At 40.0% G+C, this 72089-nt stretch overlaps 1 protein-coding gene and 1 long non-coding RNA gene across 2 annotated transcripts; one reads left to right on the top strand and one right to left on the bottom strand.

Moving 5' to 3' along the window:
• The first annotated feature begins 7738 nt into the window (after positions 1 to 7738).
• Positions 7739 to 9344, top strand: LOC140526314 (uncharacterized). Its single transcript, XR_011974318.1, has 2 exons — positions 7739 to 7827; positions 9235 to 9344. It is a non-coding gene; the product is annotated as an uncharacterized lncRNA (long non-coding RNA).
• Positions 9345 to 22951: 13607 nt separating this feature from the next.
• On the bottom strand, positions 22952 to 67580 carry PAQR8 (progestin and adipoQ receptor family member 8). Its single transcript, XM_072642445.1, has 2 exons — positions 67308 to 67580; positions 22952 to 24249 (listed from the first exon to the last, which is right to left on the bottom strand). Exon 2 carries the CDS (start codon positions 24197 to 24199, stop codon positions 23135 to 23137), a length of 1065 nt encoding a protein of 354 aa, XP_072498546.1. The 5' UTR covers positions 24200 to 24249; positions 67308 to 67580; the 3' UTR covers positions 22952 to 23134.
• Between the last annotated feature and the right edge of the window lie 4509 nt (positions 67581 to 72089).

Below are 72089 nucleotides of genomic sequence, written 5' to 3'. Positions count from 1 at the left end.
GTAGGAAGGGAGGGCCAAAACATTTTATGAGAATTTTCCAGATCACACGGGTATCACACCCCTAATGTATTTGATGTGGAAGAATAACTGCATTTGCACTTTAACTGATCAATATGAATACAAAAAAAATGACCTATGCTTTCAGTCCCAGTATACCTTGGAACTCTTTGTCCTTTCATTACCACTCACTTTTCCTCTTCTTTGGTCTTAGGATTTACTATGTCCTTCTGGTACTGTTTTTTTGTTTTTTGCTTTGTAGAATTTTATACAGATCTTTTCCAATTTTTTCTCATTTCTTATATTTATCAATCACACTATATTATAGTTTTCCATTACATTACAATAAAACAACTTATTCAATCATTTCTTCTTTCATAGATATTCATGTCACTTCCAGTTTTTTACAATTATAGTGACTGGTGGTATGAAAATTTGAATAGATAGGTCATGGGATTTTTTGGGGGGAGGGAGAGAGATGTTGATATAATTTTCATGATATATCCCCAACAATGGAATTATTGGGTTAAAAAGCATGATTAATTTTTAAAATGTTGTAGTGTATTGCCAAATTTCTATTTTAAAAGATTCTACAAGTTTGCAGTTCCAGCAATAATGATTAAATATACCTATTATTCCACAGCCTCCACCAGCACTGTTTCATTCCTCTTTTTGCCAGTTTGAGGTATTGCTTCAAAGTTGTTTTAATTTGAACATTTTCCCACTTAATTATTAGCTACATGTATTGCCTCTTTTGAAGATTGTTTCCATACCTTTTGACCATTCATTCACTGTGGACTGGGAGCTGCCTTTCTAAATTTTTAATAATACTTTATACATTTTACATGTCACATGATTTCTTATTTTGATTATTTTTGTTGTACAGAAATTTAACGTAATCAAGAACATCTATTTTGTCCTTGATGCTTTCTTTTACTTCAAATGGAAAATGCTCTCTCTGCCCCATAATTCAGATAAATATATTATTCAATTTTCTTCCATGTTCTTAATAGTTTTTTTAACTCGTGTCTATTGTCCAACTGTAATTCACTGAGGTGCACGATGTAAGATTCACCTAAATTTCCTGCCAAATTGTCGACCAATTTTTCTCCTCTTTTAAAATTTTGAATTTTTATTAATATTCTTCATGCTTTACATCTTCATTTCTGAATATTTCTCATCTTTCCCTACCCAACAAACCATCCCTAACAACAGCAACAACTTTAAAAAGGAAAAAAAAATATGGTTCCACAAAACAAATCAACTCATCAAGACCCAACTCAACTCTTACCTTCATGATGCCTTCTCTAATTCATCTAATTGACGTCTCTCATCCCCTTTCTCTGCTCTACTATATTTAAAGATAGGATCATAAAGATGAGCACTGAATTGTTTTCTAGTTGTTCATGTGTGTTTTGTTCATTAAATTATTTTATAAACTTTTGGAAGACAGAGACCATGACAAACTTCTTCTGTTTCCCTCACAGCAAATCTATTTTAAATCAGCACAGAACAGAGCATGTAAAGGATACTAAAATTCTTGATGATTGAATTATTTGTATTTATTTTACTGAATACATTTGGCTACCAGATGTCAAAGTATATCACTATATCTAAGTCACATGGGGTAACAGAAACTTTCACCTGTCTGTGAAGTAAATAATCAATATGGTCATGTAGTGGGAGTACCATAAGGCATATTCCTTGGTGTTCAACAAATAGTTTCCCTTGTGTGAGCTTGTGGGGTTCCACGCACATTCATCTCATGTATCATCTCCTGTGAAAACATATTCTCTTCCGGTACCTCAGTCTGGCTGGTTCATCTCTCCCTGAATAAGCTTTCACACAAGCAAAGCTCAGTTGGTTAGAGCTCTACAATAATGAGGCTAAAGTCAAGGGTTTGATTATGCTATGAGGCCAATTAACTTTACTCTGGTCCCAAATGGGCATCTCTAGTGCCAGATATCAACCTCACAAGATGGCAGAGGAGGCAAAGTGAAAGTATGCATAAATTAGCACAAACCATTTAGAATGCTAGAAGGACAAAAAATATAATCCTGCTAATCAGAACCAGAAGGAAATCTGTGATGGTAGGTTGCCAACTTCTCTTTCTTTCTCCATGCCCTCCCCCCCAAAAAAAACCCACTTTCCTTTCCCTGACAGATATCACCATTCCATCTCACCAACATTCTCACTGGGATATTGGGACAGGTTAATTCTACTAGCTCTTTAGAAACAAGAGAACCCTGTTCACTGTAAGAGCAAAATTTTATGAAGATCACCTGTGAATGACTTAGCTATTTGAAGCAACACAACGATCCAAGACAATTCTGAAGTACTTAGCTATCCACCTCCAGAGTAAGAACCGATGGAGTCTGAATGCAGATTGAAGCATGCTTTTTAAACTTTCTTCTTCTCGTTTTGAGGAGGGGGGAGTGGGTCATGGTTTGAACTGTATTTTCTTTCACAACAGGGCTTATATGGAAATGTTTTGCATGACTGCACATGTGTAATCTATATCAAATTGCTTGCCTTCTCAAAGAGTAGGGGGGAAGCGAGAGAGAGAATTTGGAACTCAATGTTTCTAAAAATTTTAATTTAAAAATGCTTTAAAATATTTTTGCATTTAATTGAGAAAAATAAAATATTAAAAAAATTTTAAATAAATATTTTTGTACTTCCAAAAGATTCAACTAGTTCTTTCGGTAACTAAATTCTGATGACTTAGTGCCCCTTCTTCTCAGATGTTAACCTGACCCTCCAGACTAGTTTGCAATACTCTATTTCCCTAATCCTTTTTACCTAGCACTACCAAACACAGAAACCCCATCCACCTGCTATCTTATCCCTATTCTTATCTCTTTCTAGCTTAGCCTGAATCTTCCCAAGGCCCACTCCATCCTATCTACTCTTTTCCTACTTCCTTCCCTTTTAAATGACTTCCAGCTCATTATTTTGCCAACAGTCCTCAATAAACAATCTTATCTTCTGAAGTTCCTGCCACCCCCTCCCTGCTATCATTTTTTGACTTCCTGGACACCATCTATCTACCTCAATTACTTTAACACCTAGCTCAGTCTCCCTTTTCCATTAATGGTAATAATAGCCAGCACTCATATAATGCTTTAAGGTTTGTCAAGTATCTTACATATATAGTCTCATTTGAGTCTCACAGCAATCTTGGGAGGTAGGTTTTATTGTTAATTCCATTTTACAGATGAGAAAACTGAGGCTTACAGAGGCTATATGATTTGCCCAGAAGCATAGCTAGGAAGTAATTGCCTGAGGTAAGATCAAACTCAAGTCTTTCTGACTTCCAGCCTAGTTTTTCATCTACTGTACCACCTAGCTGCCCCCATTCTCTCTCCTTGCATCATGCTTGGAGACTTCAGTGTAAAGATTGATGACTTTTATATTAAGGCCCCATCTCGTAGTTTTCCTATTCTCTCAATTCCAACAACTCCCATCTCCATTTTATATTAGCCACCAACCAATATGATCACACCTTGTCATCATTATAAAGGAGAGTGGTCTATGAGTAAAGGAAGTGTTTCAAAATGATTAAATTTTGGAAATAATTTTTAAAAAGCAGCAGTTAAACGTACTCCAAGATTTTTTATCTGATTGTAATATTTTATCATTCCTCTTTCCTTATACCTTATCACAACCCCCATCCCTACCCTATCCTAATCCATTCTCTCCACTCCTCAGTTCTTTCCCAGGCCATCACTTCCTGCATTCAACATCTTCCTGAATTCAAATTCCTGAGTTCAAATCCAGTCTCAGACACTTACTAGCTGTGTGACCCCTGGGCAAGTCACCCAACCCTATTTGCCTCAGTTTCCTCATCTGTAAAATGGGCTGGAGAAGAAAATGGCAAATCACTCCAGTATCTTTGTCAAGAAAACCTCAAATGGGGTCACCAAGAGTTGGACACAACTCTTAAAACCTTGGTGTCATCCTCGGCTCCTCTGTTGAGGAGCCAATGTATTGTCAAATCTTGGCCTTTCTAAATTTGCAACACTTTTCTTTCTATTCACACAACCACCACCCTAGTTCAGGCCATCTCACCTAGACTGTTGTAATAGCCTTCTAATTGGTTTCTCTGCCTCAAGTTTCTCCCCACTGCAATTCATCTTCCACTTAGAGCCAAAGTGAATTTCTTAAAGGGTAATTTACCCACCTACTTTGTATATCTTGCATATGCCCAGTTAACTTACATTTCCCCCATTAGAAGGAGAGCCCTTTGAGGTCAGGGACTTTGATTTTTCTTTCTATCTGCAGCTTAGCATTTATTAAGAACTTAAAGTACCCTAATTTAAAGTGTTAGTTGACTAATCCTTATTAGAGGAAAAAAATACAAATTTAACCTATTGTCAAAGAATGATTTCTTCCCTTCCACACATTCACATAACTGTCCTCTGAAACCCATCCTTACAAACAGGCAAAACCCACATCTAAGAAAGGGGCATTTGGATCAAGGGATTGAGTAGAGGCCACTTCACCCAAAGTTTAATCACCAGATTTTTTTTTTTTTTTTGCCTTGAGAGGGTGGGGCCTTCTAAGACTTCCAGACCATTGAAGAAAAATTCCTCAAGTACTCTTTTGAAATTCTCGATTGTTTTTTCTGGAATTTGAATGAAACATTCGTGCACACTATTTTAGGTAGCAAAGAATTGGAGTCAAATTGTGATACATGAATCCTGTGGAATATTACTGTGCCATAGGAAACAATAAATGAGAAGAATTCAGAAAAATAAGAGGACCTATGAACTGATTCAGAGTAAAGTAAGCAGAATGAAAAAAATACACTGTGACTACAATATAAAGGTAGCTAGATGTAGGAATGGATAGAGTAACAGACCTGAAATTAGGAAGACTCAAAATACTCCATAACAATAATATAAACAGAAAGAAAAAACCTAAAGTTTGCATAATTATAATGACCCATCTGGTTTTCAAAGAAAAGATGAAAAAAATGCATTTCTTTTGGTGGGGATAATGGATGCCAAGGACTGAATATACTGTCAGACTTGGTTGATGTGTTTGTTAGTTTTGCTAAGCTGCCTTTTTTTCCTCATCTTTAAAAAAATTCTTTGTTACAAGGGATGCATCTCAAGCTTCATCTCCAACTAAGGTTAGTCTTAGAATTGGGGGGCAAGGTAGAACAAGGGGGGCAAGGGAATTAAATCTACTGGACATTCCTGGAAAATAATTCCTTGTCATCTTGACCATATGCTCCCAAACATTTGCAGAACCAGAAGAATTGACTTTCAGGAAGACATTAAACCTAAGTTAAAGCTTTTCATAGATGCAGTAGTGGTACAATAAAAAGTGGAGGGGAGCTGGAATCAAGGGGCCTAGATTTAAATTCCAAGAATATTTTTTACTAGCTGTATGGCTGCTAACTTCAGGCAAATCACTTCCAAAATGCTTTAAATGGCACTAATACTTTCCCCATCTGCCTTCCAAGAGTGTTGCTGAGGATAAAATGTGAGAATGGAGGCAAAATGCTTTGCAAAGTGCTATTTGATAAGCATCTGCTATATTCAAAGTAGCAGATACAGTGACAAAGCTGAGACAGTTCACGATCTCAAGGACCTTACATTCTACTACTGGGAATAAAGTAGGCCCACTGAGAAATAAATATAAGGTTATTTATTTATTTAGTTTGAGTTTTCAATATTCACTTCCATAAGATTTTGAGTTCCAAATTTTCTTCCTCTCCCTTCTTTATCCCCTCCCCAAGATGACATGCAATCTGACATAGGCTCTACACATACATTCATATTAAACATATTTTCACATTAGTCATGAAGAAGAATTAGAAACAATGGAACCACAAGAAAGAAGAAATAACAAAAAAAATAGAGCAAATAGTATGCTTTGACATGCATTCAGACTCCATAGTTCTTTCTCTGAATGTGGATAGTATTTCCCAACATGATTTTTTTTTTGAGTTGCCTTAGATCCTTGCATTGCTGAGAAGAGCTAAATCTATTAAAGTTGGTCATCACATAATGTGGCTGTTACTGCGTACAATGTTCTCCTGGTTCTGCTCACTTTATTCAGCATCAGTTCATGTAAATCTTTCCAGGTTTTTCTGAAGGCTGCCTGCTCATCATTTAGTATGGAAGTAAATATAATGTGATTTGATCAAGGAAAGAACATGTACAATCGAGAGGATCAGGGAAGATTTCAGACAGTTGGTACCAGAGCTCAGCAGAGACCCAAATGAAAATAAGGGCTCTTAGAGACAGAGTTGAGGAAAGAACATACTCTACTATATGGGGAGTAAAGTAGAGAGAAATCTAGGACAACTCTTAGACTTAAAACCTGAATGGTGGTGGTCTTGAAAGAAATTTTGGCTTCGATTACTATTAATTACTTCCATAGTCCCTTCCACTGTACCACCAAGAAGCATCCGAGGGAAATTTCCATAAATACTGTGATAGGTTTGGGAATTTCAAGGAACAAAATAAACCAAATTTCACATCATATTGACCTAATTCTGGGGTTTATTGATAGTACACGAACCAGTGCAGTGGCCAAAATCACTGTCTATTTCTTTGGCCTCTCCTAGTAGTAGCTGAATTCTGAGGAACTAGCCAAGTCCAGGCAACCAACTGGTACTTGATGACTGTAAGATGTTAGGGGATGCAAGACTTTATGCTGAAGAAGACCTAATATGCTGTGTTTCCAGTCTAGGGAAAATAAACTCCAGTTGCCTTTGAAGGGTCCAGTGATAAACATGCTAGATTAGCTTAAACACTAACACTAGTAGTAATCCTTTCTAGTCAGGGCCTGACCTTATAGCCATAAGTCACTCTAACTGTAGATATATGTCTCCCCTCCCTATTTGAGTGAAGGGGCTAATCTAATCAGTCTATTTTAGACACCCTATTGATTCCTCTTTAGACAAGCTAAACTCCATGGGAGAGAACTTTCCCAGTTTAGTGACTCTAGACCTGGAATTAAAAAAAAAAATATACCTGGGTTCAAATCAAGCTTCACTACTTATTTATTAGCTCTGTGATCTTGGGCAAATCACTCAAGCTTTCCAATCCTCAGTTTGCTCATCTGTAAATGGAGACTATTCATAGTGGGAATGCCATCTTCAGAGTACTATAAGGGAAATGTTTTGTAACACCCTCCCCCACATAACTATAGAAAATGAGCTAATATTCACGAAAAGGGGATTTTCAAGGAGGAAAGGAAGGAAATCCTGTAAAGCATATGGGAAGCATCCTAATTAGACAGTTCTGGAAAGTGGGATGAGAAATTGAAAAATCTATAGATATCTATAAGGGCCAGTATGGAAAGAGAGAAAGGAGAAAGAAAAGGAGGGATTTTAGCCCTTGAAAGCTGAGGCAGGGAGGCACTTGAAGCATTTTATTTTTAATTGAATACCACTACCCATGGAAAACACTAACTAAAAGCCTTAGAGTTGCTTGATTGTTTTTAATTGATATGTTTTGTGAGTTGATGGCACACACTTAAGAAAAAAAGTTGGCTCATCCATGATTTAGTGATATATGTGTGTGTGTAGACAGGGCTGCTATGAGTCTGGGAGTCTGGTTTGTAGATTTTGGAGGAGAGAGAATCTGGAATTTTTTTTGCTCTTTGTTAAGCAAAACTTTTCCTTTTCTCATTTCTTACAAATTGAACTTCCAAAGGCAGGAATTTGATTGATTCCTCAAGTTGCTAATGAGAGTATCCCATTCACCTGTAATACCTACTTAAGTCCTCACTTTGAGCTTTGGCCCAAGGCAGTCCAAGCAGCTTCTTTTCAGTAGCTGGAAGTGGACGAGAACTCCAACTCAGAGAAAGGTGAGTTTGGAGGTCTCTAGGAAAAAGGAGGGATACAGAAGAAAAGACAAGGATTTGGGAACTGGAGGGTTGTCTTAGGTTCAAACTTAATTGACTTTTCTCCCAACTTGGTCCCACTCCTGGGAAACTGTAGGACCCTGCTCTGGAAGAGGAAGAAATAATCAAAGGGAGTCAGGGAAAGGAAGTCTTATAACTAAGCCACAGGTTCTCAAGTTTTGTTGCCTGCATTCATAATTGAAGGAAGTGTTAAGTTTCAGTTAGAGGTCATTGAAAACAAGGAGGTATTTTTTCCCCATATGAATTTGCAGACCCCCTGGAATCTATTCACATGCCTCCAAAGAGTCCACAGATGAAGAGCTCCTGGTTTGAGAAGAGCAGACAAAGGTAGAGCGAGGTAGAAAGTTTCTGGAGGTTGACCTCCAAGGAACTGCAATCATTTAGGGATGGGGGAAATGCCGCATAGCACTTAGCCAGCTAGTACAAGCACCTAGATTGAATGTGCCAAGAAGAGATTGTAGATGACTGAATACTTCAGTGGCTATTCAGGAATTAGCTTGGGTGTGCCACCAAAGCCACCAAAAACTGGCCTGAGACCTAAAAAAGAAAATGCAATCTTACTTTTTATGTGAAGAAAGCATTTCTTTTCCCTCCTTCTCTCCCTCTTCCATCTCTCCTCCCTCCCTCCCTCCCTCTCTCCTCAGCTATGAGATTCCTGGGCTCCTTTACAACACTGGTTGTTGTGTGTGTCCTTTGTTCTCAAAGGACATCAAGATGATGACATGACTTGCAGTTCACTTTGATTTGAGTGAGGGAGAGCTGTGGAAACCCAAATCAGAAAGGTCTGGGCAGAGATAGAATATAGAGTTTGTTAATTTAACTTGAAATACCAAGTTCAAGAACTAGAAGGGAGAATGAATGCTAAGTATGGAGTATAAGAAATACGAAATGAACCCATTGCACAGGTGGGAAAAACTTAACAGAACTCTACATCTAACTAAGCTAATGAGATAATAGCTATTATTTATACAGCAAAACATTTTACAAATATTATGTCATTTTTATCCTCACAACACCCCTGAGAGGTAAGTGCTATTGTCATCCCCATCTTATAGATGGGGAAACTGAGGCCAGAAGATGGTACGTACTTGTCCAGGGTCACACAGCTAGTAAATGTCCACTTAGATCTTTCTGACTACAGGTCCAGTGTTATATGCACTAAACCAACAGGTCTCTGAACTCCAAACCCCGCCCCCTTTCAAATGTACTTGTTAAAAACAAATGAAGCAGGGTTAGGAAAGTAAATGGATCCAGGCTATGAAAAGAATGAAATTTTTCTGCCAGCCCCAACCACATATGTGAATACTATCTTCCCCTTTAGCAAATTAACCAAGCATTAATCTCTTCCAGATGGCCTTGATAAGTGGCAAAGCACCAGTGGAAACTTTTTTGGCTGAAGAAACCATAGCACTGGTTGTCAAAATGGGGGGATTTATGTATTTCTTTAACAAGATGGAAAATGAGATGATAAGACAGGCAAAGATTCACTTCAATCTAATGTTGTGGATGGTCAGGGCCATCAGGAAATGCCAAATGAAGGTATCTCAGATCAGAGGGATGACTCAGGATCTGAAAAATCTAACAAAAGTGTTTTATTTCAAGAAGTGTGCCATACAGAAGGAAATTGAGAACTGCCAGATCCAAGTCAGATTTAAGATAGCATTGATCAGGAGGAGTAAGAACTTGGTTCAAGATGTGGGAGAATTGGTCCAGAAGGCTACGAAGCAAGTGGCTTTGAGGAGTTTGTGGGCAGCAGACCAGAGGTCAAAGGATACTGAGGTAAAAGAAGTCAATGATCTGGAGTATATTTTTTTGAATCTGGCTGAAAGTTGGTGGATATTATTGAAGAAGTATATGGGGTTGGCAGAGTTTCGAATATTGGCGGTAAAAAAGTCCTTGAAAATGATTGAGAAGAAAGAGAAGTGGGAAAATCTGTTGATGAAACTTTTCCTTCAGGCTACCATGGCAGCCCAGCTTGGCAAGATGTTCCAGAAAAGGTGTGTTGAGGTTAAAAACATGGAGATTGAGAAGATGGTGATGATTCACCGAAGATACCAAAAACAAACTGTCTGCCATAAGGCCCTGGAAGTATGTGAGACCATGAATCTCCTGGCCAGGGAATCAAGTCAGATCTCGGAAATTATCCTTTCAGAGTTGTCTTCCCTAGAAAAAGTGGAAAACTGATTTCTTTGAGACCCACCCTGGCCATGAACATGTTTTGCCCGTACCTTGCAGGACTAGCCCTGTAGAGATATAGTTTGATGCCCTTAAACGTCCCCTAGCTCCTTCCTTGGCTTTTCCAGTTAGCCAAATAGCTGAAATATTTGATTAGATGTAGACAAGTACAGAGATATCTCAACTATAGTATCTTTCCCCCCGCAAGAATCCTCAAATGAGACAAATCTTTGGGTTCCTCCTTTCAGTTTTAAAACTGAGGTATTTTTCATGAGGATCTTAAAATACTGAAAAGCAGTTTAAAGAAGCTTTTTTTTTTTAGTAGAAAGGGTAGGGGAGAGGCAGTAACAGTTTTTTTTTTCTTCTAAAAAATAAAAAACCATTAAGCAGCTGATCTTGTCTAATTTTTTTCATCTTTGTGGGACCTCCCAGGGGTGTAGAAGTCAGGCAGATAAAGGTGGTTTTGTAGTCTTTGGCTTTATAAAAGATATAGGATGTGGAGGATTCATGCTAGAGTTTATATACTTTATAAGATGGAATAAGTGTCTGAAAGATGAGAGAAAAAATTAGCTAAGTTATGTGTAGACAATTCAAAGCAGAAGTACAATTTTTTTTTTCCTTTTGGGGGTAGGGAAAGGAATATCAGTAGTTCTTAGGTTGCCAGAGGTCCAGGTTAGACCCTTTTAGATAGCCTAGCGATAGGAATCTTAAAGTAACATGATTCTGTCCAGAATTCAGTATTTGACACATTTAAAAAAAAAAACAAAAACAAACCAACAAAAACACTCCACTAGTAACTCCTCAACCCCACCCCCCCAAAAAAAACCCCAGAGCATTAATGGCAATAATTCTTCCTGTTCTAACCCTAGCCTATTTCCCTGTACCTCAAGTAAGAGTGTAATGAGGAAAAGGGGAATCTGTGTTTCCTCATTTCCACTTTGCAGATAAGATATCCATTCTATTTTGGGATCAGAAAAGTAATCCAACTGGGGAAAAATGGAAACAGAAGAATGTGAAATTAATTAGAGGCTATATTTAGGGTGGTGGAGGTTTACTGAGAGGATTTATAAAGTGATTTGGAAATGCACAGTGTAAGAAGACCAATGGACCAAGTCAGACATTCAGCTGTGTCTGACTGAGACCCCATGGTCTCCATAGAATGCCTTAGGAGGCACTCCCATCCTCCACAGCTTCCCAAAGTTCATCCAAGCTGGTGTTCTTTACTTTCGTGACCCTATTCATCTCATCCTCTGCTGTCCCCTTTCCTTTGGCCTTCAATCTTTTCCAACATCAAGGTGTTTTCCAAGGAGTCCTTGTCTTTTTATTAGATGACCAAAGTATTTAAACTTCAGCCTCAGTATTTAACCTTCCAGTGATTAGTCTGAATTAATTTAAGTACAGACTGACTTGATCTTCTTGCTGTTCAAGGGACTCTCAAAAGTCCAGCACTTCAATCTGAAAGTTTGACGTTGAGCTTTCCTTGTAGTCCAGCTCTCACAGCCATATATTTCTACTAGAAAAACCATACCTTTGATTATGCAGACCTTTCTGGGTAAGGTGATGTCTCTGCTTTTTAGTATGCTGTCCAGATTTGCCATAGTTTTATTTCCAAGAAGCAAGCATCTTTTAATTTCATGGCTGCAGGTCACCATCTGCGGTGATCTTTGAGCCCTAGAATATAAAATCTGATACTGCTTCCATTTCTTCCCACTGTATATGCCAGGAAGTATGAAACAAAACTACCAAAGTGAGGCCCAGCTAGTAAAGTACCTAAACTTATAAGAGTAAGTTCAACTAATTGATTATTTTAGGTTTTAGTAACTCTGCTCCTGGTAGAATGCAGACAGTCTAAAAAAATGAATTTGTTTTCACTTCATAGCCAATATAATCTGCAAAACTGAGTAAATGAAGTTGATCTCTATTAGATAAAATGAGAATATTGATAAAGGCCTTAGCATAGTGCCTGGTACATGGCAGATGATTAATACAGGCTTACTCCTTTGCTTTCCCTCCCCACCACCTTGTCTATATAAACAATTCCCCACCAACTCATTAAAAAAAAATTAAATACATCACAGGATCTATATGCGCTCAGAAAGTACTTTCTAGCACTATGTTAAACTTTATAGAATTCTTCCGGTTTAGGAGATAATGTGTCTGTAGTTTGGCTACAAGAAGCTGTGATGTGTAGTAGCCACACCCCAGAAAACTGTCTCTGCAGATGGGCTAAACCAGGTTGAGGGTAACTGACAGGACTTGTAGGTGAGTTAGGGAGGTATCTGCCTCAAGCACGTGAAGAATTCCTCTGGAGAAATGGGTGGATGAGAACAGGTTGTTCCAATGGCAATGAAGCCAATGCTGTGAGTTCTTATACTTAGAGGTGGTCCAAGATTAAAGATACCAAAGCCAACCCTGCTTTGTAAGCCATTGTCAGTTGTCTTGATTTTTGTCTTGTCACTGGACTTTGATGACTCCGGAAGAAAGTGCAACTGATGATTTTGTGCAACTGCCTCATTTAAATCCAATTCGCACGCAAATCAAGACATCACCATCATGTTGTCCTAGGTCCTTTTCAAGAATGAAGGACAAACAGCAAAGTTTGTATAGAGACTGGACCTGTGATAACAATGACATAGGAAACTTCCAGATGAGGAAACTCCCTCTACCAATGATTTTTTTTGTTGTTTGTCCTTTGTTCTTGAAGAAGACCATGACATCGGCAAGATGATGCCATGACTTGCAAGTGTATTGGAATTAAGGGAGGCAGGGCTGGGCAAAGTCACCAGCTTCACTTTATCCTTGGAGCCATCTGGATCCAGTGCAAGATATAGATCAGCATGACTGGAGATACCCCCACCCCACCCCCTCAGGCTCCCACAGCAAGCAAATGACTGAAGTGAGACTTGTGGCTCCAAGTCCAGCACTCAAGCCACTATATCCCATGTGTCCTTATCCTTCTTGACCTCTCTACAGTCTTTGACACCACTGATCACCCTCTAGGTTTTCATGACACAACTGTCTCCAGGTTCTCCTACCTGTTTGTCCACTTCTGTCTGCTTTGCTGATTCCTCATCCAGGGCACACCCACTAAGCACAGGAATCTCCTAAGGCTCTGTCTCAAATCCTCTTTTCTTCTCTCTCTAGACTATTCTCTTGATGATCTTATCAGCTCTGATCCATTCAATGATCATCTCTATGCTGATGATTCTTAGATCTAATTATCTAACCTGGATCTCCCTCCAGACCTCCAGTCTCTCATCTTCAACTCCCTACTACATCTCAAAACAGAATGTCCCGCAAACATCTTAAACTCTAAAGCTCCAAAACTAAACTCTCCTAACCCTTTGCTCTTCCTAACTTTCCTATTACCATCTAAGGAACCACCATCCCACCAACCCCTTAGGTTCACAGTCATCTTTTTTTTTTTTTCCACTGGTCATAACCCCTCAGTTGTCAAGTCTTACCATTTCTTTCTTTCTCTTTCCTTGTATTTCCTCATTTCTCTCTTCTGACATTGCCAGCTCCTTAGGGTAGGCTCTTGTTATCTCACACCTGGATTACTGAAATAGCCTGTAAGTTGGGTTTCTCTGATTCAAATCTCTCCCAGTCCCCATATAGGCTGTACTCAGCTGTCAAATTCATCTTCCTAAAATACAGATTGTGACCTGTCACCCTGCTATTCAATAAACCCCAATGGCTCCATATCCCTTCCAGGATCAAATGTAAAATGTTTTGTTTGCCTTTTAAAGTTCTTCATAACCTTGACCCTTTCTACTTCCCCCATCTTTCTACACTTTCCTCCCCTTGTTGGTCCTCTCACAAGACACTCCATCTTTGAAATCAGTGTTATTTTCACTGGCTGTCCCGCATTCCTGGAACTCTCTCCCTACTTATGTCCACCTCCTCTATTCCCTGGCTTCTTTCAAGTCTCAGCTAACTTCTCTGTAAGAAGCTTCTCCCAGTTATTCTTAATCCTAGTTCCTTTCCTCTGAGACTATCCTCAGTTTATTCTGTATATGTCTTCTTTGTTCATAGTTGTTTGTATGTTGTCTCCCTCATTAGAATGTCAATTCTTTAGAGCAGGGGCTGTTTTTTGGATTTCTTTGTATTCTAATGCATCGTACAATGACTGGCACATAGTAGGTTCTTAATTACTAAAATACCTTTATAAAAACTAGTGTGACATTTTAAAAGTTTTGGGACATATTTCTGGGTAATTTAACAATTTTTATTAATAAAAAGATGGTCATTTGGCTCTCTCTCAGACCAAAATCAGTCATGGTGGCAGCCTCAGTGAGGCTTATATGCCCATTGGAAGAGGGGTGTTCTAGAAGGTGGCAATCAACTTTGATTAGTTAACAATTAATGAGAGAATGAATATTACAATGAGGAGCTTGACCTGAACTTTATGTCATTTACTTCTTAAGTTACCCCCCAGCCTTGGGCAATTTATTCAAAGAATTTATCCCCACCCAAACCTGAGTAGAGTACTATGGCTTCCCCACCTGGATGGACTCAGAACAAGAAAGTTAGTTCAATCTCATGATCAGTAACGTCCTTCAAGAGACTGAAATTTTAAAGTCAGGGCTTTAGAAAACAGGGATAACTCTGAATCTCCCCAAATCATTGGTTATTAAAAATCATTTCTCTCACTAGTAAGTTAAATTTCATTTAACTATTCTTATTTGCCTATAACTTGAATAGAAAGCTTTGCATTTTTACTTCTATAATAATCACTTAATGATTACATTTTCTAGATCCTAAATAAAAGTTTCATATTCAGATAATCTGTGAATTGGAGAAGACCTCAGAAGTCTTAATACCCATACCTGAATGAACAACCCCTCTGCAACTTACTCAACTCATGGAATCAGTTTTTCTATCTATGTAATGAAGCCCTTTAGATATAAATATCTTGCTGTCCTAGAGACTTCTGAAAATTCCTTCCAGATACTGCAAAGTGAATTCATGTTGTTTTACACCACATTAATCTATAAACTTATTTTTTGTGTGTGATATTGTGAATTGCATAACACCATAATCACTGAAGAACTACGATTAGAGCTGACTATAAAAGCTTAATTGGGCTGGAACATAGTACCAATAACCACTGGCACTGTAGAAATAGTGTCAGGGATATGTCTTATGACATTAATGCTTGGAAAGGAGGTCAAACAGCCAGAATTAGGGATTACAGAGATAGCTTGAGTATCACCTGAATACCTACAGAATGATTAAGTGAGCTCAAGGCAGACTTCCAGGTCTCTGGGTGGATCTGCTGTAGGAGATTCATAGATTCACAGCTGGGAGAGACCTTAACAGTCCTTGGGTCCTATCATTTTACAGAGGAGAAATGAGGAATCTGAGGCCCAGAGAGGTGAAACTACTTTCACGTAGCTAGTGTTATCTGACTCTGAGTCCAATGCTTTCACCACTATGGCAGATTGGGTTGATATCCTTTACAGAAGGTCAATGAGAAGGCAGAGATGGATTATGATCCATTCTACCATAAGAAATACCCATGCTGATAAGATCATAGATTTTTTGAAGTACATAAACTAAAGACTAGTTCTCTTCCAGTTTGCCATAAAAAAATGAGCCTCCCTTGATTATTGAAGAAGGTGAGAAAGGAAGCAAGGTAAGACTGCCAGTTTTGGAATTAGAAGACTTGTATAAGAAGTCCAAAGACTTCTAGTGAGGAGGAATCCTATTAAAATATTCTATTAAATAGAAAAAAGGAATCCTATCAAAATAGTCTATTCTACTTTAGAATAGTATGAACTGTGAGGAAGTTTTGCTTTTACCAAGATAGAATCTGCCTTTTTTTAACTTGTGACCATTGTTTCTAGCACTGCTTTTTAGAGCCAAGTTGAACAAATATAAGCCCTCTCTTCCCTATGATACCATTCAAACACTTGAATATGGCTAGCATATTCTCCTCCATCCCTAAGTTTATTCCTTTCTAGATTAAACATATGGTTATTTCCAATACTGAGGGCAAGATCTCAAGACCATTATTTTTCTGGTTCTCTTAGAGATTCTTATTAACATCCATTTATTTCTTTAACAAAAATCAATTTCTTATTAGCAAGTAGATTAAAGGGAGGAAAAAACTGAGTCCCATCCTTCTGATCATATTTTTATCTCCCATTTCTGAATGGCTGCAAATTGAGCTCTAACTACTCCCACCCCTGACTCCCAATAAGATGTAAACTACTTGAGGGAAAGGACTTTTTCATGTATCTTTGTCTCAGCAGTACCTAACCTTTGCACATAATACATGCTCAATAAATCATTGTTTAATGAATGACTTCTATGATGAAAGAAAACCAACTCAAATTGTGGAATAGGTAAAAATGACTTTAAATTGTTGATGCAGGAAAAAAATACCAAAGCCATTTTCTTTAATAAGTTATTCACGTAAGTACATGTGCACAAACAGAATTCCAGGACTGTTTTTTTTTTGTATTTGTATCCCCAGTGCCTGCTACAATGCCTGGTACACAGCCAGCGCTAAATAAATGCTTGTTTATTGATCAATTCAATGTCTGGACAGAATTGTCAAAGGAAACACTGACCTGATAGAGTTATTGGAGAGGATTTTCTATGCAAAGGGCGCCATCTAGGGGAACTAGGTGAAATTGCAAGCGCTGCACCCAAAGAATCTAAACTTGAAACCATTTGTTTTATTTAGATAGCCAAATAAGGCAAGATGAAGTTGTGGAAATGATTTCATTTAATAGGATCGCAGAGTTAGAACTGAAGGCTATGTAGCCCAACCTCTTCACAGATAAGGAAACACGGGTCACAGAATCATAGGAGTATAGATTTAGAGCTAGAAAAGAGGGGTCATCCATCCTTCCCTTTCATTTTATAGCTGAGGAAACAACTGGTAGATTGTGATATTTCCAAGGTCACACAGCTAGTGGTTGAGTCAGAATTTGAACCAAGATCCTCTGACTTCAACTCCAGCATTCTTTTGCTTCACCTTTGTTTTTTTTTTCTTTATGCTTCATTAGCTTTCACCAGCCCAATTGTAATTTTTAAGGAACTATTTTCTTCAGCGAGTTTTTGTACCTCCTTTTCCACTTACTCAATTATAAAGAATTCTTTTCTTCAGTAAGTTTTTGTACCTTCTTTTCCATTTGGCCAATTCAACTTTTTAAGTTGTTTTCTTCAGTGAATCTTTGTATATCTTTTTCCATTTTTTTAATGCTTCCTTCCCTAAGCTGTTGACTTTTTTCATGATTCTCTATCACTCTTGTTTCTTTATCCCAATTTTTCTCTACATCTCTTATTTGATTTTAAAAATCTTTTTTCAGTTCTTCCAGTAAATCTTTTTGGGCCTGAGACCAATTCACTTTTTTCTTTGAGGCTTTGTATGTAGCCCGGTTGACGCTATTGTCCTCTTTTGATTTTGATCTTCCTTGTCACTTTTTTTTCTGGTGAGGCAGTCAGGGTTAAGTGACTTGCCCAGCGTTACACAGCAAGTAAAGATCAAGTGTCTGAAGGTGGATTTGAACTCGAGTCCTCCTGACTCCAGGGCTAGTGCTTGTCCACTACATCACCTAGCTGCCCCCAAAATAACTTTCTATTGTCAGGTTGTTTTTTTTTTCAGCCTATATATTTTTTTACTTTTAACTCTGTTAAAGTTGAGCTCTGCTCCTGGAGGACAGCGGCACTGTCCTAAGCTTCAGGTTTTTTGTTTTATTGTTTTCAGAGCTGGTTCTGGGGATTTGTAAGTTTTTAGTTCTTTGGAGGTGGTATGATTAAAGAGAGGTCTGGTCGCTGCTCTCTTGGCCTGTGCTCTGCTCTGCGAGCAACCACAAGCAATGTTTTCTGCCATGGAACTGTGATCAGGGGTCCCACTTCCCTGCCACCAGGACTTCTAGTGTATTTGTGATCCTCTTTGGGCCTGCAACTGGGATCCCCATATGGGTAATGCAACAGAGGATTGCACCCAGTGCCAACTAAGGATCTCTTGTAATTTCCTCCTGCCCAGTTGTTTGACCTTCTCACTTTCTATGGGCTGAGAGCTCTGTAAGTTGCTGCCAAAGGTTCAGCTGCTCCCAAGGCTTGCTGCTGGCTTGCAGGTGAGGGTGTTCAGGACTGTGTTTCCCCTCTTACCTCAGTGAGAAAGACCTTTAAATTCTTTTGGGTTATAAAATTGTTTTACCCTGTCCTTTTGTCGGTTCTGCTGCTCCAAAATTCTTTTTGAGGCTTTATTTGGAAGGGAATTTGGGAGAGGTTGGATGAGTCCTTGCTTTTAATTTGACATCTTGGCTCCACCACCCCCTGCTTCACATTTAAAGCTTGGAATTTGCAACTTTTTTAAATAGTATTTTATTTTTTCCAATATGTAAGGACAATTTTAAACATTTTTATTAAAATTTTTGTTCCAAATTTTCTCTCTGGAACCTGCAAACTGTTAACAGAAAACTTGAGAGGAATATTTTTTAATGATGTAGTTCCAATAAAGTTGGCAGTGAGGGCACTATTTCTCATACACAAGTAACTGATTGGTTAGCCAATTTATTGCCAAATCCCCTTCTGATGACAAGAAGCAAATTCATCCCCAGCCTGTAATGTGCCCACACATACTTTGTAAATTTGGGTCTGAAGCCCTCAGGAATACATGATGGCTTAAAATGTTAGCTCTCCTAGATGAATTTACATTTTTAAAAGTATCAAAAAGTTCATTGGAAAATCACATCTATCAGTAGATGGTTAAGGATCCCAGTTGGGAGCCTTCTCAGTGCCCCTACTTGTCTGTGAATGCTTTGATCCTAACCTGTTCTAAAATGAAACATCCTAGTTTTCTCCTTCCATTTCCATTATTGATAAAAAATTAATTTATTTCACCTTAATAAATACTTTGTATGTATAATCAAACTCCTTTAAATTATGTGGGACGTAGCTGGAATTTTGGCTGAAAGGTGATAATTGCATAGACACTTCTGATTTCATCATTCAAAGAAACCTCCACTTGAAGTGATAAAAAAAAAGCAGATTATTTTCTATGTACATCTTATTGTTTCCTGCAGTTAATAAGAATTTCTTAGAGTCATAAAGCTGTTATGTTTTCTCCAACTTCATACAAAGCCAGTGTCTGGAAAGCATTTCACATTTCTTTTAACAATAAAAAAATTAGTATCACAGGGTTATAGTTGGAAGAGCTCTTTAAAGATAATTAGCAAACTCTTACAGCTGTGTGACTAAACAATCCTAGATTCTTTTTCTCCTGCTTAAGAAATTTAAAGGCATGTGATTAGAACTTTAAAAATTAGGAGGAAAAAAAGAGGTGGCACCCATACAGAATAAGGCAACTTAAAGTATATTTGGGGTAGGTAGCAGCTGTCCCCATTCATCTTCTAGCCTTCTGTTGTAAGTTTTTTTTAGAGGCATACCCGATCATGAGTGGTTATTCTTTGAGTTCAAATTTGGCCTCAGATATTTACTAGCTGTGAGAACCTATTTGCCTCACTCACACTTACCCCTGTTGGCCTCAGCTTCCTCATCAGTAAGATGAGCTGGAGAAGAACATGGCAAACCACTCCAGGATCTTTGCCAAGAAAACTCCAGATGGGGTCACAGAGAGTCAGACATGACCGAAATGACTCCAGACCTCTTTCTCTTGTCTGTTTGTGTCATCTTTTTGCCACCCAGTCCTAAGCCATGGAGAAATCAGAATCATTCTAGACAAAACAGAAGGGGTCCAAATACAGAGAAAGCTGATTAAATATGGAACTTAAAATGATTTTCAGGACACCACTAGGTGGAAGTATATCGCAGTCAATAAGTAAAAAAATTTATCATTGATGGTCTTGGGATATGGGAACTGTGCATTACTGTCCACTTAAATTCACTCTCTTTGGAATCCAATGTTTATAGTTTGCTGCTCTGGTCCTCTTCAAACCTCTGAGATGAACCTAGACTAGCTTAATTATATTTCTTTTTCAAGATAATCATTTAGAGTTAATTGACCCCAGAAAGGCCATAGGACCACAGGATTCAAAACTGTGGAATGGCGAGAATACATGAATGAGGGAAGAAATCTTAAAAAAGCTGTATCATAACATATAGAAGAAATCTAGGTACACTCTGAATGAACCTAGAACAAAGCTGCTATCTCTTCCCCACCATCGTGGTGCCTCTGTTCTATCTGTTATCCCCATCTCCTGGGTACCAGAAATGTGGACTTCATCAGAACTCCAGACACTGATATCTGATGGAGAAATCTTTCCCATTATCTTGCCTATTAGGAGGAGGTCCACTTCCCAGCAGTCTCTACTTCCTTCCTTGCCCTTTCCAGCCCTTCTTTATGTATTGTCTTCCCATTTGAGGGCAAGGACTATCTTGCTTGCTTGTAACTGCATTCCTCTGCTTAGCACAGTGCCAAGTATATATAAGCCTTTAATAAATGATTTACCTCTCTCCCCTCCTTCCTACTTTCTAAACTGGTTCCTGCACTTGATGTTGATACCTCAGTGATATTCTGAAATATCCTTTCCTCCTCAACAGTACTTTTTGCCTTCCTTCTTCCTTTTGTGAACACCTGGCCTTCGTGTAAAGATCTTTGGTATTAAATAGAATCACAGGTCAATCACCAGGATTGACTCAGTGAGAAGACAATCCTCTTCACCCTAATTCTTTTAAAAAATTAAGTTTCTTAAGGTGCCATCAACAATACTTCCACCAATGTATAGTATGAGGGATGGGGAAACTGTGGCCCTCTAGGTCCTCAAGTGCAGCCCTCAACTTCACAGAATAAATTCCCTTAATAAAAAGGATTGTTTTGTAAAACTTGCACTCAGTTAAAAGGCTGCACTCAGTCAAAAGGCTGCACCTAAGGACCTAGAAGGCCACTTGTGACCTGGAGGCCACAGGTTCCCCACCCCTGGCTAGTTACTGGGTCAAATGGCAATGCTGTATTTAAGCTTGCTCCATATGTTTGCATATTCTTTCAGTATAGTCTTCATTCAAGTTTATTTAGCTTTATTTGTACTGGACACCACTGCTGTTGAATATATTATATGAGAAATTTATTTCACAAATCCTCTAGAATTTAATATTCAACACTGAGATATCCAGTTCGATGAAAGGTGACAGAAATACTGGATTTCTTATGATCAATTAATAAATAAAGGAAATAGTGAAGTTTTTGTGAACATTTTTGGGGTCTTTCAGTTGAAAAGAAATACCCAGCCTTTTCCTACCTTTTCTATTTGCTTGTTGGGAGAATGAAATGTTCCTTGACCTTATTGCCTTAATCTCTAAAAGGAAAATCACCACCTGGTCAAAAATGAAAACAATGAACACATTTTAATTTATAAGTCACTAGATTCAAACAATAGGCAGCTTGGTCTAGTAGATAGAGCTAGGTTGGCTTTGAGTCCAGCTACCAACACACACTGGCTTGACTTTGGCCAAATCACTTTGCATTTAAGTATACTAGGCAACTCTCTAAGTAAAATAAAAACAAAAAAAAGGTAAGTTACTTATTAGTAGAGAGGGAGTTTCCTCAGTAGGAAATTTCCCAGAATCACTGAAATCATAGTTAAAAAAGAAAATTTCAACAAGTATCTTTGGGTGCAAAGGAAATGAAATTTAGAACAAAGACTTGAAGGCTGAGCAAGAATAAAAAAAAGAGTTAGTGCTTGTAAACATATATTTCAGTGAATCCAGGGGCTTTAAATACTGTTCTGGGAGGAGGCAAGCCTGACTCATCATTAAGCTTGACAATTGATAGAGAATAAAGGAGAATTTCCTTCAAAAAGGAAGGATTTCATGGCTGTTTGAGAGATTCAAGTTCCTCTGGATCGTGTGAAGTTCTTAGTGAGTGTTGCCTGTCCTGACACATACCATAGGAGGCAGTGCTCCAAACTGCAGTCCAATTCTAGCGTAAACACGGTCTTTATGGGGAATAAAGCCCACATGCGTTCAAACCTAGGAATAATACATGGACTCTTCCTGCGTATCCAGAGCAATTCTGGATGATTTGTTCCTGGTCAAAGCAGACCTTCTACTCTCTTGGAAATCATTAGGCTATTTATGTGGGTTCCCTCAAGGGACGGGGATGATCTCCTTGAGCAGCTGAGGAGATAGGGGAAATAATGTCTAGTGAGGATCCCAAGTATTCTCCAAATCAATGAAAAACCCTGAAAAGGATACCTGGAAACAGTTCACCCTCCTACAGGCCAGAAATCTGGCTCATTAAAGAGTAGAGCAGATTCCAACCTCAACCCATAGTGTTCCCTAGCCCTAAAGGCAGCTAGGATATCTCCAAAGTAACTTGGAATGCAAAAGAACAGTGCCCATCAAAATACATTCTGGAAAGCAAGACACTCTTAGCATTTCACTGAGGCTGAACGAGTATCAGAATACATGGTTTTCTGAATGTCTCTGCAGACCCCACTTTGGGAAAATATAACTGATATATAATCTTTTCTGTCACCATATACACTTCAGAACTGGGTAAATAGCCTGGCCCCACGCAGTTGACATTCATCCTGAGAGAGGGGCCTATATTTCAGGTGAGGAGAGAAAAGGAAAGAAAGATCAGAGGAACCAAATGATTCAATATGTTTGTGGATTTTGAGCACTGATTTCTGGACCCTTCACTCTCTAAATTCAGTTGAAAAGGGTTCTGAGATCATCCCACCCTTTAGACAACAACATAATTGGGCTGTTGTTCCAAAAATGTTTTGCTCCATATTTTATCCCATTCAATATTAAATCCCTCTCATCCTGAGGGCTACTAGTCTTAGGAGACTGGCTGGAATTCTGCCCACTTAGGACCAGTCAATCTGGGTTCTCCTTGATTTGGTCATAATGAAATTTAGTCTGTGCTATCTGAAGAAGTATTGCTGAAGGAAAAGAAGGATTCCCATCATTAAAATAAGAAAAGACTTTTATACTTTCCAATTGCTATAGACATATACTCATACTCAGAAATAAATTTTAATTTAAAGTACAGCTCTTTAAAAAAAAACCAATCTTTTCTTCCCATGCTTTCTAGAGTTTTTTTTTTCCAAGTAAATTCCCAAGAAACCATATAACACCCAACTTGCCCCCCTCAGAAATCCTTCTTGGTCAGTTCAGCCTTGATCTTGCGCCTTAGGAGGGCTGCTGTTGTACCACTACAGGCAGCCAAGATGAAGAACGAGAGGCAGGCCAAATAGACAGACAGGGGGCTATGACGCTGCAGAAAGATATCCTGTCGTCCTTTATAATCCAGAAGAATGGCCTCCAGTTGGGAGAGGGTGCAGACCGACAGGAAGGCATGGAAGATCTGGTGCCCATGACCTACGATGTCGCAGGACCCTGGGAAATACTTCTCTGGGACTGGACAAGAGAAGAAATAGGCACTGACCAAAAAAAAGAAAATCTGCAGGGTGTGGTACCACGCAGCCTGTTCCTGACAGCCAGACAGGTGGCACAGTGCCACTCGATGAGCCACGGGACTGATGTCCAGAATGAAGGCCAGCCCCGCTGGGACCACTTGGCAGATCTTCCTCATGACTGGGTAAGGCCTCCTGTAACGGTACTTGGCATAGCAGCAACCAGCACAAGACAACCAGCCGCAGAAAGCAGCTGCTGGCAGGAAGAAAAGCCAGAACCGCTCATACCAGGCTGGGTCAGAACTATAGAAGAAGTGAGCTAGGGCACTGCCATACTGGTAGACGCTCACCCCAACGTAATCCACAAAATAGAAGGTGTAGTGGGACAGCTCTGATTTGGACTGTAGTAGGTGGGCCAGGAGGCTGCAGGTGAGGTATGTGATGGAGGACAAGATAAAGAGAAGCAAAGGCAGGGAATGCACTGAGGTCCACGGCAGGGCTTCTGCCTCTGCAAAGGCCTGGAATCTCAGGAGGACAGCCAGAGCAGCCAGCAAGTGGGTCCAGACATTAACCACCTCGTTGTGTTTCTGAAAGAGGCTGAAGAAATAGTAACGCCACTCATGGCCTGTGGGGCGGTAGCCAGTGTGGATGTAAGGCTCTCGGAAGAGCTGGGGCACATCAGTTTCTGGGACGGTGCAAGGCATCTTGGGAAGGCCATCCTCCAGGAGTTTAGGCAGGCGTCGAAGCTGTTGTCCACTGACAGAGAGTGTGCTGAGACGCTCCAAGATGGCAGTTGTCATGGTTGCTGTAACTAGGGCTTCTTTATATAGCAGGCCCAGGAGTCTTTAACCTAGAAGAAAAAAAATCTTTTTAAATGCTGCCAAAGACTCATATATAATAGGGAAGAAACTACAGGTATTTTCTAGTCTAGCAATCAATCAATCAATGAACATTTATTAAGCATCTACTACGTGCCAGATACTGTGCTAAGGGTTGGATATATAAAAAGAGACAAAACTGTAACAGCTAACATTTTTACGTTGTTTAGTCCTGTCTGACTCTTTCCCAAATGGGAAAATCCCAAGTGGGATTTTCTTGGCAAAGTTATTAGAGTGATTTGTCATTTCCTTCTCCAGTGGATTAAGACAAATAGAGGTTAAGTGACTTGCCTAGGGTCACACAGCTAGTGAGTAACTGAGGCTAATTTGAACTCAAGCCTTCATAACTCCAGGCCTGGCATGCTATCCACTGTGTCACCTAGCTACCCCAGTTAAGAATTAGAGTCAAGGTTTGAATCTATTGTTTTTGGCTTTAAATGTAGCACTCTATCCATGATGTGACTCCATATTACAGAAATATAGGATAATCATCTTACTGACATTACTAGGATCAACAGTGACATTCAGTATCAGAAATGATCACAAAACCAACAAGAATTCATAAAGTACCTACTATGTGCAAGCAGTTATTGTCCTCAAGATATTAGGGACAACCTAAATCACTTCCCAGAGCTAATGTCTCAGGGAACTTGAAGACTTGATATATAAAAAAAGGATCAAGGCCCCCCAAATACAGGCAAACTATACACTTAAATTGGCAATAGCATGGTCAGTACTTGGTACAATTTTAGTAAGGAAAAATATTTTAATGATCATCTGAAATGGGCAAAAGGGCTATCCTGATTCTAATTTTAAAAAAAGCTTAAGGACAAGAGTCTTTTACTGTGCCTTGATGATTGGCAGTTTTAAAAGAACTCCACACAGTAGATGACTGAATCTGAACTTATGGTCATACTAATATCATTACCTTTAATTTACCTGTGAGGAAATCAAGGCTCAGCTCTAAGGCTAAGATCTCAGTCCTAAACTCACCTGGGGAACTATAGAACATCATAGCTAGAAGGCACTTAGTAATCACTTAGTCCAATCTCATTTCTGTACAGCAGATGCTTATCTAGAACTAGAAATCAGAAGAATAGGGTTTGAATACCAGCTTCTTGACTTACTACCCATAGACCTTGGGAAAGTGATTTCACTTGTTTAGGCCTCATTTTTCCATCTGTACAATGAAAAGACTGGACCAGATGACTTCTAAGGTCCCATATAAGATGATGACAGAACCTGAACTAGAAAGCAAGCATCCTGGTTCCCAATCCAATGCCTTTTCAATTACACCATGCTTGCTTCCTAGACACATAATCTCTAAATCACTCAGATGAATATGGTTGGCCATTTGGCAAAATGTTTGGCTATAACCATCACTTACAGGTTAAATGACTTGCCCAAGGCCACACAGCTATCAAGTGTCCAAAACCAGATTTAAACCCAGGTTTTCCCAATCCCAGGCCCAATATTCCATACACTGTATCACCTACTAGCTATTGCTCCACACTGAATCAGTAAGGAAACAGGAAGGATGGAAGAAGGGATCCCTGCATACTCTTAGCCAAAAACCTTTACTATTTCATCAGCATTAAAAGACGAAGTGTTCCTTTTGGCTATACCTCTACAAATCTGCTAAAACACAGTATCAATTAAGTTAAATGATGCAGCAAATTCTTTTTTTCCCTCCCCCCCAAATTTACTGATTTATTTGTTTTCAGTTTTCAACATTCACAGTTTTAAATTTTCTCCCCCTCCCTCACTCCTTCTTTCTTATATGGGCTCTGCACATACATTAATATTAAACACATTTTCACGTTACTTCCTTGCATAGAAAAATTATAATGAATGAGATAAATCATGAGAAAAACAAAACATAACAAAAGAGAAAACAATCTGCTTCATTCTGTGTTCTGACTCCAAAGTTCTTTCTCTGGATTGGATGGCATTGTGCATCATGAGTCCTTTTGGAAATGGTTTAGGTCGTAGCATTGCTAAGAAGGGCCAAGTCTATCAAAATCAGTCCATGCATGTTGTATCTGTTACTATGTGTAATGTTCTCCTGGTTCTGCTCACTTGACCCAGCATAAGCTCATGTAAGTCTTTCCAGGTTTTTCTGAAGTCCACCTGTTTGCCATTTCTTACAGCCCAATAGTATTCTATTATATCGATATACCATAACCTGTTTAGTCATTTCTCAATCGATAGGCATCCCCTTAATACTCAGTTCTTGGCCACCACAAAAAGAGCTGCTATAAATATTTTTGTACATGTGGGACCCTTTCCCATTTTTATGATCTCTTAGGGATACAGTCCTAGAAGTGTATTGCTGGATCAAAAAGTATGCACATTTTTATAGCCCTTTGGGCATGGTTCCAAATTGCTCTCCAAAATGGAGAGCTCCCAGCTCCACCAACAATGTATTAGTGTTCCAACTCTCCCACATCCTCTCCAACATTTATCATTTTCCTGTTTTGTCATGTTAGCCAATCTGAGAAGTGTGATGTGGTACCTCAGTGTGGTATTGATTTGCATCTCTGTAATTAGTAGTGGTTTGGAGCATTTTTTTTTTCATATGACTATAGATGGCTTTAATTTCTTCCTCTGAAAACTCCCTGTTCATATCCTTTGACCATTTATCAACTGGGGAGATGCAGCAAATTCTAAATTCACATGGGGAAGCATTGAATGTCACAACCTATAAGACTCTCTCTAGTAGGAGGATCACAGATGTAGAGCTCGAAAGACCCTTGAAGTTAATCTAATCTAACCCTCTGATTTTACAGAGAAGCAAACTTGAGGGTCCAGGAAATTTACTCAAGGAAACACATTTAGTAATCCATCATCAGACGTAGGATCTGATTCCAGATCCTCCGACCCAGAATCAGTACTATTTCAACTCAGGTACCAGTACTCCCCATTCATCATAATTATATCCCTCATTTCTCCTTGAAGTTTCCCCCTCAAGAAATCTTTTTCATCTCAGAATCAGATCTTTATTCCTATTGTTTTTACTTTCCCTTTGGAGAAGGGAAATAGAACTTGGGAACAGAGGGATAATTGGGGCATACGTATGGGAAATAATTTCAAATTTCAAGGGAAAAAAAAGCCTAGATAAAAAACTAGAAGTTAAAAAGGTTCTTTCTCTTGCAAAGGGTTCCTCCTCTTTCTAAGATCTCTTTTAAAATGCATAATAGTGGCCTCTGCTTCTCTGCTATCACATTATTCAGCAAAACAGACTGACACTGTAACCTGACACTCCGCAGGAGGATTTCATACAACTCAACACTCCCTGGAAACCAACCACAACTGCCTGGGAGATGCGTGCATAATGATGCCAAGTCTCCTCTGCAGTCTTCAGTCCTCTCACATCTTCCCGTATTGAAAAAGACATGGGTTTCTCTCTGGGAACCCAGTAGTTTGAAAATTTTGTCACCTGGCAGGGGTTTTTCTGTACTCTCTCTATGGCCCAATTCACACCCCATTTTCTTCATGGAGTGGTCATTACTGCTGGAGGATCCAGCTGTAGCTGAAGCTGGGAAAAATGGAACTACATCTTTGGAGTAGCCAGGCCCATTTCAATGATGTCAGGGGAGTTAGAAATGCTTACAGAGAGACGTTTCAATGGTCTTAGATCATAGCTCCTTGAGTTACACACCTGCGGACATGGAACACTGCACATGCTCTCACACCCTGCTGATGTGTGGGTTAGATAGAACTACTTTTCCTCTCTCTTTCTGCTTTATTTTTTCAGTATGAGTGAGTAGGGAAATTATATATTGGGAATAAATGTGATGTGAAAAAAGATCAATAAAATTTTAAATAATCTATTTTGCTCTATAAAATTTAAATCTGTTTGGAATAGGTCATTTACCTCCAGTCAAACACTGAAACACACGTAACAGCATTTTCTGTATGACTACTTGTGAGTGACTACCTTTCTCTCAGCCCCTCCCCCATAGTATAGGCTAGTGCAAGGCTTGTCAGTTTTACCTTTGCAACATCTCTTGAATGCACCCCTTTCTCTCCTCTGACATAGCCACATTCTGGTACAGGCCCTCATTACCTCATGCCTGAACTCTTGCCCATCAGAGGGTTTGCCTGGCTCAAGTCTCTTCCCACTTTAATTTATCCTTCATTCAGCCACCAAAGTGATTTCCCAAAAGCACAGGTCTGACCACATCACTCTCCCTATTCAATAAACTCCATTGGCTCCCATTGCCTCCAAGACTATATACAAAATATTCAAAAAGTCTTTTCTAACCTAGTCCCCTCCTATCTTTCCAGTCTTCTTACACTTTACTCTCCAACAAGTATCCTTTGACCCAGTGACACTGGCCTTCTGTCTCACAAGACACTCCATCTCTTACTCTGGCCTTTTTTTAGCCATCCTCCATGCATGTAATACTCTCCCTCAACTCTGCCTACTAACCCCTGTTGGGGTGTAAGCTTGGTTCTCATGTGAATGGTCTCGGGTCAGGTAAAGGTGAGGGCTCTTGAAACCGCCAAGCTGTCACGAGGCCCCCCAGGGAACAGCTGGGAATTGAGGAGTGAGACGCGAGCTATCTCGTTTTTCCACCTCTTCTCAGTGGAAACTTGCTGGGGAGAGCATCCCACCCTTGAGATTGGACTGTGGTCTGAGTACACCTGTTGTTGATTAGCTAGGGGCTGAGAGCATGCACGGTGTCCACGAGGGAACTATGCGGCTGGGAGAGCTTAAAAGGGGACAGGAAAGCCTGAGGGTTCCTTTTTCCTTTTCCTTGCTCCTCAGGAGGGAGAAGGGGGCTCCCTCGGGGAGCACTAGCCCTGCATACTGAGAGGGTGTGGTTCCTTCTCCTCGGGAAGAACTTGTCCTGCATACTTATATGTAGCTAAGATCCCGAATAAAGCCTACACTTCTGTTTGACTCTGGAGGTCTCTTCTCTCACTCGTTTATCCAGGTGGCCACCAAAGACCTGGAGATAGGTAAGATGACCTGGGCAGCCCACGGCAATTAGGCCAGGACAGACCCCCAAGGCTTCCCTTAAGTCCCAACTAAAATCCCATCTATTACCAGAAACCTTTCCCAACCTCTCAATTCTAGTGATCTCCCTTCTGCTAATTATTTCCCTTTTATTCTATATATGGCTTGCTTTGTGTGCATGCTGTCTCCCCCATGTGATTGTGAGCTCCTTGAGGGCAGGGCCTGTCCTTTGCCCCTTCTGAAATCCTAGCACTTAGCATAGTACCTGACACATAGTAGGTACGTAATAATTATTATTACTTGATTGAAGGGTAATATTTCTTTGTACACTTCTCCAAATTATTCCCCTTCCTATCAAAGGCATCACAACTCTCATGACATATTATCCTAATATTACTTTAGAATAGCACTGCCTTTATATGAGAAAACCCATAAAAAGTTTAACCTACTCAGCTGGGTTGATGCATTTTATGCTAAAAAGCAGTATTGTTTTCTCTTTGGAAAAATGGAATCTATATTCTAATGTGAACTGGAAATACTACACTTTTTTTCCCCCTAAACTATACTATCAAGTTTAAAAATTTTTATTGATATCTTTAATTTTTCTATTACCTTCATTTCTCAATACACTGTTCTGCCCTTTCCTTCCCAGAAAGTAATCTCTTATAATAAAGATTTTAATTTTTTTGAAGAGGAAAAGAACATTTTAGCAAAACTAAATGAAAACATTTTAGTAAAACTAACCAATATACCATCCATATCTGACATTATATGCAGTACTCCATGCCCATAATTCCTTGCTCCACAAAAAAAGAGAGGGATTCCCATCTTTTTTGCTGGGGATAAACAAAACTGATCATTATAATTGCGCAGCATTCAGTTCTAATTTTGTGGGTGTTGTATTTCCATTGTTGTAGTCACTGCATATATTGTTTTCTCGGTTCTGCTTACTTAACTTTGTAGGATTTCATATAAATCATCCTCTGCTTCTCTCTATAGTTAAGTACAGCACAGTTAGGAATATTACATGTTAATAGCTTCAAACAATCAAGAAGCTTTTATTCCAAGCTTAATGTGGGCTTGCATTACTTCAAAGAACTTATAATCTAACTGAAGAGATGGCACTTACACAACAAATGAGAGAATAAAATTATGTGCTAAATTCTGTGGTACCAGTACAGGTGCTATAGATTGGAGCTGGGTCTTCAAGGATGAAGCAACATGTACATAGGAAAGAGTGAGGAGCCTTCCAAGGGGCCAAGATAAGAGATGGCATTAAGTGAGGAAGGAGATCTGTAGGGTTATCTACAAAGATATAATAACAGAACCCATGGGAGCTAATGAGATCATCAAGACAGTATAGACTAAAAAAATCTCATGGAGAATAATCATGTTGGGACAGGAATGAAGATCCAGCAAAGTTGATTCAGAAGGAGCAGCCAAAACTGTAGGCAGTCAACCAAGGAGAACACTGGCACAAAAACCCAGGCGGAAAAAGGAGGTGATCAAGTGTCAAACGCAACAGAAAGATGTAAGAAGAATGAGGGTTGAGAATATGCCATCTGATCAGACAAGGTGATCTCTACAATCCCCTCCCACTGTAGAATTCCATGTGTCTGGTTCCTCAATGCCACCTTTAACACCAAGAACCAAGTCCTGTGATGCAGCCTTCTAGAGTACAAGCCCTGAACTGCTGCTCTCACACACACACATATGCACACAGAGCCAGACAGTTGCTGCTACACGTGAAAGTGGGTCAATCACCAGCAGGAAGAGTGGATGATACACTTCAAGGACTCCCTAAAGTGCAGCTTCAGGCAAGCCTGCATAATCAGAGATGACTGGTGAAGTACAGCATTTACAATGCCAAATTGGTAACGGATGATAAGGAAAAGGATTTCTCTTTTAGGACAAAGCCTTTGGGCTGCCCAGGAAGGGGTCAGAGGTGGAGCTGCAAATAGCAACCAGGCTTCTCATTATAGCCATTGGTCAATGGAAAGGAGGGTTGGACCCACATGGATCTTTCCAGCCATACCTGCCCCTGTGTGACTCTGCATAGTTAACTGTAATCATTGTTTAATACATGACTTTTAAATAAATAATTCATATTTTGTATAGCAAGTTTGCAAAGTACTTTCTTTACAGCAACTGCATGCTGTCGCTGGCAATCACACACATACACCCCTGCTTTTACAGATGAGGGAATCAAGGCATTGAGTACTTATATAATCTAGCAAAGGGATCACACGTTTTCTACGTGTCAGAGCCAGGATTTGAGCCCAGGTCTCTTCACTTCAAGTCCTGCCACAAAAAAAAAAAAAAATTACTTAAAGAGGACTCAAACAGTGAGAGTAAGGCCCAAATCAGAATAAAATGTAATTGGGAAATGTTTAATCAAATAAATAAAAAATAATAAAGTATAAGTAATATTACATTTTTAAATTACATTACATTTCTAAAACTAATATGCAGGCCACAGGGATCCTTATATACAGTTTAATGGCCACCACATATATTTGAGTTTCACAGCACTAGCTTATAACACAGATCATATATTTACATGAATTGGAAATATTTTTGATTTTTAAAATTAGACCTATATAGGGAACTCTCTACCAAAGCAGAACAGCAACCACTCTCCAATTTATGTTCTCAAAGAGCTAACCCCTTTAAAAGAATTAGAATATGCCATATGCCAAATTATATTTTCCCCAACATTAAAAGTGTGACACGTTTCATTAGTCTGTAAAGAGATTATTTGCCTTCTCCTTGAAAAGTGAGCATTAAAAACATGTCCTGCCACTAATGCACTGTTGGTAGAGTTGTAAACTGATCCAGCCACTCTGGAGAGCAATTTGGAACTATGCCCAAAGGGCTATAAAACTATATTGCTTTGAACCAGCAATACTACTACTAAGTCTATACCCCAAAGAGATTTTTTAAAATGGGAAAAATACCTATTTGCACAAACATATTTATAGCAGTTATTTTTGAGTAACAACGGTTTGGAAATTTAGGGGATGCCTATCATCCCCTGAATAGGAAATGGCTGAACAAGTTGTAGCATATGATTATAATGGAATATTACTGTGCTATAAGAAATGACAAGCAGAATGATTTCAGAAAAACTTGGAAAGGCACGAACTGATACAAAGTGGATAGAGCAGAACCAGGAGAACATTATAAACAGTAATAACAATATTGGACAAAGAAGAAGTGTGAATGACTTGCCTATTCTCAGCAATATAATGATCTAAGATAATCCCAAAGGACTCCTGATTAAAAATGTTATTTTTACTTTCAGAGAAAAAAGTGATGTTATCTGAATACAGACTGAAGCAGACTATTTTTCACTTTTTTCTTTTTTGTTCAAGTCTTCTTGTACAAAATGAGTAATATGGAAATGTTTTTTACATGATTGCACATGTATAACCTATATCGGATTATTTACTTTCTCAGGAAGAATGGAGAGAAGGGAGAAAAGGATTGAATTTGGAACTCAAAACTTAAAAAAAACTGAAAGAAATTGTTTTTACATGTTATTGGGGGAAAATTTAATTTTATAAAAGATGTCCTACTTTGTGCATGTAATATATATAAATACATCACTATACATGACAGATGGCACTGTGCTTATTTGAATCAAACCCTAGAACACCAAGGGATCCCTTGGATAAAGTTCATAATCACTCAAAAGAAGCGTAGCTTAACTATCCACACAGGAAAGACTAAGTGGATGAAGAATGCTTACTGTCTGGCAACCACATGGAAAGGAAGGTAGCTGGAGAACCCTCAGCCTCATTCTGCCCAACTGCATGGAGTTCTTAATGACTCAGTGTCAGCCACAGGATTACAGATTAAGGTTTTCTTCATCATGGCTACAGGAGTATTAGGTTTCCTTTCTATTTGAGGATGCTGGTGTGGAATATCTGCTTATGTAGGAAAGCCACTCATTTTAGGGGTACCTCCATCTACCAAAGGGCTCCCCATTGAGTGTATGATCATATGATGTAGCCACTTTTTCCCTATTCTTTAATTTTGATCCAAATCTCCCTCAAACTTTCTTTAGTCAGATGTATCAACAGGAGCAAAAAGAATTCATTTTACAAAATGCCTTTTTCCGTCTGTCTACACTGATGTTGTCCATTTTAAATTGTAACTTCCTTGAGGGCAGTATTACACAGTATTGCTATAGAGTACCTAACAGTGCCATGTGAAATGAATACAAAATAAATATTTTAATTCTTTTTTTTAAAAAATGAATGATTATTGTCTAAACTACAATATGCAACTGAATGGACAACCTATAGAACTCATCCATCAGTAAATACATACATCTTGGGACAAACACTGCAAATAGATAACCTATTAGGCCCAGAACTGAAGAGGACATGAATAGGCTGGATTGCCTTTGAAAAACTACAAAGTTCTCTGAATAACCCCAAGCTTCTCACAATGATATATCCTTTGATATTAGCTCTTTGAGTGATGTCTAGTTGCTGTGAATCATGAGAACCAGTCTCTGCAGAACTGAAATTGAGAATTGAAGGGTGGAATCCAGATGGCAGAGTAGAAGGATGGATCTGTAGAACCTCTCCCCTCACAGCCCATAAAATACCTGTAAAAAATAACTCTCAACAAATTCTAGAGCAGCAGAAGCCACAAAACGACAGAGTAAAAGAGATTTCCAGCCCAAGACAGCCTAGAAGGCAGAGGCGAAAGGTCTATCGCACTGGGCTCAGAGTGCAGCGCAGCCCAGTCTTAGGCGCATGGTATGGACAGGACTGGAACAGGCTTCAGGGACAGGGTAGAGCAGGCTTCAAGGTGCAGAATCACGGGCAACAGCTGCAGTTCCCAGATTTCTCAACCCACAAATGCCAAAGACAGTTTCAAAGGTCAGTGAGAAGGCCTTTTTACCTGTGTGAGAAGGGAGCAGGGTCTGGCCCTAACTTAGGCCCCAGGTGGTGGAAGCATCCATTTTTGGAGCCCTTGGCCTAAAGACCCTGGGGGAATTGAGTGGCTGAACTGGATCTCAGCCCTGAGTGGTGGCCCTGGCTGGTGTGGTGGAGCTGGTGAAGGCTTGGGAGAGGGAATTCTACTCACAGATCCTAGGCAGAAAAGCTTGTGGTTGCTCCCAGATCAGAGCGCAGGCCAGGAGAGGAGTAAACTCCTTTCCTTTGATTGTGCCACCTTGGAGGAACTGAGAACTTACAGGTCCCTAGAGTATACCCTCCTCTTGACAAAGGACTCCAAAGTCAAGTAACTGGCTGGGAAAATGTCCAAAAAAAGGGGAAAAAAATAAGACTATATAAGGTTACTTTCTTGGTGAACAGGTATTTTCTTCTATCCTTTTGGATGAGGAAGAACATCAGAGGAAGTCATCAAAGTCAAGGCTTCTTCATCCAAAACCTCAAAATAAATATGCAATGGTCTCAGGCCATAGAAGAGCTCAAAAAGGATTTTGAAAATCAAGTAAGAGAGGTGGAGGACAAATTTGGAAGAGAAAAGAGAGTGATGTAAGAAAATCATGAAAAGCAAGTCAACAGCTTGCTAAAGGAGACCCAAAAAAATGCTGAAGAAAATAACACCTTTAAAAATAGACTAACTCAAATGGCAAGAGGTCTGAGAAGCCAATGAGGAGAAGAATGCTTTAAAAAGCAGAATCAGTCAAATGGAAAAGAAGGTTCAAAAGCTCACTGAAGAAAATGGTTCTTTAAAAATTAGAATGGAACAGATGGAGGCTAATGACTTTATGAGAAACTAAGAAATTATAAAACAAAACCAAAATAATAAAATTGAGAATCACCCAAAGAGCAATGGAGAGTGAGAAAAATGATTATTTTCTTATTATATTAATAACCAACTTAATATAAAGAACCCAGAATTTTTTCTTTCTTTTTATTTCCTTGTAAAGGACAGGACTGACAAAGAGACATCCTCCTCAGTCTTGGACAGAATCCTATCCAATTGGGAGAGCTTAGTTCTGGTAAAAGGATAAAGAGAATCTCATGTAGGTGAATTCTGGCCCATCTGTTCCACTCAGGTAGGACTGGGTGCTAAATAGACTCTTTTGTATAGATTGCTGGAGGTAGAATGATCAGACATGCTCAGAGTCCTGTGTCCAGCCCCTCATTACAATAAGCCCACCCCTCGTTATAATATTCATTCTCACTAATTGTTAACCAATCAGAGTAGATTTTCTCCCGTTAGGGACATCTCCTCTTTCCAAATCTATTTAAGTATTCAATATTCTCCAAGGTTCATTACTGGTTTGGAAAGAAACTGACTTTAATTTATTGACTATTTGTTAGTCGCAATTAATAGATTATTAATTGTCCAGAAACTCTATCTATAGGACTTTTCATTCATCATAAAAGGCACCTACTAGTGGTAAGTAGGCTACAACACAGTATAGTCAATCAACAGACATTGATTAAGCTACTAATAGTAAAAAAAAAAGAAAAGAAATTCTTCTAATTGTTTTAGACATTTTAAGGGGTGGAAGGATATAGCACAATCTCTTTATCTTTTGGCAGGAACTCTCTGGTGGGCCAATGATGCCCTTCAGTTGACTAATTTCTTATTTTCCTTCTCTTGCCTACATTTCATCTCCTCTCATTTTGCTTGGGTACCATTATGGCTGTACCATATGGGCCTTGTGAAGAGCAAAGTAATACAAAGTGACACCTGTCTATTTTGTCTAATGTGTAACAGGGAAAAAATTGGAGAGTAACACTAAGGCCAGGAAAGCGTTAGGGGAATGGACATGTTGGATTACCTGAGTGACAAGGATGAAAAGTCAATACCAGAAGATGGTAATTTTTCTTTCGAGTCTTTCTGTTTGGGGAAAAGTTAAGTGCTAATGCTTGATATGCATACTAATTAAAGTCTAGGGAAGGTATTCACTCAGGGCTCTCTGTGTGAGTGAACCTAGCTCCTGGATCAGACTGGTATCAGGTCTATAGACTCTCAGATAGTCTTCTATTTGTAAATCATGTTCAACTATGAAATCAGAGATATTCCAAGCCCTCAGCCAAGCCAAGTGGACCATCAAGAAATGAGTTGATTCTTACTGACATCAAATCAACTTTTAAGAATTTACTTTGCAGAGGTAGGGAGGGAGGGAAGAAGGAAGAGATAGGGAGAGGAAGGAAGGTTAGAGACAAAAAGAGAGAGAAAGGGGGAGCAAGAGGAGAGAGAGAAAATTTGTTCTTATGTATGGAAATATGTTTTGCATGGCTTCATATGCAGAACAGGTAACATATTTCTTGTCTTCTCAATGCGGGGGTTGTGGAGGGAAGGAGAAAATTTGGGACTGAATTGTTTTTTAACTAAAAAAAGGGAATCTCTTTTTATATCCTTACCAGATAACTCTCTCTCTCTCTCTCTCTCTCTCTCTCTCTCTCTCTCTCTCTCTCTCTCTCTCTCTCTCTCTCCCCCCCTCCCTCTCTCTCCCTCTCTCCTTATCTCCCTCTTTCTCTCTCTAGCTTTTCTTCTCTTCCTCCTTCCCTCCTTCCACTAGGTCTTCCTTTCTCTGGAGTAAGAAAGGCAATGCAAAGATGCCTACTATTAGAGGTGCGAAGTTTTGCTTGGTCCTAAAGAGAGAATGAGAAACTTCTTGGTTTCTCCCTTCTTTGTAGAGGTGGGGGTGGCAAGGAGGAGGGGACTATGGTTTGGGACCATGGCATATACTGTCAGACTCAGTTGAGGTGTTGGTCAGTGTTGTTACAAGTTATGGCTTCCTAAAGAAGGGAAAGGAGGGAACATATAGAAATTAAGGAGATATTAAATTATAATTTTAGGCTTGAAAATGGTTAATTATTGCACAGATAAGTAAGCACAGTGCTACCATAACAGTCTTTTAATTCAGTACCAAATATGCTCTGTGGCTTTGAAAAAGTCTCATTTTGCCCTTAAACATCCTTCAGGGTAAAGCTCAAATTTCATAAATTCCAGGAAGCCTTCCCCTCCCTTCCCAGCTGATTGTGATCTCTCCTGTTCCTGAGCTCCTAAAGCACTATCTGTTCTGCTACAGAACTGATTCCATTCATTTAAACACTTAATCATGTACAGCCTAGCCTTGCTGTTTAAAGGCTAACACATTTGTGTTTATCTTATCATTTCCACTCAAGCATAAGCTATAAGCATCATGTATTTTATTCTTGTATTTCCCATAAGAGGTAGGGTGGTATAGTACCTAAAGAAACAGCCTCCAACTTAGAAAGCCCTGGGTTCAAGTTCAACCCCCTGACATGTACAAGAGGGCTGTATGATCTTGGGTAAATCAGTGATCTGCTAATCTGCATTAGTAGAGGGAGTTTCCTTCCCTAGGGAGTTCTTTATATCAATGAAATCACAGATCCAAATCCTATCTTTATAAGAGATGCAAGTGATACATGAGGAACAAGGAAGGAAAGGCAGACATCAACTCAGAGCACCATGGAAAACTTCTTGGAGGTGGCATTTTGCTTGGGCAGGTAGGAATTCAGTTATGTATATGTATATTCAGTTATGTGCTGGGCACATAGTAAGCACCTGATTAGTAATAATTAATAATCCTTCCTTCCTCCCTCAGGAGGCTGTGGTTCCACCACAATTTATTCCCTTATACCCTTTTGGATTACATTCAAATTCTTATAATACATAATAGAATGATTTGAGAAAAAAGCAAATTACAACAGGCTGTCTTCTGAATAACTTAAATAACTTTTGCTACTTTAACCTCATTTATCTTCACACTGTAAATCTGGGCAAATAAGGTAGGGAGGAGCAAGGACTCTTATCTTTATTTTATGAGCGGCTCAGAGATTATTGCGTGACTTGTCCAAGGTTACACACAAATTTCATGGCACAGCAAGGTCTATAACCACTGTCTGTTGACTTTCAATCCACTGCTCATTCCATTAGATAATTACAGAGGTTCTGGAATCCAGATGTCACAAATATGAACCTAAAATATTTGCTTAGCAGTTCTATTTATCCTGCTTTAGGGCTTGGCTCAATAAATGGAAGGACAGTGTTTATTTATTTTTTTTTATTTCTCTTGATTTCTGTAATGATCAAAGCAGACTCATACGATTTGATCAGACTGATATGGACCAAACAAAACACAGAACTGTAATGATATTCTGTGAATTGGAGCAGAAGGCATATTTGAGAAATGCTATGTAGAGTTCATTCATGAGGTTTCAAAAATGTTGCAGGATTATAGATTTAGAGCTGAAAGTAATCTTAGATGACAATCTTCTCAATTTACAGATGAGGAACATCAGCCCACAGAAGTTAAGTAACTTGCCCAGGGCCACACAGCTGGTGAGATTGTCCTCCATATCCTAATTCACTGCATGATATTTCAATCTCATGCTCATGCCGGGCCCAAGACAAGCTGCCTTCTGCTTACCTGTTTAACATCTTATTTCTTTTGACTGAGGGAAACAGTTCAAAACCAATCACCAGTGGAGGGTCAAACTGCCTTTGCCCAATGGGCTGGCCAATTTTCATGAAGTCACTGGATAGAATTTCTAAAAGTATATGATTTCTGGAGCTGGACTTTTGAAGGTAAGGCTTCTGAAGACTAGTGATATAAATGAGGACAGTAGGACATAAGGGAAAGGGCACAGATAAGGGTTACTGCCATCTTCAAAGGATTATCTGGCAAATATTTGTACAAGTTCTTTCTGGAATTTGAGATGTAACTTCTCAGGCAACTGATGCCATCTTCCAAGTCAACCTACTCTCTTCCCAATCCCAATTCTAGTGATTTCAGGAGTAACTATTGTACTGCTTCACTGGCCAAAGAGAGCACTATAAACTGACAGTAGCTACTGGCCTCATCTAGTAAGTCTTGGCCAGAGTAGAGGATTATGGAAGCTGGATTCCACAGACAATCACAGGATCCCAGAGCTGGAAGAAAATTTAAGAAATCATCTCTTGGGGTTTTTAATTTGTTTTTAAAATACTTTGGTAACTCTATTTTTAATATAATTGGTTTCCCTTGTCATCTTATGCATTTAAAAACACTATTCTGAGAAGGTTCAGGGACTTCAGCAGACGGACACAGGGGCACATGACATACAAAAAAGATTAAGAACCTCTCAATCTAGTCCAGTCCTCTCATGTGACAGATCAGGAGCTGGAAGCCTGGAAAGTAACTTGCCCAAGGGGTCGCTAATCTATAGTAAAAAGAATTAGAATTTGAACTCAGGTCCTCTCACTCTAAATATGGCTCTCTTTCTAGTGTATTACAAGGCCTCCAAAAGGTTCCATCTTCCCTTGAGGTGGAGTGGATGGCAATGACCTACTTTTACCCAAAGAAGAAATTTCCTCTTCCTTTTTATTGAACTTGATAAAGGAAGGTTAAAACATGGTAGAAAATGAATTTTAGAATCCAACACTTTTAGAAATTTACTTTTTCATAACTCCATATAATGGCAAACTGAAATATACTCTAAGAGCCTCAACCAGTAATTTCATCTGAATAGTGAACTTTGGGTGTGCAGACTGCCTTGAGCAATGCAAATCTACTATTTTTAATCAAAGTAAGTCTTCAGAGAGTTGCTTGGGTCATAGAAAAATTTAAATAAAAATGACTTGTTCCTGTCACACAGTTTCAGTCAAGATACAGAACTTGAAAACTCAGGTCTTGTGATTCTAAGGCTGGACTTCTAACCACTGGCCCTCTCATTAAGCCTCAAGAATGCATTAAACCACACACACACACACACACACACACACACACACACACACACACACACACACACACACACACTTCCACAAGGGTGTTTAATTTTAAGCTGTTTACCAACTTTACATGCTGTGCAACCTGTGGGTTTAGATAAGGAAAACCAAATGAAATCAATATCCACTTACAGACCTGCTGCCAACTGTAACTGTTTATACTGGGACTACTGAAATGCCAGCCTAAATCTCAAAGCCCAACAACTTCATCTTCAAAAGGAGATTACAACTCATAACAAAAAAGGTGGTTTTCCCATGCCTCAATGGACTAACCCAAAGTATGCACACTCAACAGTATAACTGAAAAGTCAAACTCTTGATGTTTATCATGAGTGTTACAGAGTTTGATTTTTGAAACAGGTGGAACCAAAGGACTAGTGTCTCTCCAGTTACAGTGACGAACATCACCTGCAGGCTCAGATGACATTTGATGGTAATCTGTGCAAGCGTCACCTGAGTTCCTAGGATTGTTTTTCCAATCTAGTTGAAAATGCCTGCGCTAACAATTCCTGAATCAGCTCGTCCCTTGAACCCATGGTAGAAAGGTACAACCACCTGCTCTTTCTCTACTGTTACCGTTACCTACCCACAGGTCTGGGAAAATGTACCAAGAGCAAACTGTCACAGTGATTTAGAGCCAAACACTCAAAGAGGCCTAAGTGTTTACCTTTTGGCCAGCACCTACTCAGGCAAAGCATTTATAACTAAATACTGCCCTGTGGCATAATGTATTTACATTTTATAAGCAAGGCAACCCAATCAAAGGATAAGTGCCTTTGGCAAATGTCAAGTAACCATTACTTTCACCACAATTCACTTGGCTGAAACTGAGAATTTTTTTAAACTTCCCTTAGGTCCCACAGGGAATATACAGCAGAAGCAAGTAAGGGGCTAGACTTCCCAGTTGTCATTAATAGTCATGGAACTGGGACAGCCTTTTTTTTCCTTTTAATAAGGAAGGAAGCATCATAGTATCATGGGAAAAGCACTGAATTTGGACTCAGACAACCTGGGTTCTAACCCTGCTCTCTTTAGTACCTGTTTGACATTGGGCAAATCACCTAACTAATCCAAGGCTACAGAACTTCATTGGTAAAATAAGACAGCTTCTGTCCCTAAAGTTAAGTACCTATGAACACTTTTTTTTTTTCCATTCTACATTATTGGTTAAAATCCTTCTGAGCCCACTTTGCTGCTTTAGAAATGTAACCGAACAGTACAAGATTCTTTTATGGTGACTTAGACACAGCAAACACAAAGGGATCTTTCTTTTGTAAATAAGAATTCTGCCAGGCCTCATCATCATTCTTAAAATATCTAAGGTCATTGCCTGGGACTGAAGACTCAACTCTGACATTCCATGCATTAATGCAGATGTGGATAGTGTACAGAACTGAACTGTGTCTGTGATGAGTCCAAAACACAATCCAGAAACTACTTTGAATAGCCCAAGTTAAATAAAACCCCCTAATATAAGCTTGCACCGCTGTGACTTTTTTTTTTAATAAAGTGAAGTGCAGTAAAAAATATTCAGTTCAATGGAAGGTTCTATTTTATTGTTGCATTATCAATGATGTCTGTTAATCCAAAGAAAGATGCCTGAGAACCTGTGACACATACATAAATAGGTGATCAGCTTTTCCTTCTATGTAGCTTTTTGGTCTAGCGGATAAAATGGGCTAGAAAACAGAAGACCCAGGTCTTTTTTGGACTTTATTGAATGACATCATTCAAATCTACCAAATGCATATTAGATTTTTTTTGCATGACTGTATATGTATAATGGATGTCATATTTCTTGTCTTCTCAATAAATGAGAGAGAAGAGTGGAGAAAGGGAGAGAATGCAGAACTGAAAATAAAAATAACATTTTCAATAACTTTTTTTTTAACCAAGCCAATCATTTGTCCATATTTTTATTTACTACATATATAAACATATATATTACATTTAAATAACATTTTAAAATGTTTATGAAGTATCTACTTTGGACATCTAGGTGGCACAGTGGATAGAATGCTGGGCCTCGAGTCAGAAAGACCTGAGTTCAAATCTGACCTCAGATACTTCCTAGATGTGTGATCCTGGGCAAGTCACTTCATGCTATTTGCCTCAGTTTCCTCATCTGTAAAATGAATTGGCAAACCACTCTAGAATCTTTGCCAACAAAACAAAACCCTAAATGGGGGTGACAAGGAATTGGACACAGCTGAAACCACTGAACAACAAATGTGAACTTTAATCATTGGACTGTTATAGACAGGATTGCAGATTTGTTGCTAGGATTTGGTGAAAGGACCTGGGAGATCCATCCTATGGAGGCAGCTAGGTTCAGTGGAGCTCTGTCCTATAGTTTAAAACATGAGTTCAAATCCAGCCTCAGACATGTACTAACTGTGTGACTTTGGCCAAGTCATTTAACAGTTTGCCTCAGTTTTCTTAACTGTAAAATAGGAATAATAGCACCTACCTCCCAGGGCTGTTGTGGGGTCCAAATAAAATCATATTCTTAAAGCACTTAGTTTAGCTTCTAGTACAGAGCCTTGAGGTCACAGATTCCCCACGCCTGACCTAGTATATAGCAGGTGCTTAATAAATGCTTATTTCCTTCCTTACAGATGAGGAAACTGAGGCACAAAGAGGTTAGATAACTAGTCCAGGCTCACATAGCCAGGATATATCAGAAGCAGGACTTGACTCAGTCTTCCTGACTGAAGCCAAATCTCTATATAACTCTGTTTCTCTGCATTTGGTTCTGAAGACAAACGTGAAAAACAGAGGTCCAGCCTTAAAAAGTTGACTGCCTAATAGGTGGAAGAAAATATTCACAAAACTAACACGATATGGACAAAGAAAAAACTCAGAGAGACCTAGGGAAAAATAATTTTCAGCTCAAAGGAGGGAGAAAAAATTTCATGAAGGAGATGGACCTTGAAAGAACGGAAAGATTTCAACAAGTAAAGATGAAAAGAGAGTGCTCCCAAGATGGGAAACACAGGAAGACAGAAGAGGCAGGAGGAGAGCTAGTAGTCTCCTTTTGGCTGGAATGAAAAGTACGTGAAAAGAAAAGATGGAGCGAAATAACGCTGGTAAATTGAAGCCATGTTAGAGGTGCTAAAATATCAGGCTAAGGAGTTCTTAGTTTATCCTATATAATTTAATTTATATCCTACATAGTTTGCAAGGAACCACTGATTTTTTTTAATAGCATGGTCAGATCTGTGCATCCAGAGGATTATCTTGGCAGTTGTGTGACCAAGAGGTGAAGATTCAAGGAAGGCACAGAGACTAATTGAGAGGGTGATGCTATTATTCCAACAGGAGTGGGATTGGCAGTCATTGTTAGTGGAGAGGAAGGATATGCGTGAGAAAATAAACATAGAATTGATAGGACATGGCAATCAATTGGATGTGAGGGGGGATGGTGATGGAGAGGAAAAGGATAAAAAAAAGATTCTGGTTTCAAGCTTAGATTACCAGGAAGATGGGAATGCTGTTCACATATATGAGAAAACTTGGGGGGGGGAAGGGATAAAAATGATAAACTGCATTTCCGATGTGTTGAATTTGAGGTTCTTGTGGATCATCCGGGCAGAGGTGCCAAAAGGCAGTTTGACTAGAAAATAATGTCAGCAGGGTGGGAGTAGATGAACCTTGAAGAAGTAGAAGAGGAGTACAGATCACCCTTAAAAGAAACAAACAATAATAAACCTTGTCTCAGTCTATAAAATGGGCATAACAACATGTCTCAAATTACTTTGAGGCTCTTTCACTAAAATGGATAGAAAAATACAATACTGAGAAATCATTAAAACAAAAATTTTTAAATCAGGAAAGGGTTACTTTAAAGATTTTTAAGCTAGCAAAACGAATTATGAAATACCAAGTTAATATTCAAACTTATAAGAAACATTTTAAAGTCCAAAGGCCATTCTACAATTTTTCAAAAGGGCCTTGGGAGCTTTTTGAAAACAAAGGATTCAGTACTAACAAGAAAGGCCTCATAGGCAAGTTCCAGGGATCATGTGGGCTAGGAAGAGACAAGCACTACATGTTACCAGAAAATTCAAGGTCAGCCTCGCCTCAATTCTTCCCCATGACAAAGGGGTCCGTAGTACCCACTAAAACACTGCATTCATTTACTGAGTGGTTATTTCAGATTCTTTCTCCACTCGTCCCTCTGGAGGGTTCAATTATTTGGTCTGTACCCAGATAACAAGAAGAAACAGTGATTTATTTGCCATCTATTTCAATCTGACATATCAGGAGACGCAAAGCTGGAGAGAGAATAAAATCAAGGGAAGAGATGATTTTATGTGAAACTACACAGGTGAAAGTCCATACTGAAAGGGGCCTTTAAACAGCTCCCCCAAACCTTCTTGTTCGCAGAGATTTTAAGTGCCCATCCACACTTGAAATGCTTAGCCAATCCAATTAATTGCTTGGCCCATAATTTTTTTTTTCTTCTTCTCCAAACCGAGCTGAAACTTCTAAAAGGAAAAAGCATGACTGCCAAAACTTGTTATTAAATCAGAGCACTCTGAAATGAACTTTGGTTTTAAGATTTCGTAGGCATTAGTTTAATGCTGGCAAAATAAAACCCCTAACCTTAACAGCCCTGACTGGCACTTGGCATCCACTGTTCCTCTTCCCAGAGACATCTTTGACTGAAAAAGGGCATGCTTTAGCAGGGCAAGGAGGATGTAGTCCCTGCCCTCAAGGAGCTCACCTTCAGTCTGCTAAGCTTTCCTCTTCCCTTTCCTCACCCCCTCTTTAGGTTTGCATTACCTTCATTTACCACCCTGCCCCCAGCAAGACTTCCTCTGCACCAAAAATGTTTTATTAAGTTCAGCAAAATTGACACATGAAATTTGACAACATATGCAATACCCCCCACCCCCACCCCCAATTTGTCAGTGTTGTTGTATAGGAATTTACATGACCCCATTTGGGATTTTCTTGGCAAAAACACTAGAGTGGTTTTCCATTTCCTTCTCCAGCCCGTTTTATAGATTTTTATAGGCAAACAGACTTGCCCAGGGTCACACTGCTAGTAAGTCTCTGAGACCAGATTTGAACTCAGGAAAATGAGTCTTCCTGACTCCAAACTCAGTGTTCTATCCCACTGCTCCACTGAGCTGCTGTGTTTCCCCTCATATTATTTCCAGAGCCAAAACTGATCATTATAATTATACAACATTTAATTTTTACTGTCATCTTGTTTTAAAGTCATCTTTCAATCTGTTGTAGTCATTATATGTGTGTGTATGTATGTACACACACACATATACAGAGAGAGAGAAAATATTTTTCTATTTGGATTTATTCACTTCTTTTTCTTCAGAGGACCAGGGAAATTATATATAAATCCCCTCTACCACTCCCTACCCGCTTTACTCTCATGGTACCATGAGATAGTGCATGAGCTCTTACAAGAAAAGAACTGTGTTAGCAGTAAAAACAGTACATGGTGATCAAAGGGTTGTTCATTAGTCAGAGAGTTGGAAGGAACTCTGTATTTCTATGCTATTTTCTATAGAGCTAACCTTGTGATCTTACCAGCATCAATTCAGGAAGATAAGCTAGCAGAAGGACAATTAATTATGCTGATGGCATACTGAAAATATTCCTAGACACATGTCAAAAAGGGGAAAACACAACAAAACTAACTTGCAATAAACTTTACATTAAGTTCAGGAGGTATGTCTCTGCAGGACAGGCATTTTTGTCCAAGTTCTTTTTAGGGAATGGTCAATTTAGTCTGGTCTGGAAGAAACTGGGCAATCTTTCTTGCTTCCCCATTAGTTCAAAAGGAGTTGAGTGTCCATAAAGCAACTATTCTCCAGAAAAATATGTCAGGTCAATCCTTTTCCCAAGGTTGGCCATTCCCGGGCTCCTTCCCTGATGTATCATTTCCACATACATGGAGAGTAGGACGTAGAAAGTATAACAGCACTTCTCCTAGAGTTTCAACTTTCTAAACTAGAAACAAATTTACTTCTAGCACAATCCAAGTGGCCCGAATCCAAACTCCAGCTGGCTAGGAAGGACTTCCTTTCAGTTTACAGAGGCATTATGAGGCTGGCCTACATCAGGGTCACTCCCCAGTTCCTGGAGCCCCCAGAGACAGAGAATTAGAGGTTTAGGACCTATATGGGAAGTTTTAGTTTTGGCATAGAATCTTCAGCCCTTCTACGAGCTTATGCATTGCTGGATGAGATGACTCTAAGGTTATCTCTTGAATCACCCTACTTACCACAGTTGACTAGATATCCATGACTATTCCCCAGGTCCAATCCCAATATAGATATAAATTCGCATATCCAAAAGAACCTGACTTCTAGGATTAAAGGAGAGACCTTCAGAAGGATAGACAATGACCTCCCTGCCCTCTACACTACGTTGTCATGCAAGTAGTACTTTCTGTCACTCTGCGGGAAGGTGATTAATGCTCAAAGCCAGTCACTTGGGGCTACCAGAGATGCTCAAGGAGATTTAATACCTTTTAAAGCTATCCAGTTGCCTCCACTGATTCCATACCGGGAGCGTATTTCGATACCTTGGGGGATCTGTTACCTCCTCAGTGTGGGTACAGATTCCAACCCATTCATCCCTTCTCATCTCATCTCATGTGACTCTTGTCTCTACTTTCTCATAAATCTTGGAGGGTGGGCGTGGGGAGGGAGGAAGACCTAATAAACTAGGAGATTTCCTCCAGGTCTACATAGTCTAATTATCTCTATCACAGTATCTAGTACCAGTCTCAGACCAATTTACACAGTTCATTCGGCAGATAAAATGGCAATAGCTTCTGGAAAAATAAAGATTTTGATAATATGTTTCCAAGACTGATCATTTGAGTTTCTACTGCTGAAGGGCTATAAGTCTTGGGAGATCATCCTTATTGTTTTTGTTGGGCATATGGCTAATAGGGGCAGAAGATATGATGAATGTGAATACTGAAATTAGAAATCTGTTTATAAAAACTTTAGTAGCAATCCCTTATTTTTCTAAAAATGTATTTTCAAGGGAGGTGAAAGGTGTAGTATTTTTGTGGATAGTGGAATGAGTACCAGATTCAGAGTCTCAGGACGGGTTTGAATCCCAGCTTGGCTATTCACTATCTGGGTGACCCTGGGCAAGTCACCTAACCACTTAATGTCTACCTGCTTCAGTCCTCTTATCTGTAAAATGATGATAAATACAGCACTTATCTCCCAAGTTTGTTGTGAGATCAAATGAGATAATATGTGTAAAGTGCTTAACATGGTGCCTGGCACATAGCAAGCAATTAATAAATGTTTGTTCCCTTTTTTCTCTAAGCACCCAAACAAAAAAGATCTTGGATTTTGGAATCCAGAAGAAATTATTTCCTAGGCTTCTGAAAAATAAAACAAAATTCCAAATGATCACCAAGTCCAAGATGGTTTTTTGCAACACATTGAAATAGGAATTACTCTTCAGTCTTATGGGGGGAAATCTAATAGCCACATTATCCTCCAAGTAGGTGGAGTGGGAATGGGATAATATCCTAGCCATCAGTTCAGGATGTGTGGCTGATGGAAGTAGGATGCCTACATTCTCCTCGAGCTCTGTCTGTTCTAAGCTCCTGCCATGTTTCAGGATAGTCTCTAGACAGAATTACTCTACCTATAAGGTCAATGTCTTCCCTGTACCTGGTCCCTGCACCATGCCATGGTGACCCCTGCTGCTGAGGAAAAGAAAGTTCTTGCCACCAAAGTCTATGGCCCTGTCGCATGATTCAGCACCAGAAGATGATAGCATTTTATCCATGGAAATGATGTGTAAGGAGAGGCATCTTGCTTTTGCCTCGGCATCCTAAGGACCATGGGACTTTTCCATTTGATTGGTAGCTGAAAAATCCCCTTAGTAAAGTCTCCCTCATTAGAACACAAGCTCCTTGGGAGCAGGGACTCTTATTTTTCTATTTGGATCCCCAGCGCTTAAATACAGGGCTTTGCACAGAGTAAGTGATTAATTTGGGCAGTTAGATGGCACAGTGGACAGAGCACTTTGCTTAGAATCAAAAAGACTCATCTTTATGAGTTCAAATCCAGCTTCAGACACTTAGCTGTGTAACCCCTCAGCGAGTCACTTAACCCTGTTTGCCTCAGTTTCCTCATATGTAAATGAGCCAGAGAAGGAAATGGCATCTCTGCCAAGAAAACTGCAAATAGGGCCACACAGAGTCGGATATGACTGAAAAAGGGCTGAACAGTAACAACAAAAAGTGATGGACTACATTTTTCATCCATTCATTAATTCAGTCATATCCCCTACAAGTCTCCCTCTGTGCAGGGAGACACTAAGGCCATAATAACGCACCATACTTTGAGATTTTCATAGGATCATAGGTCACAGCCTGAAGGAGCCTCAGAGGTCATGGGTTCCAATCCCTTCATTTTACACACAAGGAGACTGAGATTATACTTATTTCACAGGTGAATAAATGGAAGTGTAAATGATTTCTACAAGACTCTCTTCCTGATCCCCAACTTCTAATACCCTCCCCATCTCCCTGATATTTAACCACCTTGTATTTATTGGGGCAGGTGGCACAGTAGAGAGAGCACCAGGCATGAAGTCTGTTTGCCTCAGTTTCCTTATCTGTAAAACAGGAATTATAAGAGCAGTACCTACCTCCCAGGGTTGCTTTGAGGATCAAATTGAGATAATAATTGTAAAGTGATTAGCACAGTATCAGGCATATAGTAAGCACTATATAAGTGCTGGTAGCTATTATTAATATATAGTTATCCCTTCTACATCACAGGGGTTAGGGGCATGGCACCCTCATCCCCATGCTCTGAAAAATCTGGGTAAAATATTTTGGTGCTCCCTTCCTACCAGAGAAGAAGTCCAAATTTATTATGATGTTAAAAGATAAAATATCTTGATATTATACAATACTACACATATATTTTATGCAATTTTGAGTTTCTAAACTTTTTCTGTGTTATCTGCTGGCCTCTGTGGCTTCCACAAAATTCCCTCAACATTCCCATTTAATTTCTTATGCTGACCTCAGATATATCGAAACCACAAGGCGGAAAGTCTCGATGCAGAAAGGACAACTGTATTTGTATATGTACGTGACCTTAGAGATCACTTCCTCCAACTCCCTCATTTTACAAATGAGGGACCTGAGGCCAAGAGGCTGGTAGGCCCTTGTCTGAGATCACATAGACAGGAAAAAGACAGGACTACAACCTGAACCCACCTCTGTTGACACAGGATCCAGGATTCCTTCCCTACACTGTACCAGTATCATCTGAAAGCTTACAGTTCAAAATGTAGATTAAAAATTTAACACATTCACATCTCACCTTGTCTCCCAGCTCCTCTGAATGGGAATAAGCAGGTCTTTTCACAGACTTCTGAGAAAAAAGTGCCAAGTTGCTCAGGTATGAAGACACATTCAGGTACATTTCACATGTACACATAAGTGCGCGTACACACACACACACACACACACACACACACACACACACTGATCCTATTTTGCTGGTATGTTGTCTACAGATCTTGTATGAGTTGACCCTCTAAAAGAAGTCTCATTCCAATGATAAAGCACAGTACCCACCATCTGACATAGAGGTGCAGACACAGAAACAGATTTTCAGACAAGGCCAACGTGGGAATTTGTTTTGCCTGACTACATGTATTTGTTGTAAGGGTTCCCCAATACTAGGAATTTGATATAGAAAAATGCAGTCCTTTACAAAATAAAGAACTACTACAGTCCTGGTTGGAATATGCCATCCACATACTTCAGGAATGGCACAAGGCTGAGATAAGCAAGGATAAGGATAGGTCAAGGGTGGGAAATCTGTGGCCTCAAGGCCACATGTGGCCCTCAAGGTCCTCAAGTGTAGCCCTTTGACTGAATTCAAACTTCACCAAAGGCAAAGTGCCAAACTTGAGGATCTAGAGGGCTACATGTGACCTCAAGGTTGCAGGTTCCCCATCCCTACAATAGGCATTGAATCTGTGATTTCGTTGGCATAGGAAACTCCTGAGTTAGAAAACTCCCTGTACCAATGAGATACCTTATCTGCTGCTCAGTCTTAGATGTGAGCTTAAATGACTTGTTCAGTGGACAGAGCACTGGGCAGAGGCAGAAGACCTGAGTTTAACTCTGGCCTTTGACACTTAATAGCCATGCGGCCCTGGAAAAGTCTCTTAATCTCTGTTTTTCTCAGGTTTTTTGTATTTATTCTACATTTTCTATATACATGACCTTAGAAATCATATGATCTAATCATTTTACAGATAATAAAATTGAGACCCGGAGAAGGGAAGTTACCCAAGGTCTTCCCACTATGCTACATGGCAGGTGGGCAAAAAATAATGTTTACATAGCAACAAGGTGATGGAGTATCCCTGTTCTCTTAAAAAAAGTAATGTCACCCTTATAAGATGGCATATGCCAGGTATCCAGAAAGTAGGGCAAATGTTCCTCACTCCCCTGATCCAAACTGGCTTGGCTCCAGGATGGTTTCAACCATTTAAGTTTTATTAGGAAGAACTGAAGAGAGCCCTTAGTAGCCCCTTAAAGATGTGGTCTGATTTTGAACTTCTAGGAGGCTTAACTGATCCCAGGAACAGGCCCATGGATGTGATCCTGTCTTTTCTTCCTCCTCACCAATTGCCTTTTCATCCAAGAGTAACTATCACTCTGAGGATCCAGTCTCCTGATTGGTGTCTGCCTTCCCAGACCACTATTTCAGAAGGCATACTCATCATGTTTCACTTCCAACTCAATTCCATTGTTTCTCCTCCTCCATAACAGCTGCCATGTTCCCCTTTCCATTTCCATCTCTCCTTTATCTGTGGTCTTCTCTGATTAGAATGGAAGCTCTTTGAGTGTAAAGACTGTCTTGTTTACTGATAATTTGTAGCCCTAAAAGTTAGCATAGTATCTGACATGTAGCAAGAGCTTAAAAAGTGTTTTATCTCTATCTATCTATCTATCTATCTATCTATCTATCTATCTATCTATCTATCTATCATCTATCCATCCATCCATCCATCCATCCATCCATCTATGATCTTAAGGTCTCTCCCAAATCCTAACATGGAATGGAATCAGATCTCTAAGCTGTCCTAGAATTAATTTCAATCTCTTGGGGATGCTCTGTACTATTGCAGTATAAGACTTGAGCATGTTAAGGCTGAAGAAGAAATACCATGAAAGAACATTCTGAATCCCAGAGGTCAGTCCAGGATGGCACTGGATTTGAAGATAAGAAAGCAGGGTGTGTACTAAAGAAGGAAAAGAAATGAGAGAGTAGTTTAGGCTAGAATAATCAGAAAAGGCATTATGGAAGTAGTTGGACTTGAGCTGAACCCTGGATGACGGTTAGGATTTTAATAGCCCCAAGGGATAGGGAAGGATGGTGGGATGAGAGTGGGAGGAAGGAGAGGAAATGATATAAGTAAACATGGGATTATAGAAATGGACCTAATGTGTTCCAGAGAATGTGAAGAAATGTGACTAGCAAGAGTAGAAAATTAGGGAAGGGGAATGGTGGGTGGGAAATAAGCTTGGATAGGTAGGGTTGAACAGATTATATAAGACTTTAAATAGCACACTGATCAGTTTGGACTTTATCCTATAGGCAGATTTTCTCATTATATATGTATAAGCTTCCAGCCTTTCCAAACCAAGTTTCACCTCTGGCTTCGCTCACCTCATCTGCACCTCAGTCACTTGAGAGCTCTTACGTCAAGAAGAACTAGATCATCTCAGGTGTCAAACCTTGGGAGGATTCAAATGTCAAGGATTACTTCACAGAGTGTTTATAGACAGGGCTTTCTAGGGCTGCTAAGTGACAAATGATGTTAATTGGGGTGGAGTGACCTTGACCCCTCAACAGAGCTTCTCTTCACCTTATCTTCTGATACGTCACCCTCCCAGATAGATCTCAGTAAGTAGGAGTATAATGCTGGGTAAGAAGTGATCCCAGATACATATTTCTAGTCCATATTTGTCCCACAACAAGACAGTTTTCTTTTATCATTTCTATTTCCAGGATCTTTACTCCTTCATCTCTTCCACTTTCCTGTTAAGCAACCTGGTTGGTCCCCTTGCCTTTTGCCAAATAAATCTTTCTAAACCACAGTTTTCATCATTTCACTCCCCTTCCCCCCCACATACAAATGGATTTCTAATTGTTTCATTCCCTTTCTCCCCCTGACAATAGTTCTCTATTACTGACTACTTCAAAAGCAAACTCTTCCACCTTGCTTTAAGGTCCTCCATAATTGGGTTCTACCCCATCTGAAACTTACTACCCCAGCACTGCTCTGCAAATGTCCTCAGCTTCAGGCAAACCAGTCTTCTCATTACTTCATGCAAACACTATGCTCATCCCTGCCTAGGCACCTTTACTCATATTATACCCCTTTAACCTGCCTCTATAACATCCAACACTTCAAGGTGTTGGGTTTTGATTGTCATTCCCTCCTCCACCACAGATCACAACCTCATTATACCTTAGTATATGGTCTTTGTAATAGTCATGGACTGGACAATGGGTAGGGGGTTGTGGTTCAGTCCTTGAAGCATGAACAGATATTCCCTGCCTGCTACAATTCAAGTGACTCCTTGGAAGATTGGAATGAACCTGTTTCCAGTCCTGCATGACTGAAAGGATGGTATTATCAAGATGAAAATTCTAACTGGCTGTAGAGTCTAAAAAAATGATGACTCAGGGCTTACTAAGCCAGAATGGAGTGGGCATACAAAACAGGTGACCCACCCTTCATCATTCTCTTTATTTTTGTGGTAATGAAGACAGAGGACTACTTTGAGTTGACTCTAAGTTGGAGACAGGGGTGAGTATAGCCATCTTATCTCCCAATGTGCCATGGCGGCCATCAGCGCCTGGCCACCTTTATCTCCTATGTTTGTTATTTCTTGATCTGAGATAAGTAAATATTCTGAGATGGAAGTGTCCAGGCAACCTTGTGAGTTTGGAAGATCCAGAAGTCCTGTTAGAAGTATGTCTATTAGTAAGAGCTAAATGACAACAAGAGCAACGACTGCTAGAACGGTGAAGGCTGATGGCAGTGAAAGTGGTGGCACACAAATTTAGAAATAGTCCCCCAAGAATGGTGGCAGCATTAAGGAATGTGACAGAGAAGTAAGGGCTATGAACTCTAAAAAGGCATTGACCTTTGAAGCTCAGGTGATAAACCCAAGGGGGACCTTCATGACGATGCCACAAATGGAGAAAAGGACTTCCATGACCAAGAGTGGGGATATATCCTTTTGTTATACATGTTCCCTACTTATATACCTCACTACCACTGGACTTTAAACCTCATCCTATTCTCCCCATGGACTTATATTTGTGTATGTATCCCAGATTTTAGGGGAAATGTTTTATACCAACTTTTTACTATACCATCTTAATAACTGTCTTTGCTAAAAGCTAATTAAGCCTACTTACTGGCTGATTGTTTAATGAGGAATACACTGATAGAGGCTCAAGACTGATAGTCCTAGAAACCCAGCCCCTAGAACTGAAGGGGATTAATAGTGGTGGTGATCCTAGAGGAGTGCTACATCTTCATGAACTGCTACAACTAAAAAAAAAATATTCACCATGTTATGTCCAACTGTCTAGTGAGGAGGTTCTCTGAACTTAACTGGCCTGGTTCTTGGACAAAAGGCAAAATTTCCTGCTAGAACTACATACAAGGCATTTCCAGTTTGGCAGGACCTATTAGAGACTCACTATCAAAGTTGCAAGGCTATAAGAACAGATCATCATTCAGGATGAACATAAAATCACAGAGTTTACAGAGGGTTGTCATAAACTCTGAAAACCTAGAGTTGCCTCCAAGTTATTCTTAGACCTCAGAGAAGAGAGAAAAGTAGAGACACTTCATCCAAATTCCACTGTGTGAGACTTGAACTTGGTCTTAAAAATTAAATAATATTTGTAAGTAAAGTAAATGGAGGATGGACATAGGAACACCTCAATGCAATGTCAAGAGATCTAGCTCTCCTGCATGTTGGGTGGATGTCCTGCGGAGGATGCACACGAGGAATGAACGAATGAATGAAAAAGCATTTATTAACGTCCTTCCTTATGTGCAAGGCATTGTAAGGAGAACATGGATAAGAGTTGTATGAGATGAGAAGGCCTATTTTGTAATCTGCATCATTCAGGGTAGCCCCTACTATCAGAGGAAGTACCTAAATTGATGAGATCACAGATTCATTCTTTGATGAAGATGGAGTTCAATCTCACATCCTTCATATAAAGCCTGACTTCTTCAGTTCACAATTGATCTCTCCAGCATAGGCCACCTGCACTCCATCATCATCCTCATTTCACCTCCAATGGAATCTTGGACTCTACCCCAGGACACTGGGCTCTCACAGGTAAGCTTTTGCTTTATCCACGGTTCATTTGTCAGGAACCAGACTTCCATGACACCCTTGCATGTTGTCTCCTCCTATCCCTTTCAGCTCCCTGTACTTTTATGTGTTTTCTCTATTTCACATTTCAAGCATGTTCCTCTCCCCCTTTTTTCCTAAACTTCCATTTTTCAGGCTGACTCTCTATAACAAGAAAGAGTCTGCAGGAATGATGTCCCAGATAGATGGAAAGCTGCCAGAGGCCAAATGAAGAGGTCATGGTGACTCAGTCTGTGGCATAATTCCCTCTGAGTCAGACTTGGCCCAGAGGCAGGCTATTAGAACAGAACATCATTCAGGATGGACATAAAACCCAGGTCACCTAGAGAATACTCTTGACCAAATCCCAGTATGGAGAAACAGTATCTCCCTCCTTCAAGGGTGCTTCACTATGTCTGATGGTATAGCACACCTTTATGGAGGCACTGTTTCCCATCTAATCCACTAGCAGAGGAAGGAAGCTCTCAGTTTTCAGTGATTTACAATCCTCCAAGGCTCAGGAAGTCATTTTACACCCTAATGTTTTTTTTTAAGTTCTTGTTGTTCAGTCATGTCCAACTATTTGTGATCCCCCTCTGGGGTTTCCTTGGCAGAGATACTGAAATGGTTTGCCATTTCCTTCTCTAACTCATTTTGCAGATGAGGAAACTGAGGCGAACAGGGTGAAGTGACTTCCCAGAGTCACACAGCTAGTAAGTGTCTGAGACCAGGTTTGAATTCAGGTCTTCCTGATTCCCAGGGGATAGATTTAGATTTGCTGAGGGAGTTGGGGGGAGTGGGAAATCTACATTTTCTAATGCAAAGAGTCATTACATTCCTGCTGTTGTCTTTACATTATCTTCTTCTTGGTACACATTCTCCCTTTTCATCCTCTCTTTGGAATGATTTTAGGAATATAAATTCAGAAAACAAATAGGAATAGAGCTCACCTAAATACATTGTATTTTCCTAGAGAAAGACTATGGCAGGGGTTCTTAACCTTTCTTTGTATGCTGAACTCCTTCAGCAATCTGATAAAGTCCATAGGTTCCTTCTCAGAGGAATGCTTGTAAATGCACAAAATAAAAGGCAAGGAGACCAATAAAAATAATATTTTTTTCTTTCATCCAAGTTCATGGACCCTGAGAACTCTATCCTCAATGGGCTGTGGACACCCTCTAAGAAGCCTTGCTATACGGGAGACAACTAGGTACACAGGTGTCAGCTTCTGATTTCTTCAAGTTACTTGGCTTTCACCTCCCCTCCCAGCATTTCCTGGAACCAGACTTTAATGTAAAGGCTCATTTCGCAGCAAACTCATTAAAAAAACTCAGCCCAAACAGGAAAAAGGACGTAGCTGAAAAATGTCTATGCAAAGAGCAGATTTCGTTACCCTTTGACTTTGACTTCTTAAATTGGGGGCACCACTATCCTGAAGGGATGAGGTACCACTACCAACCCACAGATACTGTCTATCCCTCGAAAGAGGAACCAACCCCCCACTCCCACCCCCCGCCTAGATATCTAAAAAATACCCTGCCCAATTACACAAATTCTGGTCATTATTTCTCTGATGGCATAGTCTTCTTCGGCAACGAAGGACGAACACACACGCACACACACACACACACACAGCACAGCTTAGGGGTTGTTACATGGTCAGGAAATGACTCAATATGGGGGAGGGGAGAGATCTGGCTTTGTATCATTTCATATATTTAGAACTTAGAGGTCACCTAGCCCAAATTCCTCATTTTACAGAACAGAAAACTGAGGCTCAGAAAAGTTAAATGACTGTCCAAGGGACGATTAAGTGACCTAGTAGATAGAGTGCCCAGCCTGGAGTCTGGAAGACCTGAGTTCAAATCTAACCTCAGACACTTACTAGATGCTTTGCCTCCGTTTCCTCATTGGTCAAATGAGTTGGAGAAGAAAATGGCAAACCCTTCTGGTATCTCTGCCAAGAAAACCCCAAATGGAGTCAACCAAGAGTCAGAAAGGGCTGGAACGACTAAACAACACACACAGAGTAAATAAATGGCAGGGGTAGTATCATAGCTAAAAGGGACCTCAAACACTCCTTCCATTTTACACAGAAGGAAACTGAAGTCCAAGGAGTTTCAGTGATGTACCCCAAAATCTCAGAGGTGGTGTTAGAGTCAAGGATTCAAGCCTTCTGTCCTTCCCTCTGACTCCAAATCCAGTGCTCATTTTCCTGAGCCACACTGATATAGTGTGGTGTAGTGGCAGGAACACTGAAAGCTGAGTAATCCTGACTGCTGCTTACTACTTGTATATCTTGGGCAAAGCACCAAAACTCAGTTTCCTTAACTACAAAATAGAGACAATGCTACTTGTACTAACCATACAACAGAAGGATCAAAGGTGGATGTGTATAAGCTGCTACTTAATTCTCAAGCACTGCACTACCAAGGGGCAAGTTTTTAGCATTGTTACCACAATATGATAAGACTTGTATGCATTTCAATTCAACATTTATTAAGCACCTACCCCATGCTAGGTGCCACTCACTGAATTTTAAAATGAAGCGAGCCCAGCCCTCAAGGTGCTTACATTCTGCTAGGTAACATGTACACAGATCAGTAAAAACAAGGTAATTTGCAAATGGAGAAAATACCAATAGGGCATAGGAGAGAGAGGGGGGACAGGGAAACATTCCAAAGAGATGAGCCTTGGAGGACTCAGAAGAAAGGACTGCTTATGTGAATGTATTTAAGTGGGGAATAGAGAGTTTTGAGCCTATTTTGGCTTGAACACAGAGTCTCAAACAAGGTCTGAATGGTGGGTTGGAACCATATAGTACAGGACTTTAAAGAGTTTATAAGAGGCAATGGGGAGCAACTGAAGGTTTTTTTTAAACCGAGAAGTGATGTGATCACATGCACTCTTTGGATAGCCAGATTTCCTTTCAATATTTGTGTAAGGTCTACAACGTAGTGCTGAATGAATAAATGCTTGCTTAATATACATAAGCAGAGCAATTTCATATTTCTGTGATAATAAAATGGACTTCTCTATGTTGTTGTTTCTTTTCTCTGTGAATAAAGCACTGAACTTAGGAGTTGAGAAGACCTGGGTTCAGATCCTCCCTCAGACACTTCCTTGTTATGTCATTTTTTTGTTTCATTTTCCTTATCTGTAAAATGGGGGTGCGGGGTAGAGGAGGAGTGGGGAGTCTGGATGATCTTCAAGATTGCTATCATCTCCAAATCTATGGTCCTATGATCATGAAACCTCTAAGAAAATGTCTAGCAAATAATCTGTTCTGTATATACATATACACATATGTATGTGTATATGTTATCTTGCCCATTAGAATGTAAGTTCTGTGAAAGCAAAATTTTGCCTTTTTTTGTTTTCCTAATACTTAACACAGTGCCTGACAGATCGTAAGTACTTGATCAATACTTTTTTTAATTGATCTGATTAATTGTACAGAAACCAAGTTATCGGTAATACTAAATAATAATGATTTGACCTGATCTTTCATAAAACTAATACTTTGGAGTTAACTAAGCAATTTTTAATGGGAGCTAACTCTTTTCTAAATACCATATCATATATGTGATGTATGATTCTCCAATAAAAAAAATTAAAAAATTAAAATGGTTCTCCAATCATAAATTAGAACACCAGATTATTACATGGAGGTTTTCATCTGAGCACACTAAATGACAAAGACACTCCGGTTAAATCGGAAGAGCTTATCCGTGTGTAGACTGAGCGTTGTTTCTATCAAGAGATCTTCCAAAGTCATTGGGAGAGGACTAGGGAGACCCCTTTCAGGACTGATTCCAATCAAGGAATGAAGACCAGGGTCCCTATTAAATCATCCGTGAAAAGGTAGTATTTTAAGACCTTGACCCCACATGTCTTCCAGAGAGCAAGAAATTCTTGAGTCTTCAAACCTTTGGGAATCCACTGAGACCCCCAAGGGTTTGTAGTTGGTGCTTTTCCTCTCCTTAAGAGCTGCTCTAGACACACTCCGCAGGTCCTGGGAGAAATTTCAAGGGCAGGTCTTTCAATGAACTGGGTTTGTCAATACCCAGCTACATCCTCCCCTCACCACTAGAGGGCTCTAGGCCCACATATATTGAAAAGGGGCCAAAGACCCACAGCCCCCTTATCTACACCTCCTCCTCCCCAGCCCCAGGCTGACATGAACCTCTTGATGCTTTGAGGACACAGGGACTAAAGTGGCCCCCAACAGACCAAGCCTAAAGTCAAGTGGAAGCAGAAACCCCTTCCTACTTATAGTTTCTGTTATTTCAACAGTTCAATATTTAGGAGCTACTCAATAACATGCAATATTTAGAGTTGACACCTCAGCATCCTCATTTGTAAAATGGGAGAGTTGAACTTTATAAGGTTCTTGATCTGAGATCCCTGAATTTGTTAGTTAAAATATTTTTATAACTATTTCATTATACTTAGTTTCTTTTGTAATCCTATTATTTTATTATATGCATTTTAAAATGTTACTCTGTGAGGGGGAGCAGAAGCTCCATCAGACTGCCAAAGGGGAATCCACAGGACAAAAAAGGGACTAGGGTAGCTAGGGTAGCACGGTGAATAGAGGGCCAGGGCTGGAGTCAGGAATACACATCTTCTTGAGTTCAAATTCAGCCTCAGACACTTACTTGATGTGTGACTCTGGAAAAGTCACTTAACTATGCCTCAGTTTCCTCATCTCTAAAGTGATCTGGCAAACCACTCCAATATCTTTGCCACTAGAACCCCAAATGAAATCATCAAGTCAGACACAACTGATAAACAACTCAGCAACAACAATAAAATCTTTACTAGCCCAAAGTGATAAACAACTCAGCAACAACAATAAAATCTTTACTAGCCCAAAGTCTTATGAGCTCTAAGGTACCAAAGGACAGCTTCTACACTCTGAAATAGAGAAGTAATCCTGTCTGCCTAAGCACGGCTTGTCAAAGGTGAAAATTACCCACATGGCTTCAGTTGAGCTGGGAGAGTGCAAAAAGCAAAGACAGAGCTAAAATGGGCAGAAAGGAGCAAAAGACCCTCTTTTAGACTTGGAAACTCTCAGGACTACAGATTTTGAGCTGGAAAGGACCTTACAAGTCATACATTCCAATCCCCTCATTTGCAATTTAGGAAACTGAGCCTCAACAGTTATATGACCTATCCAAGGTTATACAGACAATAAGTGGAAGATATAGGATTGGATCCAGGTCCTTTGAATTTGAGATCCCTCACTCTTTCTCACTGATCAAACAGCCCCCCCCACCCCGCATCCATTTTGGGATGTGTCAATTTTGGAATAAACAAAGGGCAAGTGAACTTTCTAAAAATGTTGCTTAGGGAACTTACATTAGAGAAAAATTGCAAAGTGCCTTCTGCCCTATCCATTCCTACCTCTAACCAAGCCTATTATACAGTCAAAGAAAGCATTCTAGATCATAGATAGGGACCATCACAGCAGAACAATCAAAAGCCTAGATCGAGGGGGTAAACACAAACATTCCTAGGCATGATGGTCTTGCATTCTGGACAAAGGATAAATATGGACTATCATCACCTTCTCTATCCAGTTGTGTGTCTAGATGGAAAAAAAGCACAGTATGGCAGGGTGAAATAAGAATGTCATTCCTTCTTTCTTGGCTATTTCTTCCTATATACCAAGGGAAAGACAGGCCCCAAAGCCTGCTAGCAACATTTTTGATCCTGTATAGATAGGCTTAGGATCTAAACTCAGCAGAAGTATAATAACCAAGTGGTAATATTATACTAGTAACATCTTAGAAGGAAGATTTAGGTCATAGACCTGACATTGTCCCTTCTTTAGATGAAGAAACTCAGCATTCTGACATAATGAATCTGTGCTTAATATAGGAGAGGAGTGTCCTTGGACATTGTTGCAAGGTGGCAAAATAAGTACTTAAACCTCTACTTAAAGGCAGCAGAGCAAAGAACTAGGAAGGTGATAACCTACAAATAATATAGGCATGTGATAGGCCAGCAAGGCCTTCGACAGAATTGTAAGGTAATTCAAGGAGAAAATATGTCCAAAATTGAATAAAAATTACTGGAGAGTCCAATCAAATTAGCATCTGTGAGAAAATTGAGGGAAAATCTAGAAAAAGCAAAATTAGACTCAGGGGCATTGAAATTCAAATTGCCCTTGACTATCATAATCCTAGAGAGAAAATACAAGAATTCCTCCTCCACAGAGGAACTTTCTCCAACGTATAACATCTAGAGAAGAAAGGAAAGGCATGGTGGAGGCCATTATCACTGGTTTAATGACTACACTCAGGTCTTTAGAGATGCAATGAAGAAATTTATTATATTTTCCCAGAAGTTCACCCTAGCTTTTTAAGTCCTTTATTCCATTAATGACACTCATAAACTGGGAGAACTTTTAAAGCTTTAAATCTGATATTTAAGGCAATGAATTAGAATCAAAGCTCTGGTGATGGTTCCCTATTGTTTAAAAAAAAGAGAGAGAAAGAAAAACTTCAATTAAACTGTAATCACCTCTTTCAATGCCTGCCAAGGGGACTGCAGTTATTTTTTTTGGAAGAAGCAACTTTTTAATGTGATTCCCTCTTCCCATTATGTTCACTCCCATGGCAGGGCATTGCCAATTTGTAATCATACCTTTAAGAAATGTGTCCCATGGAAAAGCCTCTGCATTCAATATGGCATTTCAAAAAGGGCAGCTTTTAAGATCACCCTTTAGAAACCAGTAGGTGGCCATGAGGGTGAAAACAAAATGTTCCCAGTCCCTGTTTCAGTGTGCAAGGCCGATTTCCAAGGGAATGTATTGTTCCTGTAGATAATGTGAACTTTGTGGAGAATGATAAATTTTTCAGGGAACCAGAGGGAATTTCAGAAGTAAGAACAGTGACAAAGTGGTTAGCTTTACAACTTGAAATTTCATGATAGTTAGGGAAATGAAGGAAAAGACAGACAGAGAAACACAGAATACTGAGACTGGAATAGACCGCCAAAAATCATCTAGTTCATCCCTCTGCCTCCAGATAAGTTATCATCCAAAATCTCTGGAATGTACATTAAGTAATCTCCAAGTATTTCTTTGAATGGATTTCCTATCACTCAATATTGGTGGTCTGTTTTTTCAGCTGTTGTGTATATCTGCACAGTAGGGGAATTGTTTGATTTAGACAGAATGCAGAACGGAGACTGAGGAAAACTCTTTTCTCTATGTCCCTCTAGGATCATTGACCTGGACTCAGAAGGGATCTTAGAGGACATTCCAGACAACTCCAAATGAGGGATGTGAAGCTAGGAAAGGTAAGTAATGTCCCTGAGGTTGCACAGGTAAAAAATATCTGAGATGGGGATGGGGATGGGGATGGAAAAAGACCATGTCTTTGGGATCTGGACCCCAAAAAGGAAAAACCTCTGGACTTTCCTACATGGCCCAAGTCCCTGGTGTTTGCAGTTGGCACCCCCCAGCTAATTAGCTGCCCTTTCATTGTCTGCACCTGGCCCCACCCTAGACCTCCGCTTCCTTAATTCCATCTAGACCCCATTTCTGTTCCCGTAGTCTTTCTACATATAATTAATCTTGCCTCCACCAAGGGGCTCAGGTTTAACCTGGCCTGCTTGTCAATACAAGCATCACAAATGTTCAGCCTCCTTCAGAGTCTGGTCAATATGGCGGATTCTTAGAATCACACCCACCCTGACTGGTTTTCTAATGAACCTTGTCTTTAGTTGAAAGAAGGCTTGGGCTGAACTGATTCGAGCAGGACCCGAGTATCGCTATTTTGGAGTCCCAACAAAGGGATCTGAACCTAAGTCTTTTGACTTCATGGAAGTCATTGTACAACTATGTCTCCCTAAGAGGTTATGACTATAAGTTAATATTTCTCTCAACAGACGGGTAATTTATCTGCAATTTCCATTCAAAGGGTTGACTGGGGGCAATGAAAGGAGAAGTAACTTGCCGAAGGTCACAAGTTTATATGTTTAAGAGGAAAGACTTAAACCAAGGTCTTCCTGACTCTGAAGTCAGCCCTCTATCTACTGGGGCATCCTGCTTCTTACCAAGTAGACCTGTAAATATTCGTTCAGTCAGATGTCTTTCAAAGTAGTCAGTCACTTTAGCAAACTGTATTTCCTGTTTATCTTGTATGTAGCTTGCTTTGTCCATATTTGCTGCATGTTGTCTCCTTCATTAGAACGTCCTTGAAGGCATGGACTGTCTTTTACCTCTTTTTGTGTCCCCAGCATTAAACACAGTGCCTAGCACACAGTAGGCACTTAATGATTGTCACTGATTGATTGATCAAACCATATACTTACTCCAGTAATGCTGCTGCCATCTGTTCAAATCCTTAGGGGAAATCCTCTTTTGCAATTACCTTCACATCTGGTTCCTGAGCTACACTAGAAAATTATTCCCATTATTCTATGGCAACACTGATTTTATAAACCAGTTTGGTTACCCACCTTATTTTCTAGCATTAGCTCCAAAGAACTCTTGGCTCTTTTAAAAAAAAAATCCATCTTAAAAGAAGACATGTAACCAAATAAATGGTTACAATTATTATTGTATTTATAATATATATAAAAATATAATGTAATGTGATGTAATATAATGTGATGATACAATGTAATGTAATTAATATAATGTAATTTAATGTAATAATGCAATGTAATATAAGATAATAGAATATGATTATGACACAATATGACATGACATGATGTGATATGATATAATATAATATATTATGACATAATAATAATAATATTATAAAATAAATCCAAGATTCTAAAAAGCAATTCCAAAAGAAGAATTTGAAACACAGTTTTGGTAATGGAAGCATCGGCAGAAAAAGTCTCTGAAAGTGACTACAATGAAAGAGAATAATGCTGAATGTGGATGTCTAAGCTTTGATGTGTTTGTTTAAAATGTCGTATTACTATGTAACTGTGCCTTATCTAGATTTGCCCTCTTGAGCCTACGCAGCTCCTCCCCTTCCCTCAGTCCTTACATTTTGTTTTGTTTTGTTACATTTTGTATTACATGTAGAAAGGAAATGGGAACATTACATTCTCATGGAATTCAAAAGGCTTGGGTTCAAATCCTGATTTTGACACTTAGCAAAATTTTATATTGGCTGTCATGCTATTCTCCAACTGGATGTGGGCCTAGATAGATGGAAGAGAGAATGGTTGAGTGATCATGGTCAAGTCATCTAACTTTTCCAAATTTCATGAAACTCTCAAAGAATTAGGAAGGTGCAATCCACATCAAGAGGGTGGCTAGGTGGCACAGCATATATAGTACCAAGCCTGGAGTCAGAAAGAGTCCTCTTCTGGAGATCAAATCTGACTTCAGATCCTTAATAGTCATGTGACTAGGCAATCGTTTCACCCTCTGTTGCTTCAGCTTCCTCATCTGTAAAATGAGCAGGAGAAGGAATAACAAACCACTCTAATATCTTTGCCAAGAAAACCCCAAAAAGGGTCACAAAGAATTGGACATGACTGAAGTGACTGAACAATAAACCTCAAGTCTACACCCATGAAATCACAGATCTTGGAGTGACACTTATTTATATTACAGGTTCTAAATCATCACAGATTTAGAGCTGGAAGGGGCCCATGGGAAGAATCTAGGCTCAGTCTTCATAAATTTGGGGCTAAGGCCCAGGGGGGTTTAAGAGACTTATCCAAGGCCACAAAAGTAGAGTCAGACACTTGATTTAAACCCAGGTGCTCTGATCCCAGAGCCAGTGTTGCTGTCATTCTACTTCTCCCCCTCATTTTATCAATGAAGAAACCATGATTCAGAGAAATAAAGAACTGACTTGCCCAAGATCATGTAGATAGTAAAGAACAGGGGTGGGGAACCTTCAGCCTCAAGGTTGCAAGCTCCCCACCCCTGGTAAAGAAGCAAAGTCAAGATTCAAACCCAGGTCTTCTGACTCCAAATTAACACTATTTTCCCCCTACCTCAGGATGCTTCCCTTAAGTTTCTTCTCCAGTGCCTAGATAAGTGTTCCCCATATAACAGGTACTTAAATGCTTCTTGCACTAAATTCATGAGAAAAAGTCAAATGAATAGATATTTCAGGGTAGTAGAACCTGGATGTGGCATTATGATTCTGCCTACTGGACACAGTATGGTTTGCTTAACAAAATAGAATGATTCTCTCAAAATCTACGAAATATCTTTTTGTAAAGCAAATCATGTTTTTCCATTATTTCAATAAAATAATAATTTCAGGGACACACCTCCAGGGAAAAAACATTGCCAAAATTTCGCCCCCACTTCCCCTTAACACATTATATTGCTCAACATGCGACAACATGTTCCTGATTCTGACAACCAACTTCATGTCTTACTACCTGTCAGACACTGGGAAAACATTCACTGTATTCAAGGGAATGGATCTTGGAGCACCCACCTCTACTATAACCTAGAAACTATCCAAGGGAGATTACTGGTGCTGCAAAAATGTCAGACGACTGAGGAGTAGACTTGTGGTAGGAAGATATATGAAAATACAAGTGTGGTAAAGTGAAAAAAGTCAGAGGACCTGGTTCAAATCCTGGTTCTACTACTGACTACCTGTGTGACTGGGCACATCACTTGATTTCTCTAGATCTCAGTTTCCTCATCTGTAATATGAAGGGTCTATGATTCTAAATCTATGACGAGCTAACAACAGGGTACATACCCTGTTACTCCAAAGAATCATACTTATTACATGATTACCCTGATCTATCATGGCCTAAAAGTCTAAGTTCAATTTTACACTGTATATATAGAAACCATCTATTACAGCACCTACATTTTATCTATAAGGCAAATGAAGTCCAGAGAGATCAAATGATCCAGTCAATATCACGGGTTTTCTCTGATGCCAAATCCTGTGTGCTAAGGTAAGAGAGGAAGGGAAAAGGAAAGAGAGACAGACAGTCAGACAAAGAGACAGACACAGAAAGAAACAAGAGAGAGAGAAGACAAAGAAGAAGGCAAGAGGGTCAAGAAAGAAGGGAAAGAAGGAAGGGAACACATTTGATTATTCAAATTATGGAGGGGAGGAATGTGGTTAATAAAAACAGGCAATCCAAAGGATTTAGACATACACACAATTCCCAGTCATTCATTCCTTGGTCTGTGCCCCACCCTGACCAGACCAGCGCCCAGGATTGCTCTCAGTGTCAGTAACCCAGGATATAGCTGGTGAGTGGTGGAATACAGTCTGTGAACAATGTACTAAAGCTGGACAAGGACAATCCATTTGAATATACAGTCAGCTTTAGGTTGATCTGAATCTATGATCTCAATCAACCATGTTGGAGCAGTGTCATGAAAAATTCAAAAAATGGATAGTTAATTTTGTTTGACTGATTTCGAATGCTATATGTATAGGACTGTTCTTTAGCTTTAACTTCCTAATTATGGTGTGTTTAAACTGATTATTAAAATAACACGATTGGGATGTGGAGAGAAGGAACCTCAAAGAATGTTCCCCACTGGGGAGAAGATGAGTCAGGATCAAAACTAAGATACAGATAATCCACATGTGCATATTAACAATTGACTGTATAGACATTTACAAAGTATCTTTGTAGAGAGATCTGGAGCCAGGAAGACAGACCTGTTTTCAAGCCCTGCTTCAGACACATGTTGGCCAGGAAAATACTTAATCTCACAGTGTTCTAGGCAACTCTAAGACTACAAGTAGCAGGTGCTGGCCTTCTGCAGTAGAGGAAATAAGGACCCAGGAGCTACCTACAGCAATGAAATCACAGATCCAGTCTTTCACCCTTATCTAATACACATTTTACAAGGTTAAGTGGCTTGTCTGACATATAAAAAGTAGCTTGGCTTGAAATGGAACCCAGGTTCTCCTACACCAAAGATCCAAGATCCATTACACCATGTCTACATATACTTGCTCACAATCAAATCTGTTTATGAAAGACATTTTCCAAAAAAGTTTTCATTTTCGAGGTGGAATTATAAGGGGAAGGGCTTGCAAAACTACCTAAGATAGGTAGAAATTATCTAAGATATTTTGGTGTTTGTATTTATGTATTTCTAAATCGAAAGTGGGATGCTCCTAATGTGACAGTTCCCATCTCCAGTGGCACTTGGAGATTAGAGGTTTTCTGGTCCATCTCTCTGACTCCGAGTAAGCTCACAGCTTAAACTGGCTCTGACTACGGTGTAAAAACAAGGGGAAAGACCAAGTTAGAACCGGGTTTTGGGAGAAAAGTGGGGGAGGAGGCCGGCGGGTCCTGAGTAGGCAGGGAGGGACTCGACTGGTGCAGTGGGATCCTCCCTTCCTAGAAAAAAGTAGACGGCCCCTTCCCAGATACTCTAGGCTCCTCGCCTTACCTGGGCTCTTCCCGGGCTAGTCACATGAAGTAACTCCTTGCCTTGCGGACCCCATGGCCCCTACCCTTGGTGAAAACTGTGACTCGGTCACGGCAGAGTCCTGCCCACCTCCGCACTTTTAAGTTTCCAGGTCTTAATACTTCGACCTCTTCTGCTCCAGGGACCTCCAACGTCAACTCCCTGCCCCCCCAACACTGCCCCCCAGACAAACTCTATGCAGGTCCACCCTCCAACGAACCCCTTCCCTCTTTCCCCAGGAGCCACACCCCTCCCGTACCCTCACCCAGCTGCTACTTTTCATGCACCTTCTGTGGCCTCTTCCCCTGCCTCTCCCTGCCCCCTGCCCCTGCCCAGGGCGTTCCCCCTAAATGAACTTGGGGTCCCCCCAACAGAAGCTCAGTCCTAGCTCCCTCCCCCGTGCCCGTTGGGTGCTCCCCGATATCTCCGGGATGCCCTTCCCCCCGCCGCCTCCCCCCCGCTACTTCGCGAGCAACAAGCTACCAAGACTCACCCCAGCAGGAAGGCAGGCAGGCGGGAGCAGCAGCAGGGAGCCCCCAGCTCCGGGCTCAGCCCAGCCCAGCCCAGCCCTGCCCAGCCCTGCCCTGCCCTGCCCTGTCCAGCCGCTCTCCTGGCTCCCGCGCCGCCGGGCAGCGCCGCTGCTCCCCGGGCACAGAGCGCGCCTGCAGCGGGCAGGGACTGGATACTGGATGCTGCTGCCTGGCAGCCGGGACAGAAGGAGGGGACCCTGGCGAGGGCGGGGTCAATCGGGCTCCTCCTCCTTCCCAGAGACCAGTGGGGGGCCGGCAGTGGGATGGGAGGGGGCGCTGACACCAGTAAGCCAGCCCCACAACCGCTACGCTCGCGGAGGAGGAGGAGGAGGAAGTTGGCTGTTTGTCAGTCTGGCTGACAGCCAGTCCCAGGGGCTCCTTCTCCTCCTTCCCTCACTCAGCCCCTTCTGGGCGCCGAGAGAGGGACAGCGCACCAACTTGTCACCTCCTTCTGTAAAGTAAGATTCTGCTTGGGCTTGCAGCGTACAAAGTGCCCCCCGGGGGCAGCCTCTCCCCCAGGTACCATGGGGGGGGGGCGGCATTTATGGGCTTTTACATCGGAAGCTGCTGATGGGGATATTTTCATCTCTTAGACGTTCAGCAGCTTGTCCCGTATCACACGGCAAGGGGCTGGTCTTGCACCCCGAGACTTGGAGGCCAGCTCTTTCTTCTAAGCCACTATGCTCAGCCACACCGCTGAAATAGTTAGGACATGGATTGGTCTTGGTTTTTTTTTTTTATTTTTTTTGTTATGACCATTTGACAGGGGAGGGAACTGTGGCTAAGAAAGTGTAGTGACTGATGTTGAGCTACTTTCCCATGGCGACAGGGCTAGTAAATGGCATAGCCCCTCTAAACCAACTCTTGGAGTCTTCCTATGTAAGATAGAATCAAGTTTGCGCACTGTATATTTGAGCACTTTCCCCTCATTCCAAATACCACCAGAAGAAAAGGGTGTGTCAGTATGTGTGTGTTTGAGCACATTTCCCTCATTCCTTCATTCCAAATACCACCAGAAAAAAGGGCATGTGTGTGTATATGTATGGGGGAGGTTGGGGGGAAGGAGGCTCATTTATTCAGGCCCGGTCATCTGGCTTGTGTAACAGTACAGAGGAAAGAAAAGATTAAACTTGAGGGGTGAGTTCAAATGACAGCTCTGCTACTTACTAACTTGTGTAACCCTGGGGTAAGCCATGCCACCTCTTTGGGCCTCAGTTTCCCCATCTTTAGCATGAGAGGATTGGACTAGATGATCTCCAAGATCATTTCCAGTTTTATATCTATGAAACTTCACACCATATTCAGTCAGGTACCAGACATCACAGACATTCCTATTTATAGTCACCCTACATATAAATCCCTGTTCACATTAAAAATACATACCTTTCCTCTTGTTTTTCAACCTGACAAACATTTCCTGAAATTGCTAGTACAGTGGAAAGTGTAATCACTGGCTTTGAGGTTGGAGGCCCTCTTCAAATCTTGCCTCTAAGATCCTGCCCCTGTTACTTACTAAATGTATGACTATGGTCAAGTCACCTTACTGATCTGGGTGTCACCTGTAAAACGAGGGAGCTGGCAAGTCACACTGATAGCAAGGGCAGAGCCTAGAATAAGACCTCAGACTAAGATGGCCTACAATATCTTTTCCAGCTCTAAATCTATAGTCTATGTAGAAAAGATAAAGTTCCTGTCCTCAAGGAGCTTATAATTTAATATTAACTATACTGCAGAAAAACATGTTTAATTAAGCTCATGAGGTTATATCCAAGGGTTTTCTCTTCTTTTTTTTTTTTTTTTAGGAGGGGGTGGGTTAGAGGAAGGAGAACAAAGAAGACTTCCTGGAAGAGGTAGCATTGTAATTTGCACTTGAAGGATGGGTTAGATTTACAACCAGCATAGATAGTGAAGGGAAGGAGAGGCAATTTATTTTTAGGGAACAGTAAACAAAGTTGAGGAAGTAGGGAAACCTTGAAAGTGTTTGCACCAAGGGAGATTTGGTTTGGCTGGAGCATAGAATGAGTGAAGGTGTGTTGTGTCAGATAAGACTGTAAAAAGGACATGACTTTGGATTGTAGTCTTAAATGTCAGGTTAAGGAATTGGGAGTTTATTCAATTAAGCATTCAGCAACCATTGAAGGATCTTTGTCTTTATATGTGTATGATCTGATGGGTATATATAAGGAAGAGTAAACTGACAGTGATATGAAAAATGAATTGGAGTTAGTAAATACTGGACAGTTTAGTAAATCAGATGGTTGCACAATTTCAGTAAACCAGGTGAGAGGGAATAGAACCTCGTTGTGAGGACAGCGGACCGTGAGAAATTAGGTAACTAGAAATGAAAAGGAATCTTCTAGTATAAGCCCCGTCCCAAAGTCCATTGCTAATTGATATGTGACTTTTTCCTTATCAGTGGAGATCAATGCTCCCTGGCTGTGTGAAAGGAGAGGCAAAGTTGGTAAGAACAGGAAAGGAGAGAGTTGCTTCAGTCTTCTTTACATTTCTGTCAGCTAGAGTCTCTTTGGGTTCTGCAGTCACATCAGGCACTTCTGACTACCAGCTTTGAGAGAGAACATGGATGATGCCAACCCCACTTCTGACCTGATTAGAACTGGCAGTTTCCATCATGTCCCTATCCCCAGCTTTCTACACTAGAGACTTCCTGGAACTTTCCTTTGGGTGTGATCTAGGACTTTCTCTCTTGGTTGAGCTGAGTTATTCAGCTCCCAATAGGAGAACTACTTCCCTCTATATTGTCTGGTATGTATATTGTCTCTGATTGGTTTTGCTGCTGACTTAATTAAATGGGTTTCTTTTCTAGTTGCTATCAAAAATGGAGCTAATATCCACTGGAAAAGGGGTTAAGCCTTGGATGGAGAGTTTAGGGTCCTCCCCCATAATGAAACAGAGATCAGTTGTTATCTTGAATCTGAAAATCTCATCCCCCAGACTAATAGTATTTAAGAGAGTAGATAGACGTAATTCTAGCTTGGGACCTTCTACCTCCTATTTCCCTTCCTAGTAGGAAATAAAATCTCCCCTGGAGAAGAGTGGGGGAAGAAGATGCTAAAAAAGTCTATTCTGTCTTTTGTTGAGCCATACATGACACTTCCACACTACATGTTGGGGACAGCCCTTGCTACACTGGTTCAAGAGATAATTCCTTCAAATGAACAAACCTAGCTAGCATACTCACAGCATGGTACAGTGGAGAGTCAGTTTTGGAAGTCTGAAGACTTGGGTTTAAATCCTGGCTCTGACATTTCCTGACTCTGTGACCTTAGGCAAGTCATTTAACCTCTCTTCAGTTTCTTCTGTCATGTGAAACAATTTGACACTTATACCACCTACACCACAGGTTTGCTGGGAATAAAACACTTGTAAACCTCAAAGTCCTAATGTGAACTATTATTCGACATGATCCCAACCACTGATGCCTTCCACTCAAGAATGATGAACAACACACACTCACAAACAGAAGAAATATAGGCTCTTACGGGTTGGAAGAGGCTTAAGAGGTCTTTTAATTCAGCCATATATGAACAAAGATCCATTTTATAAAACATCCTACAAGTGGCCAACAACCCCATTTATGGAGGCACACTCAAAAATGATTAAAGAATTTTAGAGCTGGAAGTGACCTTGGTAATTATCTAGATCATTCCATACTCCTCCCCACAAAACCCCACTACAACACACCCTGCAAGTCATCATTCAGTCTTTTCTTGAAGATATCTAGTGAGGTGGGACTATTTCACTTCTGGATAACTCTAATTATTAGGACATTTTTTCCTGATATCAAACAAAAATTTACTTCTTTACAACTACTGTCTAGTCTCTGAGGGCCAAGCAAAACAAAACTAATCCCTCTTCCACACAGTCTTTCAACAGAACTCATATCTTCAACCCCCTCCTCTCCTTAATATTCTCTTTTGGCAAACATCCCGAGATCTTTCAACCAATCCTCATGTGGCACAGACTGGCAGCCCTTCACCATTCTGACTATCTTCCCCTGGGTAATTAAAGAATCAGATTGGGAACCTCTGACATGTACTTTTATAATATCAGTTTACCTATTATCTGACTTGCCTTACCATTCTCATCCATGTACAGATGCAGTAAAATAAAAATTCCACAATCCAGACCTTCCCCACTATGCTTTCTGTATTTCATGGAGACAAAAACACATTAGTGTTCCAGATCATCATACTAAAGTAAATTGGCTTTACTATTAAAGCAAAGATCATTAACCACAGAAAAAGGAAACAGAATGACTTCTGGGTAGACACCCGCACTAATATCATTAGAGTATTTCTATCTGGTGTTTTTGGAAACTTGACCACTATTAAGCTTCATAGCGAACAGAAAATTACAAGCGATTTCTGCTAACCCCACCCCATCCCTAAGTAATCCCCAAATATAAATTGGGCAAGAGACAAATAGAGAAATAAATTAAATCTTTAACTGGGAAATAGGGAGTATTTGTTCTTGTGCTACCTGTGGTTGTATATTCAGGAAGCCTGGTCATTCTGGCTTTTGTCTGAAAGGATACTGTGAATTAATCTAACCTCAGATTGAGACCAAGTCCTAACTGATTTTCTGAGAATGACACAATATAGAATGCTTAGAGCTGGAAAGGATATTAGAGACTATTAAACCTAAGGCCATAATATTACAGGAGAGGAAACTGACATCCAGAGAAGTCAAGTGAATTGTCCAACAAGGGGGGAGCCCAGAATAAG

This window comes from Notamacropus eugenii, chromosome 2 (assembly GCF_028372415.1).
Source record: "Notamacropus eugenii isolate mMacEug1 chromosome 2, mMacEug1.pri_v2, whole genome shotgun sequence".
Taxonomy (NCBI): domain Eukaryota; kingdom Metazoa; phylum Chordata; class Mammalia; order Diprotodontia; family Macropodidae; genus Notamacropus; species Notamacropus eugenii.
The sequence above is the reverse complement of the archived record's forward strand: the minus strand, read 5'-3'. Positions and strand labels throughout refer to the sequence as shown.

Excerpts from the sequence above, each read along its gene's own strand:
- PAQR8 (XM_072642445.1), bottom strand. The coding sequence starts at position 24,199 with ATGACAACTGCCATCTTGGAGCGTCTCAGCACACTCTCTGTCAGTGGA.